This window comes from Chaetodon trifascialis, chromosome 18, assembly GCF_039877785.1.
Source record: "Chaetodon trifascialis isolate fChaTrf1 chromosome 18, fChaTrf1.hap1, whole genome shotgun sequence".
Lineage (NCBI taxonomy): Eukaryota > Metazoa > Chordata > Actinopteri > Chaetodontiformes > Chaetodontidae > Chaetodon > Chaetodon trifascialis.
Window position 1 is genome coordinate 20,041,892 of NC_092073.1, and position 72,089 is coordinate 20,113,980.

Genomic DNA, 72,089 nt, shown 5'->3' on the forward strand with positions numbered 1-72,089 from the left:
TGGAGCAATCAATTCTGTACCCTGACGACATAAACATACATTTTAATTGCAGTTCTGAGTAAGCAGTGGCTGTGTCATGGATTCCCCATCAGCAGCTATTGGAGTGGAGTATGATCAGTGTTCTGTTGGTGTTGTCTCAGGTGGTGCTCTCACCAGAGCCTCTCCATATTGACCAGGTGTAGGAGATAGCAGTGCTGTGCTAAATGAGCTTCATTTGTCAGTAGAGGGTGGTGCTGTGGGCTAATGGGTTAAGTAGTGAAATCTTTGCTCAGCACCTTAAAAGTTCAGAGCCTCAGCAAGACCAGAAAGCATGGCTGGTGTTTTCTACCCCACTGTACCATCAGCGAATAATGTTACCAAGTCTCCTGCAGCTGTACGTACAATAAAACAGTGCTGGTCCCAGAATTTGTTTTTGATTGCTTCGCCACATTAGTGTAGCTTTATGTATCTCTTGTACAGAACAATTTCCTGAACAGGTGGATGCAAAATGAAGTAGTTAAGTGAGCGTAATGTAAAATTGTGTCTATTAAAGCCTTAAAAAACACTTCACATGCTGTGATCATCATGATGGTAGTTACTGTTTAACTTCCATAATACTCAGTCATATCAGTTTGCCTCTCCAACTCCAAACATTCATAGTCGAAATGCAAGTTTACACTCATCAATCTGTCATATGTAGACTATGGGGCAATACACTTGTATTTGGCGCTGTCTATTAGATCACATCACCCAAGATGCCTGTCAATGTCGGGTGTAAACAGGGTCACTGACTCACTCACAAGCATCATGTTCAGGTTTTTATCTCAAGCTCAAACTACAGAGTAACTTGCAGATGTTACAAGCAACAGGTTTACCTGCCCCCATAGAGCTTTCAGCCACTTCGGCCCATTTAATACAGCATAAACCAGTGCAGTCCCTATGACGATAATCCCCCACCCCCACCACTACCACCTGACCTTGAATACCATTTGGAATGTACCATTAGCATCAGCTATGGGGAGGAGTCAACCAAGAAAAGGTAAACGTAGATGGTGGGTTCAGTAGTGATTTCATGTCATCCATTGATTGCTTCAATGTTTAATTAACATCCCTGCTCATGACAGAGGAGAATAAAAAGCTGATCAAATGCCCATTTTGACTCCTCCTCCAATCCAACCAATAATAATGTGCACCTGGCTGATTACACTGCAGCTCACCTGTCCTCAATTAAGTCGTGGACCTCACAGGAAAGACGAAGACCCAAACTGTATTCAAAACTGTCGACTGTACAAGCAGCCAAAATGTAGCCTGAATCTGGATCCCTCCACTCATCAGATGGCGTTACCCATCTCTCATTTTAGAGCATAAGAAGTGACGGTGGGTTGCCATTAGCTGTGTTACTGTTTACTTCATCTTTCCAAAACTGGGAACCCCCTAAGCCCATAAACTCGATTTAACAGTTTCATGCTGCAAACTGAAAAACAGTCCAACTTAAAAAACTTAGAACTTAGAAAAATACTCAAAAGGTCCCAGATTAATGGTGTCTTGTGGGGTTACCAGTCACAAGCTCAGTTCTGTTTAAAGGCTCGGTCACACCAGCACTGAAAACGGTTAGATTTCATGGTGAAACTGTGTTGACAGTTCTGACCTTTGGATGACTGGTGAGTTCAAAACAGGAGAGGCTGTCAACGCTTATTAGCTGCACTGCATAAATCATGTTTATTGAATCTCCTCCATCAGCTGCTAAGGAGGAGACTAAGGATTTTTTTTACATTTTTTTTTTTTGGAGTGGATGGAGCAAAAGCATCTCTTTAATATGCTGTTGATAAGCAGTATATTGTCCCAAGTACTGTACTTGTACTTCCATTTTATGTTTCATACTTCATACTTCTCCACCAGATTTCAGAGGAAAATATTGAACTTTTTCTCCACTGCATTTATTCAATAGACTGACTTTCTAGTTACTTTGAAGAAGCAGATTACAAACACAAAATGTTATTAACAAATAGAAGATGATGCAGTATTTTATATTACGCTACACAACACTTCATAAAGTCATAGAAAATATCCTTCAGCAGCTACAACATTAAATTTGTACATTAATCTATCAATGATTGAGTGATGAGTCCTTTTGTATTGAGGTAAAAGTTTGCAGTTTCACTTGTGTGGCACTTTCTGGGGTCTTAAATCAAAATTTAGACTTTTACTAGAAAAGAGTAAAATATGTTGTGAAAATGTTCTCACACTTTGGAGAATTTCAAAATCCATAACGGATAATCCTTCAGTTAGAGATAAAAATCACTAAAATTGGATTCAGTGCAGAAAGTTTGTGCTGAAGAGGATCCATCTATAAGATTTCAGTTCAGTCCGTTTGGCATCTTCTTCTCTATAAAACTGTTTCACTCATTCGAACAGACGTGGACATTCATCCTGAAAACGCAGCGATTATAAAACCAATTTTAAAGTGCCTCTCTTCATCATGCTGCTAATGAGGACGCATGTAGCGATTTACTGGAGATACACACTCGCTTTTCCAATACGAAAATTGGATTTAGTCCAGCTACAACTCACACGGAGATGTGATGAGAGGACATTTCTGCTCAATCCAATTACAATGGAGTCAGAGAAGGGACACACTAAGGACATGTCAAACAATAAATTGTTAATAATGGATGTGTTCCTCTGTTGTTTCAGCTTTGCTAAGTGTTTTCTGGCAACAAAGGGACGCTGGAAATTAGCCCATTTATCTTTCCTGACTCATCTTCAGCGCGTGGATCAATGTTTATCTACATTTGTTGTAATCACTGAGGTAAAATTAATAGTGCAGGAAGTGCTGCATCTCATTTAAAAATGAGCATCAAATCTCTGCTTCTTTATCAGTCTGATGTCTCGAGAGTACGCTGATAGCGCCACTCTGCTGACTAAATGTAAAGCTCAATTAACTTTAGCGCCGTATTTTCATAAAAAAGGGGTATTTGCTTGTACTTTTTCTCTCTTTCTCACAGAACAGGGAAATGTTGGACAGACTGATGTCACATTATGATAATTATTAGTGCATTCAGAATTTCTGAGTAGACATTAGGTCCAATCACAGTCACATTAATCTGATTTGGGGCCCGTGGAGCAGATATTTGCTGCTCCCTGCAGACAGAGTTTTCACCACATCTGTGCTGTGCTGTGCACCATGTGCTGGCAATGTATAAGCTGCAGCATCAGAGTGCAGGTAGGTTGAGGTAAAGTGGGGACAACTTGTATAAAATACGATAGCCTGGTGATATTAAACCATCTAAAAGTATCCAGCTGTGAAGCTCTCTTTGGTATAATAGAAAACTTTCATTGCCACGGTGATAATTATCCTGCTCATATCCTGCGTTACTTCATTATCTGAATCTCTCAGGTGGAAAGGGGTCCAAGGATGGGTGACAAATCATTTTCTGCAAAAATTAAACCTGGCTATGCTTCAGAAACACCCAAACCTGTAAACAGTCAAGCGAGGACACACATATGAAGCAATATTGAGCATACTAAATCAGAAATACAGACACAGCCAACAGTCTTATTGGAGTAACGCTGACAAATGAGATTGGAGGAATTTATTTTGAGTAGTGCTGCAAGATCAAATTTGATAGGGTTACTTTTTTTGGGATCATGTTATAAGAGTCTCTTCAGCAGCGCCCGAAAGTCCAGGGCAAAGAGTGTGTAAATAATTAGTGAAATGTGGAAGATCCTCACTTAAAAACCAAAACATTATATCACCAGCTGGCCTGCCACTCCAATCTGTAACATTTATTTCTTGCAGCTTGTCAGCATAATTTCATTAAAAAGTGAACTCTGTGTCCTGATGTTCCATCACAGGCGGGTAATGATTTCTAGATTTTACAATGCTAAGCTACATAAAGGGTAGAGCTGTTGGTTTGGATGTCTGGAGTTGATAATCAACCCACATTTTTTATTTAGTGTTATTACATAATCTGTGTGTCTGCAAGTGATAAGACCACAGCCGGTGGACTCCTTAGTGTTTATAATTACATCCCAGACAGACAGACTCAGACAGACACACATGCACACAGCTGTTCGGATACGTTATGTTCATGGTGAAAAAGGCCAGGCCAGAAATGCTATGACGGGGTCAGTTTGCCCAAATTACACACAGTGTGTCCTCTCAGTTTTTATGCAGCTGATTCACAGATTCTTTCTGCAAATACGTGCTGTGCTTACGGCCAAAGCCAGCATCTCTTGTTATAGCTGATTAATCCCACATTTTATGGATATAGTGCTGTGCTGTCAATGCACAATATTTCAAACCCTCAAATGACAAACTCACCTCAAATGAGGTGAATGTGATTTCCCAAAAACGACCTCCCTGGTGTCCTGAATCAGTCAGCTGTTGGTCTGTAGGACTCTACGACAGGTGGATTGTGCAGCAGGAGTGGTTTGAAATGACTTGAAAGACATTTTCAAACTTTATTCTGCCTCTGCAAACAAGGAGCAAACACTTTTAGAAGTGCTTCACCCAAACTGTAAGAGTTCCTGTGAGAGGCTGCCCAGATGTGCAGCACGTATTGTTGACTTCTTGCCTCTGTGTGTGTGTGTGTGTGTGTGTGTGTTTACAGCCCTCATCATTCATTCATGGCCTTCAGTTGTTACACTCAACTCTAACGCTCTGCTTGTGGTTTGTTTTTCACGCAGATGAAGGCTGTAATTTAGAGCGTTAATCTGCTTCCCTCCCTGTAAATAATGCCTGTGTTAATAATTCATGGATTAACACCACATGTGAATATGGCCAAGAGGGAAGAGACGGAGAGAAAATGACACCGAGCTCCAGTTTCTGAAGGAAGACACGCACACACCGACACACACTTTGGGCGAAGTGAACAGAAAAAGAAGCGAGACGCCCAAATCTGTTTGTGACATGATTTCATTTATGTTACATAAGCAAAGAAAAATACAATCAGGAGACAACACAAAACCACATTTCCACTAAACCAATAGGAAACTGCTGCTTCAGAAACATCAAGACAACTCAAAACAGTGACTTCACATGTCCCTCATAACATGCCGAGATGTCCCTTTAATGGCTTTCATTACAGTCCCAGATTGGACGACAGAGGGCCCGTATGCAGCAATGTGTAAATAAAGGCATAATAGAAACCTTCTTAGTTCCAAATTGCATAAAATTGCTCAACAAATCTTTAATACTCTGTATCAAATCCTCAAATATCAGGCATGGAAACGGGGTCAGGAAAAAAAATGCTTACCCCCTTCTTCAACTGAATTATCGTCGAAAAAGAATAATCCCGCTAACCGAAGCTACACACAAAATACCTCATTGCCCTGTTTACCAGGAAGAAAAAAACACCAAACAGTTCATGAAATATCCACCAAAGAACACTGTGCTTTTCCAAAATGTTCCGGAATAATTTCTCAGATTAAGAAAGAACATTGTTTCGTTACATAACAAAGATACCCCGACCTATTTATGCGTCTGCGTCTGGTCCATAAAGAAGTCTGTAATCTTAGCATGAAGCACTATGCTGAGCCCTAGCCTACTGCTTTATGTACAGTGCCTCTGGTAAGTAGGTTTTGTGTGTATCCCTGTTTGCCGACTTCATAGGGCGATGATAACCTGTTCTGGGATTAAAAGGTCCCAGTTTGTATTTGAGATTCCCACTGAGCTCACTTTGTGCTCACTTTTCAAATCCTCGACGATTAAGAGGATTTGCTTCTTAATTGGAGACCTGCGCCTCGCTGCTTCGCTGTTCTGTAAACGTTCGTCTCCTGTCGTGTCTCTGGTTTTACTCCCTGTAGTGGGCCACCAGGACCAGTTTGGGTTTGGGGCTGTCGGCGGCAGGGGCGTGAGAAGCAGCAGAGCCTTGATTGGACGGGGACGGAGCCACGTGGCTGGCTCTCTGCGAGGACGCATGGACGGAGTTGGGCGAGGGCAGGGCGGAGGACGGCGCCGGAGCTGACACGTGGTGATCCCTGTCCGGCCGGACCGTGCGGAGCGTCCTGGTCGGCCTCGACAGCGTCTTTAAGGTGGAGCCTCGCTCGGGGGTGGAGCAGCTCAGGAACGCCCTGAAACACCTGTAGAACTACACACAAACATACACAGCATCACTGCCATTGTTCTGTACTTGTACACCATAGTAATACTAATAATCTATTATCTACTATACTGCGTTGGTTTATTTTGTACACATAACATGTATTTCCTGTCTGTCCATCCATGGAGAGGGATCCCTCCTCTGCTGCTCTTTTTTGAGGTTTCTCCTATTTTTTTCCCGTTAAAGGGATTTTTGAGGGAATTTTTCTTTATCTGAACTGTACAGATTGTAAAGCCCCTTGAGGCAAATTTGTGATTTGTGATACTGGGATGTATAAATATACAAATGATGTGTGCACTGAAAGGCATAACCAAGTGGCTCTGATAGTGTATACACAGGCTGGACGTCCAAATGAGAGACGCCGTCAAAGGTCAAAGAGACTTTCAGACTGACGAGCCAAACAAAGCCTGTGATGGTTGATGAGAACAGAGGACAGCAGCAGTGATGGATGCAGCGTCACAAGTGACGTCGGGAACAAAGAGCATGAGACGCTGAGAAACACCGAAGGCTGAAGAGGAACTCGATCAGATGTGGAGGGCGACAACGGTCCCAGAGGTAAGAGGAGCGCTCAGGGTTTCGACCCCCATCAGCAAGAAAAACAGTGGTAGCAGTAGAAGTACGAGTGGTAGTAGCTGTACAACTGTAGTTGTGCTGTACTAGTGACACAGTATGTAATAGTGGTAGTTTACTCACATTAATAGTTATAGAAGAAACAGAAATTTATGTAGCATGATGAGTTGCCATGCAAGGTGCTGGAAGGTAGTAGTAGTAACAGCAACAGAACATTTAGTGTACATATAGTAGCAGTATAATACATGTATACTCATGTATGCATGAGTGTATCAGTAGACCTGTTAAACAACAGCAGATGTAGAAATAGTAACAGAAGTATATCATAAGTAGTCAAATAAAACCACATTAAACAGTACTAAAGTAGCACATCTCATGCATGTAGTCCTGTAGTAATAGTAATTGTAACTGTATGCAATAGAAGCAGTAGAAGTAGAAGCAACCATAGACCAAGTAGTAGCAGTAGTAGTAGTGGTAATAGTAAGAGTGGTACAACAGAGGACTTAACAGTAGTCAAAAACTACTAGTTGTAGTTGTGACCACAGTGATACTTAAATACTTAAAGGTACATGAATTACAGTATTTGTCGTAGTGGTAGTACTAGAACTAGTAACAGTGAAAGTAACAGTAGCAGAAGTACAATCACCAGTATTAACCAGGGTAGTAACAGTTGTACTAACTGTACACCTACAGTAGCAGTATCAGCGCTGGTAGAAATAGTACTTTTGTGTAAATCATGATGATGAGTACACGTGAGAGTAAAAGTTCGACAGATGAAGATGATTGAGCTGCAGCCTCTTCTTCTTCCCTCTGTGGTGGGAGTCCAGCAGGCAGCGTGCCCCCCTGGATAAACGTAGTGTACTTAGTATACTCTCTGGTTCCACACGTATACTTAAAGTCTACTACATTTCCCCAGGGCGCCGCGGATCAAACGGCGGGCGTGCTGCTTGAGACAGTTTGTGGTGACATATTTAAGCAGTTGGCTGACAGTTTATCATATATGAGCCAATTATTTTTTGTTACCCCGAGGAAATGATGCAGCTTTCAAATTTAGCACTACGTTTTAAATCTTCTGGTGTCTCGAATCCCGATGAATGGAGCGGAGAGCTGGGCTTGGAGGAGGAAAGAAAGCCGCCGGTTTAAGAGCAAAACCTCCGGGGACACAAAAACGCTCGATGTGGCAAGTGGGAAGTGTGAAGAGGGAAGGGATGAAAACTGGACAGGGAGAACAGGAGGACACGCTGACGTCAGGAGGGATTACAGTTAAAACCGGGCACAGATTGGGATCTTAAGGCTGAGAAGTGACCAAATCCTCACCTGCCACTGCAAATCTGTGCGTCTTCAAGACAAACAGACGCGTGACGGGACTTTGATACCTCTGTGTGCAGCAATATGTGCTTGTGTATTTGCGGGAAACTCGCTTTTCCTGTAATGCTGCCCCTCATGTGACTCCATCCAGAGAGCCAAAACAATTAAGAATAAGAGCAGCAGAGGTGTCAGGAGTGTCCGTGACGGAAATATTCGCCACTGGAGTCAGAAAACACTCTGCTGCTGTCAACACTTCCTCTGAAAATACCACAAGGTGCATCAGAACAAGCACAACTGAACTGCCGTGATGCATTCAGGGCCTCAGCTTCCACAGAGGCCACATTCCATTTTATAATCTGAACAGTAGTGGGATTATTAAAGGCACATAAAAGCCAAGAAAAACATAAATAAACACATGCAGTCCAGTAAACTTTCCACACCACGAGAAAGATCTTAGAAAGCTTTTAGAAAAGTGGGTCTCTTGGGGTGTTGCAAGATAAATCTGAGCAGTTGAAGATGATTAAGAGGAGAGAAACCAGAAAAAAACATCTTTCTGTTGTGAAGTTATGTTCATTTTTCAGACTTCACTATAAGTGTTGCTGTTTTTCTTTAGCAAAATTTGACCTCTTAAGGCCTAAATGCAAAATAAATCAAAAGATCACAAGTACACAAATACACATTGATTTTCTCTGAAGGGGTCACAAGCCAAAAAACAAACAAACAAAACATTAAAATACAAAACAGTGCAGACAAAAGCAAGAGGTTGCATTCATTAAATTTACAGCTATCTTAAAAATGAGAACATTTTCCTGTCAGCGGTGGAAGAAGTAGAAATATCACAGTGTACAAATACTCAGTTACAAGTAAGAGTCATGCATTCAAAAAGAAGTACCAGCATGAAAATATACTTAAGTACCAAAAGTAAAAAGTACTCATCCTGCAGAATCTAATGTCACAGCTGCTTCATGTGCTGCTGTGTAGCTTAATCAATTATAATAATAATCATTAATTATTGTGTACTTGCTGATTATACTTGTAACCTGAAACTGAATGACTAGAATGTGGTGGAGTAGAAGAAACATGGAAATACTTCAGTGAAGTTTATTTCAAAATGAAGTTTTATTGAAGTGAGAAGCTGCGTTCCAGGTTTATCTCACAGATTGTTGTGAATAATTTAGGCTCATCGAAGGAAACTGATACAAAATGCATCTAATCAGAACTGTGAGTGTCAGATATGACGAGCCTGAGAGGAACTCAGCCGGCAGCAGGTGAACAACAGGTGAACAACAGGTGAACCGCTTTTCTTTCTTTCATCCTCCTCTTTCTTTCTTTCTTTCTTTCTTTCTTTCTTTCTTTCTTTCTTTCTTTCTTTCTTTCTTTCTTTGTCTTTCTTACTTTCTCTTTCCTTCCTCCTTCTTTTTGCTTTTATACCTGCTTCATACCTTTCTTTCTTTCTTTCTTTCTTTCTTTCTTTCTTTCTTTCTTTCTTTCTTTCTTTCTTTCTTTCTTTATTTATTTTTTGTCCTCCTTTTCACTTTCTTCCTTTCTCTTTCATGCTTTCTTTCATTTCTTTCTTCCTCCCTTCATTTATTTTTCTTCCTTTCCTCTATTTGTTTCTATTTTTTTCTATTTTCTCTATTTTTTGTTTGCTCTCTTTCTTTCCTCCTTCCTTCATTTCATTCTTTCTTTCATTCTTTCTTTCTTTCTTTCTTTCTTTCTTTCTTTCTTTCTTTCTTTCTTTCTTTCTTCTGTCCTTCCTTCATTTATTTTTCTTCCATTATTTTTCTCTGTTTCTTCCCTTTCTGTTATTTCTTTCTTTCTTTGCTCCTTCATTCATTTATTTTTTTCTGTTTGTGTCTTTCTTTCTTCCTTCTTTAAATGATTTTTCTTTATTTCTTCTTCTCTGTTTGTTCCTTTCTGTCTCTTCACTTTCCTTTTTCCTTCTCCCTCTTTCTTCCTTCCTTCCTTCATTTACTTTTTCTTTCTTTCTTTCTTTCTTTCTTTCTTTCTTTCTTTCTTTCTTTCTTTCTTTCTTTCTTTCTTTCTTTCTTTCTTTCTTTCTTGCCATAACATAACAACAGAAACATGAGAAAAGCTGCTGTGGGACAGTTAACAAGATTATGTGAGATGCATTCACAGACAGACAGACAGACAGACAGACAGACAGACAGACAGACGGGCAGACAGAGAGACAGAGAGACAGAGAGACAGACAGACAGACAGACAGACAGACAGACAGACAGACAGACAGACAGACAGACGGGCAGCCAGAGAGACAGACAGACAGACAGACAGACAGACAGACAGACGGGCAGCCAGAGAGACAGACAGACAGACAGACAGACAGACAGACAGACAGACAGACGGGCAGACAGACAGACAGACAGACAGACAGACGGGCAGCCAGAGAGGCAGCCAGAGAGACAGACAGACAGACAGACAGACAGACAGACAGACAGACAGACAGACAGACAGGCAGGCAGGCAGACAGACGGGCAGACAGACAGGCAGGCAGACAGACAGACAGGCAGACAGACAGACAGACAGACAGACAGACAGACAGACAGACAGCAGTGGGACCTTGTGCAGAGCCGCCCGTAAAGGTGTCGTTGGCGTGCTGACAGCTCGGCTCTGCCGCATGAATCTGAGCAGCGCTTTAAGTCTTCAACTCGCCTCAACACACTGCTGCCATAGTTATGGGCTGGGAGGAACTGAAGACTGAAAGCGTCACCCAGCGTGAGCGCCTCCGCACGTTTATCTGTGGAGCTGAAAGTTCAGTTAGCAGCTTAATCATCACACACGCTCGCACATGCAGCGGAAAACCGCGTCACAGGTCGGCCATCAAAGGCAGTCAAATGTCTCCTGAGCTCAGAAGCGACAGAGAGACAGAGTGAGGTGCAGGCAGATAAAAAGAGACAGAGACAGATAAAAGAGTGCGTGACAGAAGGAGGAAAAGGTCACCGCCGCACTGTCGTCCTCTGATAGTAGCATCACATGCTCATCAAAAAAATCAAAGCTAACGTTACCTTCCAGAGATTAAAGAGAACTTTCTTCCTGCACTCGTCCTCGTGTCACCTGTCTCTTTCATATTTCACCGTCCTCTGCCTGTCCTCCATCTTCATGTCCTTCAGTCTGTTTTTTCTTCATTCATTCTCACTTTCACTGCCACTTTCTCTTCTTCATTCCTTCTTTCCTGATCCGTCAGCCATTCTTTCTTCTGCCCATCTCTGTTTCCTGCTAATGTCTTTCTGACACTCCTCATTGCTTTGTCCTGACTTTCCATTTCATTGCTCTCTTTTTTCTCTCTTTTCTCCCTTCTTTCCTTCCCTTTCTTTTTTCTTCATTGCTGTCTTTTTAGTTATTTCCTCCTTCTTTCGTTTACTTTGTCTTGGTTCTTTAATTTCTTTCTTTCTTTCTTTCTTTCTTTCTTTCTTTCTTTCTTTCTTTCTTTCTTTCTTTCTTTCTTTCTTTCCTTTATGTATTCCCGTTTCCTTTCAGGGAAATCCTCAATGTTACTCAGCATAGAAACTCAAAGAGTCTCTACTGCTTTATGTTATTTTTACTGATTTCGTCTTTGTTTCTGAGGGACACTGTTTGAAGGAATCTCGGATTATCGATGTGCAGCTCGTCTGAAATTGATCCTGAATCCTGAAGTGATGTAAGCTTCAGCTTCTACCTGCCATTAGAAGTGTGTGTGACCTAATTTTAAGCTCTGTGATTGGCAATTTCCAACTGAAACACCCCTTCTGAGATAAGTTTATGTTTTTACGAGGACAAGCCTCAACGTTTAACCAAGAAACAGACATTTCTAATGCAGTTGTTCATCTTTTGCACTTCAGAGCGTCACGTTCATCCCAAACATCTGTCGGTTGATGACAGCCAGGTGAGGTAAACTGACAGAAACTCAACAGGCAGAAAAACACGACTTGAGACGCTCTTTTTTGCTCGTCAAGCTGTCCAAAGCAGTGAGCCGTCCTCTCCGTGACGCTCGTGTTTGTACAGTTATTAGACTGATCTACTAATGACTGCGGTCATGATTTATTGACGGTGAAGCGCTGCACTAAGCACCTTGAAGTTTGCTCTGCTGTCAATTAGCAAGGCCAGAGGCATCAGCCTGATTACTTCCTCTGTCTTCTCTGTTTTCCTCTCTGTGTCCTTGAGTGTCAGTCAGTGTGTATCACAGGGTGGTGTGTGTGGTGGTGTAAAGTGTCGATGCTGCTGTGCCTTTGACACATGATAATAATGCTGCACCTCTGCCTGTTATCTGTGCTCTGGGTGTGTGTGCGTTTGTGTGTATTTTTGGCTGGATGTGGGAATGCATGTGTTGTGTCTGGAGGTGTAAATGAGGATCCAGCAGATGAAGAGTGGAGGTCTGCCTCCACCTACATTAAACTCCCCTGAGTGTGAATCTCATGTAACTGGGTGTGTGATTCTTTAAATAAAGGTGAGCAGGTCATTAGACGCCACTGACGCCAGTTTACAGCTGTTCAGTTTAGGATGTTCATTTTCCCACAAAGCAGTGGTGGAAGGAGTTTACTCCTGTCAGACAAATGGAGTGGATTGTAAAGTACATTATTTGCCTCTAAAATGCAGTGAAGTACAGCTGAATAAAATGGAAATACTCAAGTCCAGTACCTCAAATTTGTACTTGAGCAAATGCATATGTGCTTCTCTGGTGAACACCTGTATTACACATTACGACTGTGTTTTACTAGACTGTCATTAGTACTCTGAATTTACACCCACCCCTACTTATTGGTGTATAGCTGCTGAAAATGACATTAATAAACACATATATCTTATGAATCTAAGTTTAGGTCAATGGCACCTGTGGAGGTCAATCTGATTTTAGTACCTTGGACATGCGCCTGCTTCCACCAATATTTTATTATATTCTTGACATTCAGCGAGGAGGATTTTGGACAAATGAGTAAACACGGGAGACAATGCAGAGGACGAGAGGTTAGACTGTGATTAGAGCCAAATTCACACATCAAAGCTCTGCAAACTGCGTACGCCTGCGCGGACATCGCTCAGGAGAAGGGAAAAGTTTGGCTGCGGTGACAGGAGGTGAGAGAAACTTCAGCTGAGCAAAGTGAAACCTGATCAACAGGATTATAAAATCTTCTCTCACACATTTCCTTTAGTGCTTAGTCATCATGTTTGGCAGCGGTTTCAGCATCATTCCTCCCACTCACATGTCATGCAAATAGTCTGAATCATTTCAGCGGCAACATGCAACACAACTGATTTTACAAGCCTGATCTCAGAAAAGTTGGGACTCTTTAAAATGTTTTTTGGTTTACAAAGTGTCCCTGAGCCCATGTAGTCATATCCTTCATTCAATCATGTGTTCACAAAGTGGTGAACCTCGCTCCATCCTCGCCTGTGAACGACTGAGCCTTTCCAGGACGCCCCTTTCATACCCAATCATGACACAATCACCTGTTCCCAATGAACCCGTTTACCTGTTCCAAACAGGTGTTTTTGGAGCGTTCCACATCTTTCTCAGCCTTTAGCTGCTCCTGTCCAAACTTGTTTTGAAGCATATATTGACAAAAATCAGTGAAGCTGATGAGGTAACACATTAAATATACTGTCTTTGTGCTGTTTTTAATTGAGCATACGTCAAAGAGGATTAGCTAGTTGGAGGCATTCAGTTCAACTTTGCTCCATCAGCGGTGATGCCTGAAATTTAACACGTATGTCCACCTCATACTAAAATAACATTTTCGAGGAACATCTAACAGACCGTGACTGATTGACAGTGGCATCCTCAGACGCTGCTTGAAACCAGGCAGAAAACGCAGGAAGACGAATGAGCCGAGAGAAACACGGCGACAGAGAACGCCTCACCTGTTTGTTCATGAATATGTAGATGAAAGGGTTGATGACGGTGGAGAACTTGGCCAGCAGCGACGGCGTGATGCTCGCCTCCGGGGTCAGAAGGTCGCGGGGGCCGAAGGTCGCAAGCAGAGCCGCCACTCCGTAAGGCAGCCAGCAGACCAGGTAGCACACCACCATGGTGACGACCATCACCAGCACTCGCTGCTCTCTGCGGCGGGTCACCACCGAGCTCACGCTGCGAACCTGGCGGAGAAAAAACTTTATTGGAGCATGTGACTGAAAACAAATCGAAAGGCGAAAAGAAAAACATCGCTGGTGCAGTTTTCAGGGTGCTCTGCGCAACAGCCAGCCCACATATGCAGAGAGATCACATGATGGAGTATTAAGGCCAGTCTTGGGGTAAAACCACTCGTTTTCACATACAAGCTGACGAGCAGCTCTCACCTGTTTACTACAATAAAGAATTCAGTTCATCTTGAAGGTGCTGTGAGTCATTCTGGAGAAAGATTGTTGATATCGCTGAATATCAACAAGCGAGAGGGACGGTGAATCTGGCACGCTGCGTGGAATCACATCGAGGAGAAGGAGGGATGGCAACACGAACAACCTTTCTCCAGAATGACTCATGTAATGACTTATGTAATATCCTGATTTTTTGGGTTACCTTTCATAATGTTTTGCGATTTTCTCCAGAAATCATGACTTGGTTTTAGACTGAAAACTCGGCGGCTTTAATCGTCGCAGGATCAAAGTGCGTCCGGTGTCTCTTTGTTGTCCACCTCCACTGTAGATCAGTCAGACACTTACGTCTCTCTGACTGCCTGCCAACGCTAAATGCTGCCGTTGAACTGCTTGAAGATGCAGCTCCAAATGATCCCACTGAAAGAGAGGCGGTGAGTTTTCCCAAGAAACTGAAGGCTCTTCCCGTTCTCCTTCATCTGCACGCTCACCACGCCTGGGTCTGTCTCACATTAGTGCAGAGTGGAAGTGGACAATGACTCCATGCAGCTGGAATGGAGAGCGACCCATTCAGCATCTAAAACGCCTCAATAAAACCTAGTAAATCAAGCTATTTTCACCTTCTCTCACCTGGTTTGCCATCTTTAACGTGCTCCATGTGGACTTTGGGAAATACTAACATAAATGAAAGTGCACATGCCAGAGAATTAGAGGAAACAAGTTAAAGATATTACTCCTATCCCTCCACTGAAGGCTCTCCTTCATTTTCCTTGCGATGTGTTTTCATGGTGGGCTCAGACCTCATTACAGAAGCAGAAATGTCCCTGCGCTCCAACGCTTGTTTGTCTTGCACCTATAAAAACACCCCCATCAAACAGAAAATCTGTTCATGTTTGGAGGGACGTCTATCATTAACCATGGTGACAGCTGTTTCCTGTCTATTGTGCAGAGTTGTGAAGGTTTTGTGGTTATTTCTAGAGTCACTCCACAGCGGAGAGTCATCATGTGTAAGTTAGCAGGAGGTACCAGTTTATGAAAGTGAGCGATTTACCTTTTCTTGCACATTAAGTTCGGACCTCAACTGTTTGCCTCCTCTAAAGTTATCAGAAATTTATTGTTCCCTTCAGTAATTATGAAGCCAGTCAGACGTTGAGGTCAACAGCTGACGGTTTGTGGCAGGTGGTCAGCGGCGGTCCTGGATGATTTGGTGCCCGAGGCAACACTCTGCAAGCAGGAAGTGTAGCGCTGCCGTCGCGTCAGCTGCCGGCTGCACCTTGAGCCTGTTTTTGTTTGTTTTCTGGCAAATATTAGTTTACAGTTTGGCACATTTGCATCATTTAAAGTCATGCTGCATGATGTAAGTGCACTGTAACCACGGACGAAGAGGCAATCGACACTTTCAGTACTGAAGAGAATCTAAAAACGCTGAGATCAAACCAACAGACTTCCAGAATAAGTCTGCTGCACAGTTTCAGAAGACTCTACGAAGGACTCATCTGCTATGAATTCTGGGTAAATTAAGTCCTGTTGGCCTTCTGGAAGAGTTCAACACCTACAAAGACGTTTTATGGGGAAAACAATACAACAAAGCAGAGTGTTTCACCTGCCTGACTTTGTTAACGTGCTCAGATCTGCCTGATTTGACCATTTTTCCTTGAGATTTGTGCTTCAACCATGGGTGCTTCATAGTTGAATGGTTTCTTTTCTTTATTGTGTTAATTGCTGATGTAAAATCTGGAGTCTCGACAGGGTGTTTTATTTCTAAAATTTACCGTCCTCACGAACATTTTCAAGTGACATTTAAACCCAAACAACCACAGCCTCTTCTGCCAACATCAATTTCACATGGAGAAACTCTGAAATATTCATAAATTGGTCAATGTGATTTAAAAATCTAAATGAAACAGATGAGAAAGTCGGGGGGAGGGCGAATGAGGAAGATTCACATCATGCAGCTTTGTTTGATTTAATAATTTGGGCTCATGAATCAGTGGCAAACTCTGCGTTACAAGAAGAGACACACCGAGCGCTACTGATGCCATATCTACTCTGACCGAGGTTACTACTGGCTGCTCAAACAGCCACCAAACATCATGTGTAATTTAGCCTATTTGTCATGCAGAGTGTAAAATAAAGCTGTGCATCGAGCATCAGTGACAGTCCCCTGAGAAAATGTTTTCCCGGGACAAATCAAGACGTATCTCTCACACTGACTTTTAGGTTTCTCTTTCTTGCTTAACTTACTACATTTGCCTAAAAGCTGTTGTTAAAGGTGGGTTTGATGTAAATGTTTTTTAAAAACAACTTAGAGAAATGATGTTATGTTAAACGACAGCGCAGCAAACCCTCATTTGAGATAACTTTAGGGATGTTCTCATATCTGAGAACTGATGGCTGGTATGAAGGAATGCATCAACAAACTGCATTGTCTCCACGTCTAATTCAGAGGACGAACAAGAAGATATCAGTGCTGGAGGTAGTCATTTGTCATTTTGATTGGCTGCCAGACTCGACGGCCTTATCTCATGCCAGCTGAGAGAGGACAGCGAAGTGTAGTTTCTGTTTGTTTGCATGTATTTGTAACCTTAATTAACTGAGCCTAATGGACGTTGGAGAGTTGAGGACACCATGCCAGCCAAACCCTGAGGCGAATGCAAGCTGAGCTCACTGGGCTTCAGATAAGACCTGCATCCTTTTCTTGTTGGTAGTAACAGAGTTTTACATTTCCCATTCAGTTCATGTTCAGAGGTTCCATGTTACTCTGAGCCGCCTGCACCCTCTCAATCCCAGTGACAGGTGCTGTGTCAGCTGTGGAGGATGTCATACGAATATTTCAGGCTGAGGATGTGGCAAAAAGAATAATATGTTACAGCACGTTGACAGTTTCAGGTCAATAATGGACCAGACACTGTCACATGATCAAGGACACGCTCCATCATCGTGCTGGTTTGTCAAACATCAGTGAGGCAGAACCAAGAGTTAACAAGGAGGAAAGGTGTTGGAAAGAGCAGCGAGTGTGCGATGCAGTCAGGGAAAGTGCAAAAAACTTGGAGAGAAAAGTTAGATGAGAAGCAGGTGATTAGCTTATATTAGCTTAATGCAAAGATGTTTACACGCTTTGGTTTAAAGAAACAAGATGCAATGTGTTCATTTATTGCTTAACCTTTGAATTTTGCTCAGTTTTATGCTAAGCTAAGCTAATTCCCTGTTGCAAATTGTCATCACCAGGCTTATTATGATTTAAGACATATTGTTTTATATGTTTGATTTTTTCCCCCACTTCATTTAAACAATGGTTTGATCAGTTCTTTAAAGTAAAACTTTTCGTGTGGTTGACTAATTGTACGGGCAGGTTAAGGGCAAATTTCCTATTCAGTCTCCAAGTGCAGTCTTCCTAAACAAAACAAATTAGAAAAGCAGTCTCTGCTTCGAAAGAAGGAGCTGCATAGGTGGAAAGTCTACAGCCTGATTGTCCATCATATTGAAGGGAAGGACAAAGGAGGCAACACTTGTACATTTCTGCAGAGGCTGAAAGTCCAGCCTGAATCTTAAGTCTACACCTTCAACCGACCAATCAGACGGAGGAGCCACAGAGCTGCACAGGGGCCCTGAAACAGACCCCAAATGTTTGTGAAATTTCTGTGGTGCATAAAGCTCCACATCCATACACACTTCAAATCTTGGCAGTAAAACATTCATGAAGAGCATCACGTAAATGTTATGCACAAGGACAGTCAGAGTGATGAAGCAGCTTACGTAACGTTAAACCTCTCAGCTGAGCCAAAGTGAGAAATGAATGACTGGTCGGAGCTTGTGAACTGAATTTAAAGGCTCTAAAGGCTCTGAGAACCTACGGGGGTATTATCATAGCATTATCATCTGCAAATGCGTGTGGAGAGTTATGCATCTCAGTCCGTATGTGCAAACACGGATTTGGGAACGTGTACAGGAATCTGCAAACATGTCTTCAGATTTGCTGAGATTTAGGAATCTGGACAGAAATCTGTAAACGGCTTTTTATCGAAGAGGGGAAAGTATTTAGCTGCAAGACAAAAAGACAACTCTTCAGAAAGTACGGCTGTCAGGTCGCTGCCTGTTTACATGTGACCCTGCTAAACTCCTGCTGTGGCCGAGATTTGCAAACGTCTGTGACTTCAGGGTCTTTTCACCCTGAGCTCACGCTGCCAGGTTGGCCCTTTTCACTGAAGAACTAAAACAACAGTGAAGGCACGGTGCGATGTTACTGCACTGCTGCTGAGTGCTCTGAGAAGCGACTGTCAATCTTACCTGAGACTTGACTTTAGCTTTGCTAACAGTGCAACCTGCAGACCTGTAATGTTAGAGGACAAGCTAACGTTAGCCAAAAGCTGCATTGTTGCAGCATTTCCTCTGAATGAGCTTTAACAGTTTCACATTCCTCCACACACATTTGCAAATAATACTGCGATAATAATACCCATTGTTATTAGCATTAGTGTAACCGTTTCCGCCAAAGTTTGATCAGTTTGTGTCGTTCCAGTGTCAATTTTGTCGGCCATGTTGTTATTTGGTCTTATGTGTCAAATGTTCTTCTTAGTTTTTATCCTATTCAGAGTTTTAATGACACTTTAGTCTTGATCTTTAATCTTGATCAAAGAAAGCCACTTTTATTCAGTGTTTTGGTCAATAAAAGCTGTTTTTCAGTCATCAGACTGAATATTTCAGTCACTCTCATTTAGGCAAAACCTTTAAAAACTCATTTTGATGGTAACAGGACGAATAAACAGGGAATTTTTTGCCAACAAATACATCTGTAAGTAAGGTGGCTGCTCAGGTGTTCGGTGCATACTGTTGTTTATGACTGCAAGGCGTTTTTTTTTTTTAAGCTACTAAAATCTGCCAGCGACAGGCTTCATTCAGTCGGTTGTTGGCTGGAATTCAAAAGCCTGCTTTTGTTGACTTTTATGTGAAAACAGAGACATACTGTAACAACACTTATTACACATTTTCACTGGTAAATATACCTCCTTTATGACTGCTTTAAAAAAATAAAAAATGCTCCCATATTTTTAACCGGGGACTTTTTCGTCTGACGTGGGCTTTTCATCCAAACATTTAAATATCAATTTTGGGGATTTGCACTTTTCAAATGGCCAATAATGTGGCTCATTTACTCCTTTGATTGGACGCTATAGAAAAGCTATTATGGAGCAGAGCAAACGGTGCTGCTGCTGTATTACAAGCAGATCTAATCACTCTTGAATGTCAGCCATTAGCTTAATATCCGTGATATGAAAAACGGAAACAAATCACATCGTTCAGACAGAGGAATCGTCACATTGCCCATTAATGCTGAAATATTTTAAGCAAAGTGCTTCATGATTTTTTTAATAACTGTAAAATGATGAAATGAAACACCAAATAAAAACAAATTAAGCTCACAGTGAGCAGACGGCGGTCACTCACCTCTGCCTCGGTTTCTTTGTCTCGTTCAGTGTCTCAGGTTTCATTACACAATAAACTGTACACACACACGCACACACACGAGATTTAATCACTTTCACCAAAACTCTGGGAATGTGTGTGTGTGTGTGTGTGTGTGTGTGTGTGTGTGTGTGTGTGTGTGTGTACCTTACAAGTGAGAAAAATGCATGCTGTGTAAGCAGAGGATTATCTCCTCCCAGGTAACCTTACACCTTGGCTGCTGAGACACAACAGCACAAACATGCAAACGCACACGCGGACTCTGACGCCGCAGAGCAAAATTAAACAAACCCGCCGTCCGATGCCAATCTCGATCACCTTGAGCATTTTCTCTTGTCTTTCTCCACAGAAAAGTTGGATGTTGTTGTCGCTAATTAACAATTTTGCCAAAGATCTTCACACAACATTAGATTATAAAACCAACAAAGCTGTGAAAATGATTAGGATTGCTATCAGTTCATTAACTTAAGTTGCTATCAGTACTATTCTTGTTTTTAGGTTCTGGCAGCATGTTGTTTTAATGAGTCGAGTCACTTATCAGTTTGGTAATTTGGACCAGAGTTTAATAACCTGAAGTGGATCAAAATAGCTTTGAGTTTTGTGTGTTGTGGAATCTGCTGCGTATAGCTGCGAGCGGTGTCAGCGTCCTTGACCGAGGCACCGGCTTAGAGCTGGTTCCCAGGAGCTGCACACTGGCTGCACACTTCTCCTCAGGGATGGGTTGAAATGCATTTCACATTTCACTACATTGCTCTTTTTATGACTGTATGTGACAATAAAGGAATGCGCGAGACAAAGGCAGCTATCTGTCTGCCTTCAGGCTCTCTGACTTTATCAACCAGGAAAATCACAAACTGCTTCCCCAGCCTTCCCTCGGTGTTAGTATGTGACACCAAAAGTGCATATTGGTTTAATTTGTTGATTCTCAGCAGCTCAGCAGTTTATTTGATGTGGTCCAAAGGCAGCTTATGCTCCACTGTGTTTACCAGCTAGTTGCAAACTTTGTCTAATCGTCTAGCTGCCTGGAAACAGCACTAATCAAATGCTAATAACTTAAAGTGCAATACCCAAGCAAGGATACAAGATTACGTTACCCAAAAAGATTTTTATCCACAGGTTAACGGCCAACACAAATTTTATAATTGAACTTTTCCTTTGCTAAAGTTGCTAAATTCTTATTTTCAGGTCATTACACACAGATGAAAACATAATTCCTGCCATATTCTGCCAATAGATGCTGAAAATAAAAGTTTTAGGTAATGACTTTATTAAGATGTTTTAAAGGAAATCTTTTAAAGAAATCAATTATCTTTAGGTCAGTGTGGTGGAGGACTTGTTGAGAGTGTTATCCTGTCCATCAAATCCACAGACGCACATGCACCTGCAGGAACATTAACCTTGAATAATTTTGAAAAATGAAGGCTGCTGTGACTTAGCGTCGACCATATCGAGCTCTGCAGTAAAAAACTCAAGGGGAAAAGTGATAAACCAAAAAAAAATCACAGCCATAACTCTTCCACGATCCACTTCTCTCTCAACCATCCCGTCGCTCTGTTTATTTCTCCATCTCTTCTTCTCTACGCCTACGAGGATCCATCAACATACATGCCGCCGTCTTAATCTGACACTGACAGGAAGCAAGATGCTGAGAGACTTCTCACTACATCTGGCTCTGTTTTCCTCAGTTTCTCAGTTTAATTAATTCAGAACGCATCACCGGCTGAATAACTGTGTCTGAAGAGTCACTTTCTCCCTCTGGTCCTCTTCTCGTCTATCTAAAGGCGTTTAATGATGACTTCCAGCAGATGTGAATTCATCGAATAAAGAAATGTACCCATCGCATCAATCTATAGCTCTAACTCAGGCTGCGATGGAGACAAACATCCCACTCCCAGTGAGGGAAAACTTCCCAAATTCATTTCAGTCATCAGGCACTAATGGGAAATCATCGTATGCATAAGAACTTTACTAAACTGAGGAGCAAATCTTCTGATGCACTGCAGGAAGTGAAGCAGGCGATGTAAAAATAAAATGTAGTTTTTCAGGCAGTCAAAGAAATATATTGTCATCAAAGCTTAATTATGGATACAGTACAAATTAATTAGATAGACTACATTTCCAGGAGTTGTGTTCATTTAAATGGTAACAGGTGCATTAATGGGAGCGAAAAGGAAAAACTGCAGCAACCATCTGTGTAAAAGTTTTTCCACTTCCTCTAGTGAGCATTATTTTTGAAATATTTAGAATATTTTAATCAATCTCACACTTTCTATTTCATTATGTTCGTGCAATTTTAATACATAATACATGTATACACCCTGCTTCAAAAAGCAACACAAAAAAAGGTCAGTGCGCCTGCAGGCGTTGCAGAAACCCACAGAGGCATGTCACATGAACCATCAAATGGTGTGGCAAATGAAATTCTTGTGCGAACAGCGTCAACACATCAACATCCAGGGCCCACAGACACGTGCAGAGTGTGGTTCATGGCCGCGAACAAACACATTTAACCATCCCACACGAAGTTACTTAGGTACACTCTGTATGTATGTGGCTGCCAAATCGATTAGCATAAAAGAAATAATTTAGCATCAGGATAAAGGCAAAAAACAAGCAGCCACACTTGCAGATGAACAAGGACATCTGCCACCTACAGTCACACACACACACACACACACACACACACACACACACACACACACACACACACAGATATACAGCCATCTATCAACTGCTAAATTACGTAAGTTTTGTCTCCAAACATGATGCACAAATGCTTTCCCAAACCCTTTTCCTTTGCCTTAGAGCAGTTAAACTTACACTGAGTCTAAAAAGTATCATAATCAACTTTCTAAACCCGCTGTGTATAATTTGTCTAATTGTGGAATATTACTCCTCCTCGGGTTATTAAACCCCCACGACCAGACACGAATGTGAAAGCTTCTGGTGTTGGTAGCTGCATCCTTGGTACACCAATGCAGACACACATGTTCAGACAAAAAAAAAAAAAGATAAATGAAGAGTTTTCGTCTCCTGTGATTAGCTGACAGTGGGTGTGAAGGTCTGTAGCCTTGAGGTTTAATGACGCGCCTCAGCAGAATGTAATGAAGACTGTCGTCTGTAATCCTGTCATTAACACCAGCCTGTGGAAGAAACCTTTGTGCTGCTCTCTACTCCCATTGCTTAATGACTATTTTCAGCTTTCTAACTTTGAAATTCTCTCCGCTCCCACCAGAGGGTACCACTCTCATCTCTCCTCTGACCTACTCCTACCAGGGTCTCTCAACTTTGTTTCACTGCAATCCCAAAACCATTTGGTAATTCAGAGAGAGCCTGCTGCTATCATAAAGTACAAAAGCTTTATATTATATGAGCAGCATCCTTGAGGCAGCTCACCTGGTAGAGTGTGTACCAAGCATCAAGGCCTAACTGCATGTCTTCCTCCCTCTCTCTCTCCCTGCCTTTCCTGTCTCTCTCCAGCTGTCACTATCACAAATGAAGCAGAAATGGCAAAAAAAAAAATCAATAATAATATTAGCAGCACGCTACCTGTGTTAGAGAAATACAAAGGAGCCATTTATAGCAAATGGTTATCAAGTTTTCTGAAAAGAGTCCAAGCAGCCCCAAGGTTGGTCACACATGATGGTTCAGAAGTTTGGACTCTTTTTTCCGTCAATAATGGCTTATTTAGCATTGATTAAAAACAGCATAATTCAGACATCAAAGGCATTATTCACATTTGAAATAATGTTGGTTGCCTTTTAGTTGCATGGCAGGGGAGAATACTGTTGTAGTTTTTCTCCAAAACGATTCTGAATTTGTTGTCCCATCTATAAAAGCGTAAGTGTCCCTGGATCATTACCGAACCACCTATATGTGCAGGACTCATCACCTCTTCCTCCTCTGGGACGATCTGATCACAACCTTCAGCACGTCCTGCCTGAGCACAAACCTCTCGTACACAAGCAGCCAGCTGTCACTCGAAGCTGAGGAGGCTCTGAAGGACTGCTCTGATACAACTGTGTGGGAAGTACTTTGTGATGTTCACGAGGACACTGACACACAGTGTATAACGGACTACATCAGCGTCTGTGTGGAGAGTGCCGTACCCATCAGGAATGTACGGTGTTTTTGCCAACAAGAAACCCTGGTTTACTCCTAACATAAAAGCTTCCTCTTCAAGGATAAAGGAGACTTCAGGTCAGGAAATAAAGAGGAGCTGAAGAATGCACAGAGGGAGCTGAGGAGGAGGATCAGAGAGGAAAAAACAGCTACAGGAGGAAGATGGAGGAGCAGCTGGAGTTTGAAGGGGCCTTAAAACCATCTCTGCCAACAAGGATCCCAGCTCCCAGCCTGTGGGGGGCCGAAAGTGTGTGAATGATCTGAACATTTTCTTCAATCACTCATCTGCCCCTCCCTCTGTCCAGCCCTCCCTGCTGCATCCCCCATCATCTGAAGCCCCTTTACATTCACCGCATTTCCCATTCAATGCCCTACCGTCCCCCTACAACCTCTAGCACACACCCCAACCGCCCCAGTCTGCCCTTCACTACAGACCAGGTGAAGATAGAACTCAGGTGGATGAAGGTCAGAAAGGCTGCTGGTCTGGGTCTTCTCCAATCAATCAATCAATCAATCAATCAATCAATCAATCAATCAATCAATCAATCAATCAATCAATCAATCAATCAATCAAACTTTATTTCTATAGCACCTTTCATACATAAAAATGCAGCACAAGGTGCTTGACAAAAGATAAAAACATAACATAGCAATATAAAAGCAACTACCCCTCCCAACACACCCGCAGACATACGTCATGCACACACCCACCCGCACACAACCACACACATACACATACCCACACACACCCACCCCAACGAAAATGGCAGGGCACTGAGGCATCATGAGAGGAAAAAGGAAAAGAAAACCACCTACGGGGAGCTCACCGCACTGCGAAGGATCACCGGCCGTGGTCACAGGGAGCGCCGCCGCAACAGAGACCCCCAACCCAGACAAACCGGGGTGGACTCCACAGGCAGGGCAGAGGCCCCCAGTCCTCTGGGCCTGAGGGGTCCCCAGGACGACGCCCCAGCGGGCAGACCAGACACCCCTCCCAGTGCGGAGGCCCCCATGAGGAAGCACTGGAGCTAAAACCTAAAAGACAATAGAATTAAATGACCTAGAACCTAAAAGACAATAGAATAAAGGACCTAAAACCTAAAATTGAATAAAATAAAAGGACCTAAGAGCTAAAAGACAAAGTACTCGGATAAAACATGTCTGAGTTAAAAGAGTATAAGAAATCAATTGAAAGCTAAACTAAAAAGGTGAGTCTTGAGCCTTCTTTTAAAAATATCAACAGTCTCTGCGGTCCTGATGCACTCTGGCAGGCTGTTCCAAAGCTTCGGACCATAATGGCTGAATGCTGCTTCCCAATCAAAAGGCCGGTGCCAGAGGACCTCTGGATCCGCGAGGGCTGGTATGATAAAAACAGGTCAGATAAATAAGATGGCCCAAGACCGTTAAGACACTTAAAAACTAATAAAAGTCGATCCTGAAACACATGGGGAGCCAATGCAGCGATTCTAAAACCGGTGTAATGTGCTCCCGCCCTCTGGTCCTCGTCAGCACACGTGCGGCTGAGTTCTGTAGTAATTGTGAGTTATAGATAGTCTTTTTGGGAAGACCAGAGAGCAGGGCATTACAATAATCTAGACGGCAGGAGATAAAAGCATGCATCAGCACCTCCGTGTTAGCCTGAGAGAGAAACGGGCGGACTCTGGCTATATTTTTAAGATGGTAAAAACCAATCTTTGTTATATTTTTAATATGAGGAATAAAACTAAGCTCAGAGTCTAAAATGACGCCCAGGTTCTTAACAGATTGCGATGGTGTAAAACCTTGTAGTTTTGGTAAAAGTGTCTCTCTCTTGCCTTCAGGACCAATAACTAAAACCTCTGTTTTATCCTGGTTGAGCTGTAGGAAGTTTTCTGCCATCCATGACTTAATGTCTAAAATACAGTTTAAAAGGTTATCAATAGGCCCCACTCCAAGTCCTGTGCAGACCAGTTAAGCAAACGCTGGAGAGAGAATTACAGCAGTGGAAACATCCTGTGTTGTACCAGTGCCAAAGACTCTGCACCCCAAGGACCTCGACAGCTACAGGCTAATGGCACTGACCACTCTATTCGTGGAATTGTGCTGGCTTCTTTTAAAACAGGGGCTATCAGGACCCTGTCTGTAAAGCAACATCATCTGGACCCTGATCAAAAACCACAGATCAATCACAACGCTGTCATTCTTCTCAAACTCACTGAAAAAGCAGGGGCTCAGCAACTCATAGATCACTGTTCATCCAACAACCTTTATGAACCTCATCAATCCAGCTTCCATAAAACTCCACAGCACAGATACAGCAGTAAATCATTTACCACAAAGCGGTGAATGATTTAATACTGGCTTCAGACTCAGTTCTAATATTTGTGCTTCGACAACTCAGCACAGCTTTCGATAGGATTGATCACCACATTCTGTTACATTGCTGAGAAAATTATATTGGTCTCACTGACACTGCTCTGTCACATTTAATTGACAGATCTTGCTTCGTTTTCGACAGCAACTGTCCATCAGACCAAGGTCAGCTATGGTGTGCCACAGGGTTCTGTGCTCGGTCCTGTTCTTTTCTTTATTTACATGTTGAGCCCTGTTCAAACTCGATGACCATTTCTATGCAGATGACACTCAGCTTTACATCTTCAGCCTGTCGCCTGTCATCAGCTGGTGACACGGGAAGACGATGTATCACAAATCAAATGGATGCCATCTCATGTGCTTCCTTTGAATGAAAAACCATCTATGTGCACATACTTGTGTAGATGTACTATATGTTGCACTTATCTGCATGCATGTATTTATATGTGAGTGTGTGTGTTTTCGTGTGTGCTGTTAAACCTCTACACTTATTTTGCTAATGCTGCTCATTCCCATTATTATTGTGTTAAATAGTCCATTTGTGAAGCTTTTATGTAGTTTATCTCACTTAAACTTTTGTGTGTTTTACTAATGCTGCTCATTACTGTTTTTCTTGTCTCAAATGTTCCATTTGCAATGCTTTTACGTAGTTTATCTCAATTACATTTTTGTGTTTTTGTATTATGCTAATGTTGCTCATTGCAGTTTTTCTTATATGTGCAGCCTTCTGAAGCATGGTGGATTATAATAAACCTTCTTCAAACAAAATCCAGAGCTTGAACTCATCAATTTATGAGTCAGGTGAAGGGAGAAACAGACAGACAGAAATCAAATCTGAACTCAAACATCCATCATTTATAAGGAAATTATTAATCACACACAAACTGCGTATTCTAAAGTATTCCACGTATCTCCAAAACATGCTTCATGTCTGGTGTCTGCATAATGCACGTACCACCATTAAGTTTTAAAAAGCCCCTCGTTTTCCAAACACAAAGCACAGACCCTTCTTTCATGGCTGGATGGCAGGAGCAGATGTGAAAGTTTACTGGTTTAACAGCAATATGAGGATTCAAATTCTGGCTGTAGTCCAGGTATTGGATCATATCTTAACTTCTCTTGTGTCCACTCTTCTTGCTTCAAGGTTAAATTACCTTTGGCAGATTGGACATGCTTTCAGACACTAACAAAAACTCACAGTGGCTGTTTGGCCTACGCGTCTCTGTGAGTCAGCACCAGTGTAAAACAGCAAAGACAAAAGATGTAAGTCGGTGTTGGCAGCTTTAATAAACTACTCTGTCAAGATGTCAAACCTGATTGGAGATTGTTGACGTCGGCTGATGAAGCGTGGCTTCATTCCTCAGCTTTCAAACTCAGGTCTTTGAAAAGTATGAACTCATATTCTTCCCCCTTCTCTCAACTTCACATGATTGAACATTCAGACAGGCTGGAGGCTTCTGATAGTGGATCAGTTCAGGTCACAGATAATGTAGCGCACAGCTGGTGTGCATTTTAAGCACTAATAAATACACTGCCTATCTCGTATCTCAAAACGATCTTTTTCTGACTCATAGACGCTTTCTCAACTCATAACAGAGACAGCGTCGTGTTTTCTCTCATATAACATTTACTTTAGCAGAATCTCACCTGTCTGATGGTGTGCAGCAGCTTTCCGTACGAGTAGAGGATGACACAGAACGGCAGGACCAGGCAGAAGGTGAACAGGCAGATGATGTAGGAGATATTGTTTGCCGTCTGGGTCCTCCAGTCCACCGAGCAGGTGGTGCCAGGACCCTCGGGCCCATATCTGCTCCAGCCCAGCAGCGGAGGTACAGTCCAGGCCACAGAGTACAGCCAGGAGAAGCAGATCCCTCCCAGCGCCGGGCGGTACTCTCTGCCGTCGGCTATGGTGGGCGCCATCATGGTGCAGTAACGCTCGTAGGACAGAACGGCGAGGGAAATGAGGGAGACGATGCCTGAGGAAGAGGAGGCACAGAACAAAGGGGCCAGTAGGTTGGGCTGCGTGGATGCTCATATTACTGTCGTATTTTGACACTTTAGCAACATCCTTGAAACTTTCATGCCAATAAAGCCCTTTCAACTGAAATTGAACTGAACTGAAGGTGTGTAGCAAAATGCCGTGGTAAAAATGTGGCAAAGGAGCTTAAATATGAAATAAATTATCAAGAAAATCTTATCAGTATTTGGGCTTTAGCAGCACAAATGTGACCCACCACGAGAAAACCAGCAACAAGTCGGCCCGGCGCAAGTTGAGTAAACAATGAAAAATCTATTTTTTTGTTTTTTAGACCTTAACTTTTTGTAAAATAACACAAACACAAAATCTTAATTGAAATGCCTTTAGGTTTAATTATTTTTAAAACAAAAAGACGATAATTGGTCGATCCCTACATGCTCCGGCTAACACCGCGGTGGCGGGGTCTGTGTTTACATCAGGGATGCTTGGTGTCAAGACGCTGTGGTGATCTGTAGACACTGTTCACCCCTCGTGGAGCTTACGATCATCAAGTGCCGCCCATATAGCAGCATTGACAATAAAGTTGACTTGACTGGACTTGACTCATTCAGCTCATTCAGCAACAGACTGATCCATCCCACTGCACCACAGAGTGACAGACTATTTCATTTTATTTAATATTATTATATATAGCTCCTTCTAACTCTTAAGTATATTATCTTTCTTGTTTTTCATTTTTATTCAGGGGCTTTTTGCGACAGAAGAATTTCCATTTCCATTTGATAACCGTTGAACATTGGTTAGGGGGTTGGACTTATGTAAATGAGATGCAATGAGCAGCACTGTGTTACCTGGCTCACCTGGCAGGTGAGAATCTTTTAGGCTGTATTTCTCAAAAAAAGTTTGAGGAGTGCCTACATTCAAATGGCCACATGTTCCTCAAATATTTTCAGATTTCGATGTGTTAGACATCGTTGGAAAGCTTAGAAACTGCACTTTCAGAATCTGTAAATAACTCAAATTGCCTTGTTGCTGGTTTTCTCGTGGCTGGTCACAAATGTGCAGCTTTTCTCCAAACTGCAGCGTCTGTGGTCTCTTGCTGCAAGACGGAGATGAGTTTAAATCGAGGATGAACTCAATTTTCTGCTCGTTTTGACCACGGATGTTGTTTTTCACAAATAGTCGATGGACAACAGCGGCCTTCATCAGCGAACAGATTTACAACCTGAAGAGGAACGTCTCATATTTCCCAGCAGACCCTCTTCATTCTGCTTGTCTCTGTGCATTTATGGAGCCCTGCAACTCACACTGAACACAACACTTCAGCTCAAGCAGGTGTGTGTGTGCTTGAATGTGCAGCACACAAACAAATCTGAATCTTTTTGTCCACATTTGCCTCTTTCCTTCACTTTGTAATAATACTGCCCTTATTGTGCCGTCATTATTTGCAATTTGCACCAAAACATTTGTAGTTTTGGGCATTTTTTCAATGATAATTTTCTCGATTAATTGATTAAACACCAGAAAGAAAATCACAATTTCCTCGAGCTTTAGGTGATGTAGTAAAAAAATCAATTTATCATCATGTAAGACAAAGAAAAGCAATAAGTTGTCATCAAATATTGGATTACTGCTTGAAAAATGACTTCAGTGAGGAATCGATTAGCTTTACAGTTGCCAATTGATTTTCTGCTGTTGCTCTAACGACGTGTGAAACAATCACAACATTCAATTTTAAGTAAAATATTGTAAAAGTGTAATTGAAACATGCACAGAAACACTGGTTTGCAGTGGAGGGGAGGCAGACGGCAGCACAGCCACACGCCGTCTTTTTCTAATTGTTAATTGTTTAATCGAACGTGTCCTGTTGCAGTAAATTGTTGCTGAAGTGAGTGAGTCTTAAATCAGAGCTAATCAGTGCATGTAGGCTAAAGTGCTGGTCCAGGGGCACTTTACCTCTGTTACACTGAGTCTCCCAGGGACAGACACTTTGATTAGAGACAATCACGACATTTCGACGCTTAATGACGGTTTCTGATTGGCTGACACCGCTGCGTGTTTGGTGAGGACGGGGAGCTGTGGGCGCCATGAGTAGAGAGCGAAGAGTGAGAGTCTTGAGAATAATGGAAATTATTTTGTGTTTGTGTGTGCATGCTGGGTATCAATATAAATGTAATGTGTGTGTGTGTGTGTGTGTGTGTGTGTGCGTGTGTGTGTGTGTGTGTGTGTGTGTGTGTGTGTGTGTGTGTGTGTGTGTGTGTGTGTGTTTACAAGCAGACGGAAAGGGCATAAGAGCTCTCTCTGTTCATTACTGGTGCAGTCTGGGTAGTTAAAGCACGCAGGATTCACAGGTCTACCTTGGGTCAAACACATACCATGTTAGAATAATAAAAGGATTAAATGAGAATTTTTCATTAGAAATTCAGTAATATGTTTCTTGAAATGGCCTCATAAAGACATGCCAAGGAAAAAACAGTCAATTAATGTCCATCTGAATAGATTTCTTATAAAATTATGGCATATCTCTGAATATCTCTGAATACAATTTGGAGTTTATGGGATTGGTTGTGGACAACCTGCAGTTTTTAATACCACCACTCAGAGTCTTTTAAGACAAAGTCAGACCATCTAATAGTGGACATGACGTCACCCATCGGTTTGTGGATTACCGTTTTGAGCCTCCAGTTTGGCATTACAGCTGTCGCCATCTCGTTTTTGGTGCAGGAAGTGACCATATTTGGACGAGAGAGTGGAGCTGTCGAGGATACTAACTGCTCCACCTCAGTCCTGATTGGATATGACTGAGAACCTGAGGATTTGTCGTAGTAACGACCTGTCAATCACAAGGTAGCCACGCCACAGTTTATCGTCTATTTTTTTCCTAAATGGGATCATAATTTAGAAAATGAACATCATGCTGTGTTGAAGAAGACTTGAAATTGGCAATTGAGACCATAAACTCATCAGAAAGCCAAATCAAGGAGGCTCATTTTCTCATAAGCACACATACAATCAGCCTTCTTTTTACAGCCCCCTGCTGGCCATTAGAAAGACTGCAGGTTTAAGGCACTTCGGCCTTGGCTTCACTTCTCAGACCTGTTGGCTTGTTGTATTCATTATCAGCACATAAACCTGAACTGGCTAACATGTTAGCAAAGAGCTAGCTCTTACACATCCAGCAGACTCAGAGTTTCTGGTCACCTGATGACTAACTTAGTTCTTTTTGGTCTCCAGGGACTCCTGAGGTAACTTGACCCTGTTAATTAGATCTTGTTTGGACTATGGCCACTTGCACATGGACTCATATTCACTAATGTAATCATCCATGTTTGCATGTGCACAGTTCTATCTACTGATAGAGGTTGATTCATATTATCTTGGTTTGTTCTATACTCCTCTACCTGTGTTTCAATCTCATTCATGCTGCCATGACAGCTGAATCTCCCACTGTGGATTAATAAAAGTTTATCTTATCTGAGATATCCGACTCTTTACATGCTGTACTCATCTGTGTTCAGCAGCGAGTTGATGACTTGGTCATTTTTCTGTGGTTTGGAGCTGTTTATTAGAGCTCGTTTTGGATTGAAAAACAGCTGCTGTGCACAGTCCTGATCCATTTTTAACATAACAAAAGATCTTGTGATCACATAATTACTGCCTTTTCGTTGTTTTCTTTTGATTGTGTAGTTAAATATAACCAGCAGACAGATTGCTTTATGTCTAATCTACTGTTGCTTTGTTTTAAACTAACTGTTGTGAGGACCAAAGACACAAAATCAATCGCCCGCAGGATCATTACAAGGGCAAGAAAACAAAAACTGTGTACAAATTGCAAAACGGTTATAGACTGGTCGTGGATAAATAAATCCCTCCTGTCTTTTAGTGGTCTGTTACCTCAGAAACGGGGCAACTTCTCCTAACAGGGACCGATTTTCCATTCATTTCCTGTAATGATTGCACAGTCTCTCCTCTGAGCCTGGTGGGGATTCGGGGGAGCGTATCAGCCCCTAACGCTGGCTTTGATTCAAACATGGTCCACTTTGATTCTCCACCATGCATTTTAATGGCTTTCCACCTGAGGCCTGATTCCTCTTCACCTCGCTCTGGAGTGGTGTGGAATAGATTTATGGCGAAATGAATGGCCCGATGTCCGAGGCCAGAGTAAGCGCAGGAGCCAATCATCTTTCATTGTCTCCAGCTTTAGTGCCCTTTGTCCCTCCATCTTGTCCCACTCGTTTCCTTTGTGCCCCTCTTTCTCTGTTACTTCCTCCCTCTTCGTTTCCCTCTCTTCTTCTTTATCTTTCTGATGAAAGTAGGAGATTATTGAAACCTGATTTTCTAGAAGTTCAGCTCCTTTATTTGCCATGTGCACAACAATCACACTGATGTTCTCAGGCTCCCTTCAAAAATCCTTATATAACAATGATCCCAAAAAAGTTTGGATGCTGCAAACATTTTTGACGTATACTCAATTAAAAAGAGTATAAAGCAATATATTAAATCTTTCTCCTCATCAGCTACATTGATTTTTTTAAATATATGCTTGATTTTGATGCAGCAACACGTTTCAAAGACTGGGAAAGTTGTGGAAAGCTCCAAAAACACCTGTTTGGATCAATGCACAGGTAAACAGGCTCATTGGTAACAGGTGAGAGTATCTTGATGGGGTATGACAAGGGAATCCTGGGAAGGCTCATTTGTTCACAAGCAAGGATGGAGCGAGGTTCCCACTTGTAAGGTAGCACGGTGGAACGGTGGTAACACTGTCGCCTCACAGCTAGAAGGTCCTTGTTTAATTCCCGCTGTTGGCGCCGGGGCCATGTCCTCCACCACGCCTTCGGTGCCTGCTGCTCGAGGAAAAAAGGCGCCTTTCTGTGTGGAGTTTGCATGTTCTCCTCCATGTTCACCTGGGGTATCCTCTTTAAAAAAACCCACGAAAAACATGCAAGAAGATCACCACCTGACCAATGGCGATGGGAAGGAGTTGGGTCACCGGGCGCCGCTGTCAGCTGGCAGGCCATCGCTCCTGGTCTGCCGCGGAGGACGGACAACCAGGATGGGTTAAACACGGAGGAATTAATTTCACAGAAGCATGGCGTGTGTGCATGTAATGTAATGCATGTAATGTGGAGTGATTATTAAAGTATGTTTCTTCTCTTCTTCTTGTGAAATGTAAATAAATTGAATAAACTGTATGGAGAGTTTCTTTGGTCATGTGGTAAATGTATACGCTCACAGATAACTGGTTATGGACGGGTAAGAATACATACAGCTAACTAACTAATAAATATATACACTGTGATGGTTTGACAGCAACAACAGTAATAAAATCAGTATTTGTACGCTGCAATCTGTGCAGGTATAAAACAAGCAGATACAGGTGTTCCAGTGTGGTGTACAGTGAGTAAAGTGACAGTAATGAGCTCGAGGGATCAGGAGTTCAGCGGTCTGTGGTACGGCGTGCCAGACGGCAGCAGGCGCAACAGTTTGAGGCCGAGCTGATCAGGGAAAGATGAGGTTTCTACTCAGCTGACAAAGCACAGGGAAGGTGTCGCTGTGACGACGGTGTGATGGCATGAAAGGAAACATTTCACAAAGGGAGAGCCGTGAGATTATTTTCATTACCAATGAACGTGCAGATTACTCCCCTGAATAATTACTCGTTTAGTCGAGAGATTCATGAAAGAATAATTTCTCATGAGACGTCTTCAAACTGATCAATGATCCAAAGCCCAAAGATGATCAGTTTAAATGATGGAGCTCAAAGAAAAGCGAGCGGAGAAGCAGGATGTCAGGAAAGTTCTGCTTTTACTGCTTGAAAACTGACAAACTAAGTCATGACCTCATAACCAGTCAGTGCTTCCTGCTTCTCCTCATGCCAGTGACAACTAATAGCTCTGTCTCTCTTTCAGACATTACCCAACTTTTCCTTTCACACATCCTGCACCTGAAAGACAAAGGGAGAAAAGAAAGACCCCTCTTATTCCAGCACGAGTGACCTGATGAGGCTTGATTACGAGCGTCCTGAGTGCACGGTCCAGTAGCTCAGATGCAGTCTGGGTAATTGCAGCGGGGTGGACGACGTCTCATTAGGGATTTCACAAACGAACTGGATTCCATCTCGTAGGCGGAAGGTGAAACGAGAGGTCGCCGTTTTGTTTTCGCGTCGGTCCTGCCAACCTGAGCAGATCCGTTTCTGCTGTATGAGGCCTGTAAGTGATCCAGCATCTCTGCACAGACTGACTGAGCAGAGCCGCAGACAAATCAATTAACCGACTGATCAATTCAATTCTAATAATTACCATTACAGCATCATGAGTAAGAATCACACCTGTACACTGTTTTCATCATTGCTTATAAGCTTTCCATCAGCCAGAAGACAATGTGAACGTATTTCTGGACATGTTCCACCTGGGCTGTATTTCTTCTTGTTTTTCCACCATCTGATCAATTCTGACCAAACTGTCATCAATCATTCACAGCTCACATAAATCTTTGATGCTAGGGTGCCCATCTCTGCACTCAGAGTTTCAGAAAGCCGATGACCAGCCCAGTCCACAATTAAATCTCTAAAGCATCTCATTCAGGTGTTTTCTTCGTCAGTCAGCCTGTGATCCTCTCCGCTGTTGCTTATTTCTTGTTTATTCTAGCCGCTTCTAACAGGCAGCGCTGAAAAGCTTGTGCAAAATTCATGACAAAAGTTTTCAGGTTATTGATGAACTGCAAATCAGTTATGAATTTTGCATGTCTCATTACAGAGTGAATGTCAGTTTTTCAAAAGATGGGCTTGTAGAAAGCAGGATTATTTTGGAAAGCTGCTGACCCCGTGGCTGTATAGTGGAGTTATTGGGGGATTTAGTCAGAATCCTTTGATTTGATGGGAAAAAGATAAAAAACAGAGACCTGGTGAAATGGTCTGCAAGTGCAGATTCCAAAGAGAAAACAGCTGATTTAAGAGCAACTATGTTTTGGTGCAAGTCCAGACTCCAGAGAGAAAACAACTGGTTTAGGAGTAACAACACTTTACTACACATCCTGACTCAAGAGAGAAAACTACTGATTTAAGAGCAGCAGCAACAACAACATCTTACTCCAAGTCCAGAGTACAGAAAGAAAACAATTGATTTAGGAGCAACGACAACATCTTATTGCAAGTCCAGACTCCTTAGAGAGCTGAGATCAGACTACACGAATGTAGCCCAATTTTGAGATGATTTCTCGTGGCAGATGAATTACCAATGTCGCTGCCAGTAGTGAAAAACAATCAGGCGTTTAGACCGTGGAGTGTGACATGTTAAACGACCTGTCATGCAGCGACACCCAGATGAAATCAGAATTTTCTTGTCTTGATATCTCCGACATGTTCCTGATGAGTTTTGACCAATCAGGTGCTCTCTCCAGAGCGCAGTCATGTCAAACATGGTGAAGAGCTGTCAAGTGGGACAACGAAAGGCTGGAAGAGTTCGTTGAGCTGAGGCAACAGTACCCCTGTCGATTTGACGTTTCCTCAACGTTTCCCCACGTTACACAAGACTGCAGCATCGCACACAACCCTTCTGCCAGTTCGATTGACAGCAGCTTCACGTGCCTCCCCGATGACTTGTGTGTGCTTTTGAAATAAGACATGCTGTGATTGGACGGGGGTCATATGTGTAGTCTTGCCAGTCACCCGACCAAGACACGGCAACTTGAGCCACGGTGATTATTAGATCTGACACTGTGACCATTGTTAAAGACAAAAAAAGTGTAGCCTGATCCCTGCAGACCAACACCTTACAACAAATCCAGACTCCAGAGAGAAAACAATCGATTTAAGAGCAACAACACCTGATTTCAAGTCCAGACTCCAGACAGAAAATAACTGATTTAAAAGCAATAACAACATCTAAGGCAAGTCCAGACTCCAAAGAGAACACAACAGATTTAAGAGCAACAACGACACTTTTCTGCAGATCCAGACTCTAAAGAGAAGAAACTGACCTACAAGCAGCAACATCTTACTTCAAGTCCAGAGTTCATAGAGAAAACAACTGACTTAAGAGCAACAGCAGCAACATCTTACTGTCTGAAGTTCAGACTCCGGAGAAACAACAGACTGAAGAGCAGCAGCAACACCTGTAGTTAAGTGTATTTATGGATTGATTATTCACTTACATTTGCGCTCAGAGACCTTTAAGTACAAAGACAGAAAATGTCAATGCAGCGAGAGCATGAAAACACTGACAAGCACCCCCAATCACAGTCTCTCTCCTCTGGTTTTCTTCACCCACTAGAAAATTAGGATCCGGTTTCTGGACAGAGGGGTGACATTAATTAATCTGTGATTAGAACGACTGTCCTGAAACTGAAAGGTCGCAGGTTTGATCCTGACACTGGTGAAGAGCTCCTGTCAGCAGTCCCATGTGTACAAATTTGAACTCCAAACACAATCTCCAAGGATCAAGATAAGAGCCTAACACCAGCAAATTTGTTATGTAATACGATCAGAAATGCTTTTTCCATGTGGTATGATTTTTTTAGTCTTCATCTCGTCTGCTTCTTCCCTCCAAAGTTTCCTCTGGGACTAAATCTGAATTTATTACCCTATCCTATCACATTCGGCCTATTTATGTCCCTGAAGGAAATGCAGCTTCCAAGCTCACAGCGCAGCTGAACATAATCAGCAGTGAACAGCACATTACCTTCACCACTTGATAGGATTTTAATTGAAATTAACTGCAGAATGAGATGTGCTAACAGGATTTTAATCAAATGTTTTGAGTGAGCTCTGTGTTGCCCCTCACTGCAGGCGATGAAAGCGTATTTTCTTCATGCTCTTTAAGATGCTAAATCAAGAAAATTAGGGAGCCTAAATATGTTACAGTAGCAGATCAAGCAGGGAGCGTGCTGAAAGCTCTGGATTTTGTGCATTTTTATATTTAAATTCCCACTTTTAGATGAAGAGCTGAAGAAGTGGTGCGACTTTTGGTGCTGGTGAAATCGTTTTAGGTGGTTTTGGATGAAAGTGCATGATGTCCAGGTGAAAAAAGGGACATTTTGGGGACAAGGACTTCACACTTACAACATTTAGAGTTAATATGTTGAGAAAATTATACACAGACAGTCTGACTGGCAGCAGAATTAAGTGGCAAATCAAACAGTTCATCTCCCTTTCAAGAGTCAGAGAAGAAGACGAGAAGAAATGTGATTTAAAGATTTAATTATTTCATTAAATTACCCGAAAGGCGTTATTTTGGTCATTAATTCTCCAGTGGCACGTGCCACAAAAAAAATGGAAACAGCCGCTTACCTAAACATGCGTTAACGAACCCGTACCAAACGCACCCAGCGCGTCCGATCAGCCACCGCCCCTGGGTGCTGGCCGCGAAGCTGAACGGGGTGCCCAGCACGCTGACCAGCAGGTCGCTCGCGGAGATGCTCACCAGCAGGAGGTTCATGGGCGTGCGCAGAGCCCGGTACCTGCAGAACAGCGCGAGCACCAAGAAGTTACTCAGGAACCCGAGGGTGCCGATGAAGCCGAGGCACACCGCCACCACCAGGTGCCCCCTCGGGCTCAGGTTCGGAGGAGGGAGAGACCCGGATACCTCTTCGTACGCGTCCGTCGCCGCCGTGCCGCCGGCTCCTCCCCCGGGACAGTGCGTACAACTCAGGCTCACGTTGCAAGCGATCATACCGGACTGAGTCGCGAAGTTTGGACCGGCCCGAAGTTTGCACCGACCATGCGGTCTCGGTGCTGTTCGCTCGGTCAGCCCATCTGGAGGAGCGAAGGGGCACGGGTTAGCCCTCTGCTGCACCGTGCGCGCATGTGGTAGCTTTTAATAAAGAAGGTAGAAATTTGTAAACGCTCGGCTATCCAGTCGGAGACGGCGACTTGGCCAATGAGTGGGGGCTCAGAGAGCAGATGCCGGTGTTAAATTAGATCCGCCCCTGCGCCGTGCGCTCCCGGTCCGGAGAGGTGCGCTCCTTCTCTTGCGCGGCCACCGTTCAGCGCTAAGTGCGCCTGAGCTTTTATCACCCCCTGCGCCTTTTAACGCGCTGGGGGACGAAACCTCCCAATATGAGGAGGTGTGTGCGTGTATGTGTGTGTCTGTGAGTACGCATGTGTGTTATAGCCTCAAACCACCATCAGACTCGAATTAAAGCGTTGCATAACAATGTTTTGGGGGATAAAACACGCTGCAAATTAGGCTCATGCCTCCACACCTCTCTTATATTGATGGGCCATGAAATGAGACACAGGGGCTGCGATAAAGTGCACAACAGTCAGTGTGGGTCATCTGTCATTACTGAAACACTTATTAAATTTCTGGAAAAAGCAAAGAGAGGAGGAGCAGACAGAGTCTCCTGCAGAGCCCAGCTGGTGCAGGCTCCAGGCAGCAGGGGCCCCGGGCTTTGTTCTCTTTGTGGGTCCTCCTAACTTTCCCTGGAGCCAAGAACGATTAAATAAAACGATATATGTTGTCTAACTAAATATTCATAACTATGTTCTCTGAGGACAACTTGACAACCCTTTGATAGGACACATTGTGGCAAGAACATTCCTGCAATCCTCAAAGTGGGTTATAATCCCGACATGACATTAATACACAAAACACACATTTGTAGTAAACACGCTTTCATTCCACAGACGGTCATTAAGAATTATGTCCCCACATCTTAAATCAGAGCTCTCAGCAACGTCCTCAAGGCGCACACAGTAATCACACACAAATAATACCATATAAAAACAGCCGCTCAGAAGCAGATGATGGTTTGTGTTTGAAATCACCTGCCATTTTCATATTTTATGCATGTGCTGAATTCCCACCCTGCATGTGTACATTGTTGAGAGGAGAGAGGGAAACACTGTATATCCTATTAAAGGCTGTAATAACAGGACTCACTGTCTTCATTTCTCTTTTGGCAGCACGGGAGACGTTTGGACATGTCGTACCTCAGCAGCAGAGTGATTGACTGGACGGTTGCTGCAGCACCTGTGCCACTGAAATCCATCGGCGTCATGATCTATACATTGACGTGAGGGCCCCGTGGGTCAGAGAGATGTCGATTGGCTCTGCACAATCTATCCATTGAGAGTGGCCCCCTGTATTGGGTCGCGGCCATTGATCGCTTTATGTCTGCCATGAACTTTCTTTATTAAAAAAAGGAGAAGAGGGATCACTGAGGAAATCCTACCTGTGAGAACAGAACATTGTAACACACTGCAGCCTCCACACCTGCTGAGCGTATTCACCAGCTTGCACTCTCGTCTGATTGTCTAATACCCGCTGCATGAGTCTGATAGCGTCCCTGTGCCATGATCTGTCCCTGAGAAATGAATTGACATCCTGTCTGTGGGTCTCAAAGCCAGGGCCTGTGCGGCATGGAGCAGGGAGAATGGATCTGGCTTACACGAGGCATGTTTGATCTGGGGAGGTGATGAGTGTTTGTGTTGGCCTTTGAGAAGGTTGTAATCCCTCTGCGCTGAACCTGTCCTCAACATCTGGCTGTATGTCTATCCTGAGTGCTGCTGGAGGAAGGTCGTCCAGCTCCAGCTCATCAGTTTCAGATCCTTGCTGAGAAAATTCCACTGCTGTGGTTTGAGGGATGTCATCATAATCACTGTGTATCATCTGACCTTTAGGAAGGCCAGGGTCAGTCACTGACACGCCATTTTGTTTACCTGCAGCTGGACATAGCTGAGACTGATGACTCTGCCTCAAGGGCCCTCCTCCATTAGCTGGGCTGATGTGTGCATGGGCCCTCCGTTTTACGGGCACCATGCAGTCTTGTACAGCATCAGGCTCCAGTGGTTCTGTATCATATCTCTTCACACTGCGACGCCCCACATCCTCTTCTTCTTCTTCTTCTTCTTCTTCTTCTTCTTCTTCTTCTTTGGTGGAAATAAAAACCTTCTACTTTGGCGTTTTCAAACTTCTGCTACTCAGTGCCAGTAGTGCTTCTGACTGCTGGGGACTCCAAATGGCTCAAGAACAGCTTTCAGTTTACTTTGGGTATGTCTTGGACAGGTGTTTTAGTCTTGGGGGGAAATGCACTTTGTCCATTTCCTGCAGGAGTGCCAAATCGTTAGCATCGACTGTCACGTTGCGGCCTGTATGGTGTCTTAATTTTCATTTTATTGTACATGGGAAACAGTTGTTGTATTACCTAAAAACAGCATCTTGATCAGATTGCATTTGCTGCGGGACTCCAAAAACAAACAATTCCACTGGATAAACCTGAGTCCCGGCTGACCCGTGCAGACACGTAGCAGAACACAGAACATTAATTAACCTCAGATCTCAGCCGAAGCTACAGCTGCTGTGCCGCCCGTAAATGCGAACACCACTCTCTCAATTTAAAGACAGAGTTACTGTTTCAGCTGCTGTGTGATGCTGCAGGTGTTTGACAGAGTGGATCTGACTCACGGCCAACAAACGGAACAACAGTACAGATGTTTCTGCAAAATCACACTGATGTTCTGATGGACATTAGATGGAAGATTAAGTCATAGATATGATGCCATCAGGAAGTGAAAGAAGCAAAATCAATGAAAGTTGTTTCTTGATGTTGGGGCTGCACCTCTGCTGGCTCAAGCCAAGCAAACTGAGGCTTTTGTGCTCTCTGCTGTGTTTATTATTGACCAATCTCTGTGGAGAAAGGTGGAGAAAAGCACTGGAGTAACTATAAAAATAACTTTATTGATTTGATGATTGCTACATCCCTGGCTGGTACTATGCATCTTATTATGTGCAGCAATATGCCCCCCCTTCCTTCCTCTGATGCTTCACGTTAAGTTCCAGTCTGAGGACCAGAAATATTTGCAGCTTGGCTGAAATAATCTGGGACTGAAGCAGCGCGTACGAGACGAACCCAAAGCCTCTGCACCGCGCTGTGTTCACTGCTGTTGACATGAACTCAAACGAGACGCAGGAGATTTCCTGTGACACACATCCAGTGCATTTTGGAGCCGGTTTAACGCAGAATACTGAGGACAAATCAGCTTTTTTTTCCAGCTTTTTAGTCTATTCTGATGTGTCAATTACAAATGTTGGGGGGATACATTTCTATGTGGGATGTGACACACATGTGGGTAAAGGGCAAAGTCTATAACCCAAACATGATTGAGCCTTGATGCTGTTAAATGACAGATGAAGGGTTGGGTATAAACATCGACATGGCATGATATAACATGAGGGACAAGGACTGATTTCCTCTGAGCTCATTTCAAATACTCCTTGTAGGTCAATCATTATTTCCAACCAACTACATCATGACGATAGATAGATGTATGATAGTGATTTATTGGCTGATAGGGACAGCTGATAGGGCTTGGTGTCAGGGGTCAGGAAATGTAATTAACTGTCAGAAGCATGGGAATCAATGGTATTGGCTCGGCCATCATTATTCTGTTCAAGTACTCATGTTGCTCCCGCTGCTCCTTCTTATTCTGCAGCACTTGTTGCAGATGCCTTTTCCTCGCTCCATCTTTGACAGGAACACACAGATACAGGCAGGTTCCTTTTCAAGGGGAGTTATTGGTTAGTTTACAGGCTTAAACTGGCAGACAGGGGAAGCTGTTGCATATGGATGAAATTCTGACGTGTTGGAGCAAGTTCTGGCTAAAACTACTCGGCTGAGGTTAAGGAAAGATGATGATGGTCTTGGTTGCATAATAATAATGTAAACCCTGAGTTTAACACACTCAAACGTGCACTGACTGCCTGTAAAACTACACCCTCTGTATGCACGAGGGAATCTGTGTGCATTATCTTGACATTTCTGCTGTTCGAGAGTTGGTAACATGCAATAAACTGCCAGTACGAGACTGCTCGCTAGTAAACATAGATATAAATTTGCAGGATTTGAAATATATTGTTTGAACAAGGGCTTTGCAGAGGCTTTATGAGGAAGGAAATCGGCCACGATAGAACTTATGGGGCACCCAAGAAGACCTTTTGTCATTTTTTATCTACCATAGGGGCACAGAAGAGCTTTTGTGGCGTTGTGTGTTTGCAGGACCATTGGTGCCATTTTTCTGTCATAATTATAGGCCGTGTGCACTGATTATGCAGTTACAGCGCTGAAACACATGGACTTACAATACATAACGGACACGCATGTTGCTTCCCCGCTCTCTCATGCATATCTTTTCCATTGATTTCCTTTCTTTTGTAACCTTGCCAACAGATGCACCCTTGCACCTCCAGTCAGAGATGAATTATTAATTGAACAAAATGAGCCAATTTATTGAAATTTGCTTCATAAAAAATGTAGCAGCAGATATAAAAACTTAATTATAGGACACAATCCTGGGACTTTTATCTCTCAATGGACTTATATGCCTGTCATTAAAGAAGTGTCATTTTAACTAGTGCATTATACATAGAGCTGCACAATTATGGTGACACAATATTGTCACTTATGTTCTGATATCTTTTTCTTTCCAGCCTTGCGTTAATAATCACAGGGTTTCCTACTTTTTAAAATCATGCCAATTTTGTTTTTAGCTAGAGGAAGAGCCCTGGAAAGAAATATGTAGAAAGTGTGTTTTTATCCAAATTATGAAAATATTACTGAAACTCTGTTTCTTAAGACATCACAGGACACTATTTTTGTACACAATTTTCAACATGTACTCATTTCTTGGAGCGATACACACATAAAGGAAATATTTAGTGTGTTTGTGTGCGTGTGTCAGAGTGGTGAGGAAATCTGTGAGCATGGAGTTTGTTGATTTTCAAGGAAAATTATCAAAGCTTGCAAGTCAGAATGGTAGGAGTCACAGTTTGACAGCCAACCTCATTTCACCTCCAAACCTGACTTTTTAGCTCCTTCCACAAAGCTAAACCCCAACAACTCCCAAATAAATTGCATCTCACTCTCTCCACCTTTTGAAACTGAAATGTGGGATTTAAAGACACACACACACACACACACACACACACACACACACACACACACACACACACACACACACACACACACACACACACACACACACACACGTTGTGCAGACTTTAGAAAAACATTATGAGGTGAAAATAGCCAATATTTTATGATACGCTTGTGCTAAATTGAAGCTAGGCGGCGCCTGGCTTGGTGAAGCCTGCAGAGATGAAGCACCCTGTTGAGGCTCAGACATAGCAAGTGGTGAAGGACACATAATCTGTGTCAGATTACACTGATTGATTGATTGATTGATTGGCAGGCTGGTTGATTGACCAACAAGTTGACTGGCTGGCTGAGGGGTTGGCTGTGCTGCTGATGCCAGCTCACGTTAGCTAGGTCAAACAGCAGTAGCAGCTGTGTTGCCTTCAGTAGTGGACCGAAATGCTGTTTGAACGGTCAGTTAACCCACTGACTGACAGACCGATTCACTCGTTGACTGACTGATTTACGCTTATTTGCTGACTCATTAAATGGTTCACCGACTGACTGCCTTGCTGGGTGAGTCTTTATTTAAACCACTCACTGGTCGACTGATTCATTTGCAATTCTCGCAGGCACGGTTGGTTTCCATTTTCGAAGAGTCCCAGAAGCACATCTCACTCTGCTCTGCGGAGACTGAGTAATGTTGTTGATGATAAGCAACAATGTGAAACAATTAATGCATAATTCCTCATTTTAACCACTGAAATTAACCAGAACTTTGCACCTTGGTACTTAATTTTGTGCATTATATTTTGTATAAAATCATCATGCTACATCTACTTACTATTACTATTTACCTTAATGTTTACATGACAAAACAAAACACATAAAAATCTACTTTCTTAGTTCTTAAAGTTGCTACAAAGTGCATGTAAGAAATACAGGAAATGAAACAACAGGTGAGACGAAGGTAAAATGTGACCGCAGCCACAGGACGCTCATCACCGGCATGTCTAGGCCAAGCGGGGACATGAAGAGGTGGGAATTCATTAAAACTGATCTCCTGAATCACTTATCAAACATTACCTTGACATCAAAGTAGTTTTGATAGCTGAAGGTTATGAAATGCAACTTGCAAATCTGCTGCTTTACTGCTTCTTGCTCAGCTTACGGTAAATGTGCATGTGTAATGTCTGATATTGCATTTTCTAAGGTCTGACACATTCAGACACACGGTTAATGTTTTTATTTATCTATTTAGCGTGATATGTCTGTTCAGCCAATTAATTTTCTGATTATTCCAGTGGCATTTTGCCAATAATGTTCATTAACTGTAAGAGCTGTGGCATTAAGGTGTATTGACATCAGCTGAGAGACGAGAGGGCAGCGAGCAGGAGAAGAAAAAGCTGATGCAGTGAATGGAGGTGAAAATGGCAATGTATGGCCAGCTTTTACAGGATTTATCCAGACACAGCGGCACTATTCTCAGTTGTAAAAGCTGAGCTATCCATCTTTGTATGTGTGCAAATTAACCTGAAAAGAAAAGATGGTCATGAGCCGTGATGAGAGGTTTGTCATTTACAGGGTGTGCGGCTCTTTCTACAGCCACTGAGGAGATAATTCCCTGAAAGCGGTGTGCATATAGGTGGACACCCAGTGAAAAGGGCGCAGGAGCCGAGGAGCTGTTGTTTCCTGACAGAAAAGACCGAGAGGAATGTGGAGGCCGGACTTGTTTTCACTGAAAGACCTCCGGTTAGAGTTCAGCTTCAGTATGAAAGGGCTGCTTTATTTTACGCAGGTGAAAATGATGAGTTTAAATGAGTGTGTGTGTGTGTGTGTGTGTGTGTGTGTGTGTGTGTGTGTGTGTGTGTGTGTGTGTGTGTGTGGAGGAGACTCACAAAGAGGCAAGCATTAATTAAAAAGCATTAATTATCTTCAAATAAAAGCCTTAATATGCATCTTTTTCACATTAATAACATATAATATACATAGACTGTTTAGACTCGTGTGGGCGAATGAATCCAGATCTAACATTTTCTTTATGTCTCTGGTACTAACAGACGTATATAATGTGGAAGACTTGTAGTTACAGGATTCACATTAGTGGCAGACAGCAGGAAGAAGCAAAAAATCTAACCTAAGTACGTCACAGACAAGGTCCAGTTAAAGTCTTTGACTGTGTTGTGCTGCAGATGTTGTAATTTCTTATCGTCCGATCCTCCTGATTCGGATGCTGTTCACCTCAGCCTGAGGCAAGATGTCCTCTTAAACTCATCAAGGTGAGTAACAAGTGTTGAGGCAGGACGGTGGGATTAGGAATAACTTCCAGCTGAAGGCGAAAAGGTTGCTTCGATCAATTAGAGGACACAGACGGAAAACACAGCTCACAATCTTCTTCTTCTTCTGCGTTCAGTAAGAGTTTGACGTCACAGAGCTTTACAAACATCTGCATGTTTAGTGGATGTGTCAGTTGAATCTTTACTTTAAACTTCTGGATTGATTGTGCTGTTTTAAAAAGTCCCTGGGAGGAGGGGCGACCCAAAGTTCCACCAAATCTGGAGTTCCCTGAAGGCACCACGAGCCTGCTTTGCGATTCTTGTTTTCCTCGTATTGTTTTGTTTTTTATCCTGTAATGAAAATGAAAACAAAAAAAAAAGAAATGAGACAGTGATGAGTTTAAAAAGCAGACTTTCAGCTTCAGTATTTATTTATAATTCTGTCATTAAATTCAAAGAAACTGCAACCGAGAACTAAATGTGACGATTTTCTTTGGGTTTATGCGTCCAATAACTTCTAGTCTTCGGTAACTGGCAGTCAGTCGAACGTTATAATTACTGCACGGCTCAGTTGATACATCTGAAAATACCGACAAATTCAAGCTGACGGCTCGCACTTGAAGTCTAGAGTCATTATTTAATTTCAGGTTCTGAACTGCAGCACAGGGCCAAAATAACAGAGATGTTCAAATACACATGCGCCTAACTCTCGGCGTGCACGATCACTAGTTTCATCTCAGCCTCGTGAAAATGGTTCAGTGTGTTAACCTCAACACAGTTGCATCTTCTTTGAATGTTTTTGCTGTCATGGAGAAACATGTGATTCCTGTTTTCGTGGAGATATTTCGAGCAGTGATCAACCAGTGAAGCTTATTGATCGCTAATGACCAGCTGTCCAGATCTTCTTTTCTTCCTGCTGTAATGGCTATTTCCAGCACATGCCTGCTTTTCCTGACCCGGCTTTTTCTTCCTGTAGGAGGTCAAGGGACTTTCTTTGAAGACTGCCCATTCATTTTGCACTTTTGGCCAAAGCGGCTGGCATTCACTGGTATTCAATGGTTCATGTTAATTTCTTAACATAAAAGGATGTGAGCGTGTGTAAACCCACTGTGACGTCCCCCACCGGTTTGTGGACTTCCGTTTTGAAGCCATCGGTTTGGCATTCTGGCCGTCACCATCTTGGTTTTTGGAGCTAGAAGTGACCATATTTGGACAAAAGGGTGGAGCTGCAGAGGATACACACTGCTATGACTCAGAACTGATTAGATCCACCTGAGAAGGACATGAAGGTACCCTAACCCTGACACTTCCCCCTCTTTATCATCTATTTTACCCTAAATGGGACCATCATTTACAAAATGAACACTAGACTTGAAGCTAGCGATTAAGACCATGAACTCATCAGAAAACCTTTTACTAATGTAATAACTCAGGTGAGAAGTAGGGCCACTTTCTCATTAGCTTACACACAATCACACGTGTTTGCAGCCAGTGGAGCCGCCCCCTGCTGGCCATTAGACAGAAGGCAGATTTAAAGCACTTCTGCAAAGAGCTCCATCACAAGTAATTACGACCATGGAAACATGACAAAAATATTCATGCAGATATATATACTGGAAACATGTTATGCCTCTGCGTCATTTCCCAGAAAAAATCAGAGACTCTCTTTTTCAATGGGATCACAAGACACGTCAAAGGTAAGGAGGGGTGGTCTGGAGATCAACCTGGAACCAATCAAGTGTGCTCACAGCCTCCGTCTGTTCCTGCCTGGCTTGAAGATGTGGTGTTCTTTCCCTTGAGAGACTTCAGTGCTCATCGAGGGGTTCAGCTGATGAATTTGTCATGAAGTGAATCGTTTCTATCGTTCTTCTGAGTGATGTTACTGCCACGCGCTCCATGTTGTCAAAACACAGTCCAAGCAACAATTTTACACCTTTTATTCATGCAATCATTTATTTATTTTGTTTTTCTGCCTCGTAACGCCTCATTTAGTGTCCCTGCTTGCTGTGTTATGCTATGTTATCCTCATAATTAGTTGCAGGTCCATGTTTGACTGTACGAGTGATGGTTTAGTGATGTGTTAAGCTCACGGCAAGGCAAGCAGGGGCGCGAGGAAGAAATCTGATTGCTGACTAGCTGCATGTAAATGCATGCAAGTAAGCCGGTTGGTGGAACGGCAGCTTGGTGGTAACGCTGTCGCCTCACAGCTAGAAGGTCCCGGGGTCGATTCCCGTCGTGGGCGTGTCCTCCACCATGCCTTCGGTGCCCGCTGCTCGAGGATATCCTCCATAACAAAAACCCCACTAAAAACATGCAAGAAGATCACCACCTGACCAATGGTGACAAAGAGAGGTGACAAAGCAGCCCACTGCTCCTGGTCTGCCGCGGACCAACGACTGACCAGGATGGGTTAAATGCGGAGAAATGAATTTCACAAAATGCATGGCTCGTGCAGTTTCCCCCTCTGTAACTCTGTGTGTGACTGTGACTAATAAAGGGATGTCTTTCTTTCTTATTGTAGTGCGTGTAAACTCACTCGCAAGCCCTAATTGGATTTCGTCCAATTAGCTGGTTTCTTGTGAGCATCAAAAGACTTTTGTAACATGTCTTTTTGATCTATCAAAGAATACTCTGACTGGAACAATCTATTACTATTTAAGCAATTCAGGGTATTCTCTCATATTTGTGAGTGAATATCTGGTTGATTTCAGCCCACACCAAACAAAAACAAGTCAAAGAGAAATCTACAGACTTTGAAGCAGGGAAATATAAATTATAATGATGCAGCTGCTTTTTCCCCTCTAGTCTCTTTCAAAGGAGGGTACAGACTGGGGTATGGGGATTTGTTGTAGATTAATGTACTCAATAATACACAGAATACAAGATGTGCTAAAATGGACAATTAATCAATAAGTCAAGTGACAGAAAACGTATTATTTTCATGATCATTCAAGTCATTTTTTTTATGCAAACGCATTTCATGGCTCCAGCTTCTCAAATGTGAAGATTTGCTGCTTTTTGTTTGAATAATTCTTATTTATTTTTAAGATTGCGTAATAATGACATATACAACAGCAAAGCAGTCACAGGGGACACTACTTTTAATATTATTCCTTAAGTAACATTTTAAAGGACTTTTAGTTGTAATGCAGTATTTCTGCAGTGTGCTCTTAGTATTTTTCTTCAAATAAAGGATCTGAATACTTCTTCTAAACCAGGACAAAGAATAATGGACAGATGAGACTAGAGTCAGCATCGACCACCCGGCTCATGAACTGCGTGTGAGGCCGTTGTTATTTCACTGATATATATCAACCTGTTTCAGAGATATTGGACCAACTAAACTGCCAGTTGTAAGCAAAGAACGCCCCCTTGACTGTTTTTAAAGATATTGTGTGTATTTCCATATCAAAAAGACATGATATTTAGCTCACTAATGGAAAATTCAACAATCAATATACATGCAAAGCACTTCCTCGGGGTGTGCATCGCAGCTCCAACCTCATCAAACCGACCCAGCATCAAACTGTGAGCGACCAAAGACATTTTCCATCAAAGGGATCAAAGTGAAATGCTTTCGGTTTTCCATTTGGATGATTTTCTTGCAGCCAGGCCAATAAATTGATGATTGAACAGGAGGGCTAGCGAGGGATAAAGGGCAGAAGGAGACATCGGTGCACTAAATATCCTTCAATCAAAAGGATTTTTTGATTCAGTCTCACTGAGGAAGATGAGGGAACTAGACAGAGGGAGATGAAAGGCAGTTGTGATTATTTGTCCTCTGTCTTTCTGTCCTTCTCGGGTTCATTCTTTCGTCCTGCCAGGGGACTCGGTTGGCCGTGAGTGAGTGGCTGATTTGGGAAAAGCATCAGTATCCATTTATCCACACCATTACCCACATCTCGCACCGCCACGCAGATACAACACAGAGAGTTCGACCTCCTATCTCCAGTCCACAGTATGACACTTTGACCTCTGGCAAGCGCTGGCATGTGATTACAGAAGACCAGAAGAGGAGACAGACATAGCTACAGTCCAGAGATGTTGGCTGGAATGAACTATGACTTTCAGGAAAGACAAACAGCAATGAATATTTCAGTTTATCCTTGAAATGGTTTAATAAATCGAAGACGGAGAGAAGAGAATTTTCTTTATTACCATGCAGAACGCCTGCTTATGAAAGTGTCCTCTCACAAATCCCCTTTTGACTTCAATATGGAGAAACTATGGGTGTGCTGCACCATTCTTTTGTTGTTGAACTAATGCAACAAATCACGGCTGTGCCTTGGATTTATGCTACATTCATAACCAATGAATCAACCTACCATAAACATAAAAAGCAAACAGCAAACCGCAAAGTGCGGCTGCAGCTAACAAGCTAATTCCAAAGGTGATCTCTTCAACAACAACAGTTTGAAAACCCAAAGATATTCAACTCACAATGATATGAAATAGAGAAAAGGTGCAAATTCACATCGGAGGAGCTGAATACTCGACTGATCGAACAGCAGCTGGTTTCAGTTCTGTTGTTCGGAGCAGTCGCTGTTGGCTGAGATCTGACGGCTAACAGTCAGTTTGGTTAGAGGACAACATGTTGAAAATGTTCCACTAAGACCTTGGTGTTCAGTAACTCGACCAAGGACACTTTGAAAAGCAGGCTGGAGGAGCAAACTGGAAACCCTCTGATTGATGGATGACCCGCTCTTCCTCCTGAGCCACAGTCGCCATCACTATCATCATCACCAATTTGTCAAGAAAGTGGGTTATTTCCAAAAGCATCACAATCAAACCCCTTGAAGCCTCTACCTACAACCCAGCTTGATGCTAACACGTTGCTTGGATCAAGTATGAGAGTTCATTCTGCACATCAGGAGCAGGATGATGAATACGCATTAAGCAACGTGCATCAAATTCAGGCCCACTGGGACGGCTGGGTGCATATGTGCACATCAGTTAAGGTGTTTTCGAATGCAGCAACAATTTAGATGCTGCTTTGTTTCCACTTGACACGTCGAGTGTTTCTCCTTGGCTCAGTAGCACTACGCTCCGTTCTGTGAGCTGTGGACCTCCAAACCACTTCAACTCTGAGCAGGATCTGCAGGCATCGCACAGCCAATTAAACTTTAGTAGAGGTTAACATCAGGGTCAGAAATTAATAAGGGCTTGGGGCATTTTTTGCCACAGGCCCTGAAATTAATAATGAGCTGGGGAAATACTTTTGAGTCCCCTCTTTTTTCCTAGTTTCACCCTGTTCACGGTTTTTTCTCCTTTTTTTGAAGAGTTGTCATATATTCACGCATGAATGTGACTCCTGTTCCCCTGTGGGACATCAGAGATGGCTCATGGGGAGTTTATGACCCGGTCATTCTTCCTCCATTCATTCTGCGTGTGAAAAATTGAAGGAGTTTTGACCAGAAAATGAGTGAGAACATGGAGATTTCTGGTACAACATGACCCAACAGCAACTGAAAATGCACCAAAACACGTTCTGTTTATATGTTTGACGCATCACCCGACCCAGCTGCATGCAAGCACTGCCGCTGTGGACTGAATCCAGGTCCCCGTAGCGGCGGGTGCTTTTGTGCAAGGTCAGTGAAGTTGCAGATTCCTATTTTAGTCCTGAGTTTGTATGCAGTCCCAGTGTTTTCTCGTCCAAAGACATGCAAATAAGGTGAAGCGAAAAACGCTCACATCGTCGAGTATTGTATGGTCACCCTGCACATGTTCCATCTCCATGTGACCTTGTGGAATAAGCAGGAATTAAAGATGCATGTATTCAAGGTTGAAGTTCTAATGATCAACAGCTTGATATGGAACAATGTCAACAGCCAACAGGTGCGCACTTCCTGACTGACGCTCTCCATTGTCCATTTAGGAATAACCTTGTACTTGCAGCCCGTTTGTGGTCTGACTGCGCTGCTGAACTTTCAGCAACACTTGAAGTCTCTGCACGTCTGATACGATGCACACATTTACATAATAATAGGACATCTTGCGGATGGACGCACAGCAGCTGCAAACCTTTACATTTCAGCTCCTCGCCACAATCCAGAGCCGTCATACAATCCGCCCCCTTCATGGAAACAGAATCATTCAATCATTACAGGAAGAAGGCTGCGGATATGACATTTCCAAAGGGAACTCTCCTCTTGGACAGACTGTCAGTTCAAGATAAGATGAGAACTTTATTTATTTCAAGGGACTTTGTTGTGCAGCAGTTGCAGTACAAAATAGGAAAGAGTGCAAATGTAAAATATCACTAAAAGGTGGAAGTAAGCAAAGAAATATGACAAAACAGATATCCAAAATATGCAAAAACAGAAGCAAAGGGAAAGAGGATCTTACGCTCGGGGCTGTTTTTTCTCAGGTGAGTACCAGCAGGCGGTGTTTGGTATTCACCCCATACAGAGCGAGGTCCTAATAAACGCAATCTTCCTCGCTGTCCTCCTCAGTGTCCCCCTCACTGTCCTCTGCTTCAGCTTCCTGCCTGATAGATAATGAAGCTTCACCTCTCAGTCTCTGGCTGAGCCCCCAATAAGTTGTTCCCATCCACGAATCAACAGTGGGCTTTAGGTCAAATGTCCTGCGCTCGTCTCTGACGGGCGACTGCGCATCAGGGCCGAGAGACGAGTGTGTGACAGATGAGCTCTGCGCTTAGTTTTCATTACGCTGACATTTGAGAATCTCCAGTCACATGAGAAAAGCTTTACACAGAGCTGGTTGTTGTTTTCCATTCAACCTGTTTTGCCATTTGGCAAGCGTGCGACTGGACTGTTCAGCTAACTAGCTCGTTTGTTAGCAACAGTTTGTGGCACGTTCGTGTGCTCCTTATTTTCTTGTTTATCAAATAATGGATGCTTGAAATTCTTCCAGCCTCTTTAAAATGCACCTGTTTTCTCTGCGAGATGGGGATGTGAACATCGTGTCTCTCATCTCTTTGCAGAGAAAGAAATGTGTATTGATGACCAGCAACAGTCGCTGTCTGGTATACAGAGATGCATATGGAAGCAGCTGACTTTATGCAGCTCTGATTTTTGTCATGCATGCTTGCTTATCATGTACGTGCATCCCTGCTGATGCCCTCATGTCAGTATTATTGCAATATGGTGTTTGACCACAAGTGGCAGCACCAAAGAAAATCAGCAGAAACTGACATTTCGCCCTCTGTAGTCATCAAGGAGTCAGTTTTTGCAGTTGTTTTGGTATTTAGGCGCCTTTAAATTCATCCCTTCATACAAATAATGTAATCACATTCCTTTTGTTCTTGCTGTGATGCAACACAGGATGTTGTTTTAGCAGCAGCGGTCCATTCCAGCCGCTGTCGGTACGATTTGCAGCGTCTCATCTGGCCTAATAACACTAATGCGGTGCAAAATAAAGAAGCTGGCCATGAGCTGTGTGATCTAAAAGGCCTCTTGGATTGTGTTAAATTAGGTTTTACAGCGGTCGAATAGTCGCTGAGAAGTCTGCCTTTTTTTCCAGTGAGTTCATACTTTGAGCTCCCCTCCTGTAATAAATTTTATGGACGCCCTCAGAGTATCATCGTCCTGGATCGCAGTGACAGCACACACCCAGAGGAGAGGGTGAGGAACAGAGCTTAAAGTGAGATTACTCACTTGACCTGAGGATCATTAATGTATGAGGCCAGCCCCGCCTCGCACAGTCAGTGTTGAATTAAAGGAACAGTCCGGCTCATTGCTGAAGAATGAGAATCCCCATACGAATAAGCAAACAAAGAGGAGCATCAGATAAAGGCCTAACAGGAGATAAATAAAGCCTGAGACCTCCCTGAGGATGAGGAGTAGGCAGACAAAGTCACTCTGCTCCTCCACCTGAAGCAAAGAACAGAACCTGCATTAACAGCATTAACCAGATGCTCGCTCTGCCAATCAATAACACCAGGCCCAAAGTTATTTCTCCTTACAACTCGACCACTGCACTGCAGTTTATTGCATCAGGGACTAGTGTCAAGAGACAGCGCTCCATAAGTGAAAGGTCAGAGGTTTCACCTCTGCGCCATCTAAAGGCTTTCCATTAATAGTTGTGTCTCTGCTGGTCAGTTTCACTTTGAGGGAACGAGGGGTGTTTTTTTTTTTTTATCCTTGTAACTGTGGCAACTACATCTATAAGAGACTGCAGGAGCAAACAGACGTGTTGCAGACTACAGCAGCAACAAATAATAACAGGTTTTTGGCAGGAAGCTGGACCCAAGTGCAAACTCAGGAGGCAGTGTCGTGTGGTAAAGCAGTTTTTGTTTGGGCTCGACTTAAGGAAACAAGGTGGGTGAATCGGCTGAACAGGCAGGGAATATATGAAAAAATCTGGAAATCTTTGGAAAATAAGTAGAGTAAAAAATGTGAGCAGAGCGCTTTGTGTGGCAGAACCCAAATGGTCCCACAGCTCAGAGCTGAAGTTCCAGCTTAAAACAGCATCTTCACCACCTGCTGCTGTTTGACTATCAGCTGGATAAAGATCCAAAGTCAGCGTCAAGCGTGGCCTGTTTGGGGCTAATGACTGACAGGAAGCAGCTGAGCGGGCAGGTGATTGATCTGGTGGTGCTCAGCAGTGGCATCTAGAGGACAGGTGAGGAATAACAGGTCTGGAACAACATTTCTTCCTTAGATCAGACAGCAGATATCTACGCTTTTTCCTTATATCCTTAAATACACTGTGCACACACACACACTTTGTTCTTTGTGTATTATATAATGTAGATCATGCATGATGAAATTCAGATTTTTTTGTCTCATGATCTGCAGTTGTGGGCTTGAATTGTAAATGAAGTTGATTTTTTTCTGTGCAGTGCTCTTGCCACCTCTTTGGAACAATTTTAACATTGGAGCACCATGAATTGTGGGTAATTCCCTTAAGCAAAGTCTGCATGATTGCAATCGAATGTAAAGTGTGCAGAGAGGGCTTGTAACAGCTGAGGGAGAGAGCACTCGAGCAGCTGCTGATTTCACAGTGGGACACTCGTGAGCCTTCAGTCTTCACCAGGAATGCACATTAAAGTCTGTATGAAGGTGGTCGCTGGCACCGGTTGAATGAGAGGGTTGTGCAGCGGGCCACCAGGAGCTTCTTCTAAAGGTAAACATCTGCAAGATGGCCATCAGATAGATACGAAGAAGTGGAGAAATAGTTCACATAAAAGCGACCTGAGGAAGAGAAAAGGAGAAAAGGATGAGCTGGTGTTCGGCTGCCTGCCTGATGAAGTCATGTCACAGCTCTTTACCCCATGAGGGTTGGAGTGTTACCTCAGCGCTCACAGTAAATGCACACACACCTCCGGTTCGTACCACAGTGTGTGTCCGTGCGTGCGTTCGAATTGGTGCGCTGGCGAGCGCCTTTGTGTGATTTTACTTTCTTCTTCATGACCCTCCTGCCCCTCCTCTGTCCTTTACTCCTCTTCCTCTCCTGAGGGAGGACACATTTTCCTCTCGGTTTGACACAATCAATTTCAGCCCAGTTCAAGGATGAGTCATTTTCTGTCTCCGTCTGCCTCTCCTCTCTCTTTCTCTCTCTGAGTAAATATTTGTGTCACTGTCCAACCACTTCCTTCCTTCCTTCAGTCAATCTAATCAGATCAAATTAAGTCAAATTTCAGCGCACCATTGTGTCCACGCAGCCATTGTTGGTATGAGGAAAGGGAGACATGCATGTAAGGCAAATTAGAACGGCAGGACTGAAGCTGTTAACGTTACGTTGCTAATTAGACTGAAGAGGAGCAGGTGGCAGAGTGTCATCCATGTCTGAGGGCGTGGCGGTTTGTCTGGATCTCGCTCTCTTCTCAACCAACACACCTGCCTGCAATCAGCTCGCCACCGCTCTGCTTAATCAACCTCCGGCCCTCCTCCCCAGACTGTTGTTTCAGATACTGTGGTAGTGACACCCCCCCAGGCCTCCGGTTGTAGATTATAGATATAATCCTTGTGTTGATTGATCCTCGCCTGTCCACTGACTGCTTTTCCCTCCTGCTCCAGGATTGGCTAGCATCTGCCTGCCTGCTAAGCCTCATGTTTCCCCAGCCTGCCCACGCCATCCTCCTCTCGCTTCTCTGCCCGCTGCTTTCACCTGCCATGCCCTTCACCACCCCACCATCCTTGATGGCCAGTAGTGGCGCTACAAGTATCTGTTTTACTACTTTAAACACATTTCTCTGCACAGAGAGCTTCATGTTCGAGCTCCGGAGCACCATGGTGGAGATCTGGGGTCTTTTCTCATTGGGTGCTCCCTCGTGTTTGAGCCCTGCTCCATGCCAACAATAACTCTAAGATTGCTTATCTTATGGCTAGCCAGTTTCCAGTTCCTTAGCTAGTTAGAAAGCTGTTCAACCAGCTGTTCAGGTGCACTGAGATGCTAAACACCTCTTCTCTATTCGCTCCCGCAGTAACGCAGAATATTCAGTGGAGTTTAGATTCATATAAGCAGACTCTGGCTGGGACAGTGAGTCGCTCCAGGGGGGCTTCAGTCTCACTGGGTCAGTTCAGGACAAGTTAGCCTCCAGGGATGCCTCAAGCAGCCTAGACGAATTAATCTCCCTAGCCATAAAATTAGACAGGCGTTGGAGGGAGAGAGCTGGTTTCCCTCCCATCTTTGTCAGCTTCCCACCAGCTCTCCTCCCCCCGTCCCACCTGGAGAGGAGCCCATACACCCGGGCTGGGCCTGCCCCTCGCCGGCTGGATGTCTCTATTCATTGCACACATTGACTTTTGTTAAATGCACACTGTGTTATTTCTGCCGCTAGAAGTCCCTCAAAACAACAACAAGCATGGGATCATGGGAGTTTTTCGTTGTTAAAAACAACCACTGCAGATGAAAAGGAGAAATGGTACTCCATCATGAGTGAGATCAATGCTAAACAACAGAGCGGCTGGCTGGTTCACAACAGCCTTCCTCCCTGCCTGACGTGTCGTCTGGTGTTTCACATGTTTGCCCAGACGTTATGGCACCTAGAGAGGGCAAAGGGGATATGTACACAGCTCAATAAAATATATAACATAGGTCATCCCGTAAAGGAAAGTGTGTGCTCTGACAGGCCTCCCAGCGTGGTGATTATAGAAAAACGCACCCCCTTTTCATGGGATATGTTTGTCTGTTTTCATGGGAAGTGCTGTATATTGATAAAACTGATATATTTCTTTTCTTCACGGAGCATGGCAGCTGTTTCAGCTTGGACTAGAGTTACATTCGATTTCTGTGGAATTTTTCAAAATCCAGATCTCCACTGTCCTTTCTCAATATTATATTTTTTCTGTAGCTGTGTGAGCTAACAGATAGACGTTCTCACCTGTGGAAGAGCAGGAAGTGTGTATGAGTGTCATTAGAGATGTTCACGTCAAACCTACCAACAGGATGCTGGATCAGCCAATCAGCTGAGAGATGTGCAGCCTTCAGTGACCTGTAATCCTTCTCTGCACAGATTCGCAGTGATGTTCACGTGTATCGTTGCAGAGCTGTTGGGTTGTATGGTGCCATGTTTTAACAGAGAGGACCACGTTGAACACGCACACAGAGTCCTTTAAAAAGTTTCTATGCAGAGGATTGTGGTTTTTGTCATTGTGAAAACTATTGAAATCCATTTGAAACACTGTGAATCCAAATGGACACCTGCCCTCATTCATCTTAAAGAGCAAACAAAGCCACCTTTCACAGAGAGTGATTCATATTCAAAGGCCTATTTTGGGTATCGTTAGGGAGGACTTGATACCACACACACTCTCACCGGTTAGTGATATCCTCAAAATCTACTGTTACTCAGTTTCTCATTTAACTTCACAGGCTGTGTGTGTGTGTGTGTGTGTGTGTGTGTGTGTGTGTGTGTGTGTGTGTGTGTGTGTGTGTGGTTTGTGCCTGGCTCGCTCGTCTCCTCTAAGATGCTGACCGTTTCAAGCACACTCATTAGAGGCCTGCTCAGGCATGGTTGCCAGGCTGTGTTTGGTCAGCTTTGGCAGGAGCACAAACGGACTTGCGGCTCTGTTTGTCTCCAAGTTGTCTGCCCTCTAAGTCACAGTTCAAAAACAACAACAAACAGTCCAAAAACAATGAGAGGATGACATGGTTTCGGGCCCAGATCTGCGTCACTGAAGCTTGTGAATTCAGCGTAATGAATGATGGCCTCAGTTTGCTTCTCTTTCAAACCTTCACGTCTGTGTGATTGACTGGATTGGACCCAGGAGCGGATAACAGATGGCACACAGGGAGTGGGACGTCTACTCAGACTTTCACATGAGAACGGATGAACAGGGATGTAAACTCTTTGACACTTTCGATCCAGTGCATTAGACTCATCCTGACCGTTAAGCAAGCCGAGTTATGAGGCTATGAGGCTCAGGTCCAGGGAGAAGTCTGAAGCTAGGCCTCAAAGCCAAGCTGAGGAACAAGAAGACAAACAAGAAACACTGGTGCATGCCAGCGCATCTAATGACACTCTTATCCTGAACATGGTGATGCGACCGTATTTAAAAGCACCATAAAGGGACCAGGTAGAACGAGATGACTGGGCTCCAGCTGGAACACTACAGAAATGTGGTGGACAGTCCGGCTCAGCACAAGGAGATGCTGGAGAGCAGATGGCAGGAAAGACTCCTCAGGGAGACAAGCTGGATGCGAAAGATCTGCAGGGATTGATGAGGAGGCAACTAAGACTGGATAAGGAGGGAGCTGGAGTCAGGGGAAGTGGACTCAATTCAAGCTGGATTTGTAGAACTCAACAGAGGTTCATCACTGGGGGTTAGACAGCTGGAACTGTAAGAGACCGGAGGGAGAGTCAGTCTGTCAGGACAGAGGAGTTATGGGACACCGTATGGTCCGTATGGTGAGGTGAAAGCAGCTACGAAAAACTGAATCCTCAAGAAACGGTTGACAGAAACCCTGAAAAGACTTGCGAGCCACACTTTCCTTGTTAATGATCTCTTCAAGACTGATTCAGTATGAGCTCTTTAAATTCATCGTTCATCATCCCTCTGACGTTAAATAATGATGATTGAGATATCTGGTTTGATGGTTTACAGATGATGAATTGGTGGTATGGACACTATAAATACAGACAGCTGTGCGTAATGGCAGCTGTTCTTGTGAATGGAGTGATGGAGCGGGCACAAGTATGTGCAAACGGATAATTAAGGGCTGTGAGAGCGAGGCTGGAGCATCCAGTCGCACAATGATTGAGAGCTGTAAAACAGAATCAGGCGTACACATGGCTTTATAAATCTGATCAAAAGAATGCATATTTCTGGCTTTCTGCGTACACAGTTTGAAGCACAAGCACTTTGGGAAAATGCCAAGATGAGTGGTCACATCGTCTGCAGGCAGGGCGGGTTTGCTTGAGCTTTGAGGGACCATGTAACTGTGGTGAACGATAGGAATCATGGACTATTGGAGACTCTAAAGCCAGACAGGAAAGAAATTGATGGTGGAAACTTGCTGAAAATGAACAGGATCCCTGCCAGGAGCTTTTCTTCTCGCCACCCCTGACGATCTGCAGACGCCAGTCTATGGACGATAGCCATGCAGCTAACATATAAACGCAACCAGCCCTCATTCACTCGGGTGGTGTGACAGCATTCTGAAGAGTTAATTGAAAGACAGCAACAAAACAAGACGGATGCAAATTTGACCTGCATATTACCAGTTTATTGGGCGCATACACACACACAGTCACCCGTACAAAATGTTCCTGGAGGATATTTATGTAGACTTACATTCAATGAGCTCCAAAGGTTCCCTATTGGAAATCTATTATAATCATTTTGTATTTTCAGCCTACAGTGTCACACCACAGAAGTCCATCTGGAGTTAACGGGTCGCTGTCAATAAGCAATCACAGAGGGCGAAGAACACGGGGAAGAGCCGCCATTTAGGTTGTAATTGTTTTCATTTGTAAAATTGATATGCAATCCTCCATTTTTCCATTTCTCTCGCTTTCACACACACACACACACACATGGGCAGACCATATGTGAAATGAAAATCAATCATCTTTCACAATGATTGATAGCACTCACTGAAAATTACATAATGGAAAGTTTCAAAGTAATTGCGTGAAGGCGCTTGTCCATGGTTGAGGAAAATGAGTACATCTTTATCGACAGACTTGCCAATATGGATGATGATGAAGCTCTTTTGCATCACTGAAGGTCTGATGTGAAGCGGTCAAACACACATGAGGAGAGGAAAACACCCTTTGTGATGCAGATCTTCAGCGGTGATGAAAAGACTTGTCTCAGAAATCGACTCTCTTGCAGTCCGGGAGGCTCGTACAGGCACGGGGAGAGTTATCTTTGGGTCAACTGACCAGTTAGTCAATCCATAAAATTGACTGAGCTATTGACCCGCCATCCTTTTGATCAGCGCACCAGGTGCAGCTGGGGCAGGTTGGTCCCGAGTGATCGATCTCAAACAAATCTCCAACAAGCTGATGGTCGACCGGCCGTGCGAGTGATGTTGAGCTGAAGGTCTGAAGGGGAAAGTCAGCCTGGGGAAATCACGGCTCGCTCCAGCTTCAGCTCAAAGATTCGTCCTAAATCGTCCTCTTTCATTTTACTTAGATCAAAATGAAATCTCAGAAGGCAGGACCAGGGCGGGCAATTTCATTTACATCACAGATTTGATTATAGGTAAATCCAATTTACTCCTCACGCATGCAGCAACAAGTGACACGAGAATATCTCAAATGAAATACCAGCGCTCCTCTAAATGTGTCATAATAATCATCACCTGTATCTGCATCAACATGCACATTACAGAGCCAAAAAAATGACTGTTAACATCTGAAAACACACAAGCTGACTGCACACAACAGCAACTCTTTGCACACATTTTATCAAGTGATTTTCGGTGATATCAGGCAGGAACATAGTGACACCTCGTGGTTACATCAGCCTGAAGACCTCCTTATTTGTGTGTGCGATCCACAAAAGCTGTGTGTGTGAGTGTTACGGGATGTGTGCGTGTCCCATGCATCCTCAGCGAATGTGACAGAGTGCTTACTGCTGTAGCAGGGAAGAGCGTCCGGAGAGAGCGGCCGCTGAACCGTGGCGTCCAGGGATCACACCGAGCAATTGGACCACAATGCACTGCAGCTGCGATCAATTTAGGAGCAAAGGAGTGTGAGAGTGAGTGAGGGAGACAGGGGGGTGGGGTAGGTGTGGCGGCCTGGGGGCCCCATAACGGAAAGGTCACAGGTTTGATCCCTGAGGAAGCAAGAGACAAGACTTCCATTAGAGAAAGGACCCCTGCACTGTGTGAACCCGTCGCTCTGCTCAGAGCTGTTTGGAGGACGTTTGGTGACTAAAAGCAAGTTTTAGTCTGACATGAATTCTGAGACTTTCCTCCTGTGGAAAACATGAAAGAGCAGTGAAAACTTTCCAGATGACAGTCAAGAACGTAAGTAATCAAAGCAAAAATGCAGTGTGAATATTTGACTTTCCTCTTAATAAGTTTTCAAGGTTGTGTCCACATTTACGGAGGTCCAACAGTGACTTAAGAATTAATGACTGCAGTAAATGAAGTGGTTAAATACACTGAAGATCAAAATTAATTAAAAGCATTGAATGAATGACTAAAAAAGTTGAAAAAAATACATTAATAAAATATATGAATACAATAATTGTTAATTAGAAAATACAGCCTGCCAGAGTGCATCAGGACCGCAGAGACTGTTGATGTTTTTAAAAGAAGGCTCAAGACTCACCTTTTTAGTTTAGCTTTCAATTGATTTCTTATACTCTTTTAACTCTGACATGTTTTATCCGAGTACTTTGTCTTTTAGCTCTTAGGTCCTTTTATTTTATTCAATTTTAGGTTTTAGGTCCTTTATTCTATTGTCTTTTAGGTTCTAGGTCTTTTAATTCTATTGTCTTTTTAGCTCCAGTGCTTCCTCATGGGGGTCCTCCGCACTGGGAGGGGTGTCTGGTCTGCCCACCGGGGCGTCACCCTGGGGACCCCTCGGGCCCAGAGGACTGGGGGCCTCTGCCCTGCCTGTGGAGTCCACCCCGGTTTGTCTGGGTTGGGGGTCTCTGTTGCGGCGGCGCTCCCTGTGGCCACGGCCGGTGATCCTTCGCAGTGCGGTGAGCTCCCCGTAGGTGGTTTTCTTTTCCTTTTTCCTCTCATGATGCCTCAGTGCCCTGCCATTTTCGTTGGGGTGGGTGTGTGTGGGTATGTGTATGTGTGTGGTTGTGTGCGGGTGGGTGTGTGCATGACGTATGTCTGCGGGTGTGTTGGGAGGAGTAGTTGCTTTTATATTGCTATGTTATGTTTTTATCTTTTGTCAAGCACCTTGTGCTGCATTTTTCTGTATGAAAGGTGCTATAGAAATAAAGTTTGATTGATTGATTGATTGATTGATTGATTGATTGATTGATTGATTGATTGATTGATTGATTGATTAGAAAATACAAATATATACATGTATAAAAAAATAAAATCCACATTATATTAACTTTTTATGTCATTTACATTTTTCTTTAGTTGGATTTATTTTCCCTCAGTTTTTCTTGACCTGCTCAACTGTATTAAACCTTATAGTGTATTTAAATAAAAGCATGGCCCAAATTTATTTTCACTCAAGCATCAAGCAAAACCTCATTTCATCTCTTCACTTTCAGTTTATTATTATTTGCCCATAGAATTTATTCATTAACTTATCTATTTATTTCCTCTATTATAAGTCAGCTTTGGTCCTCCATACACCTGTGACTAAACCACTTTGGTCTTTGACTGTCGAGTCCAGATTCCTCCATTAAAATGCCAAAATGTTCTTATTTTACCAGAACTGATGGACCGGGCATGAGAGGAGACTTAAAAGTTTACGAAATAAAGACATAACACCAACGGTTTTGAAAAGAGAACGACTCAAATTTCACTTTATTTTAAAAAAGTGGAGGCCATATTTGCATTTTTCATTAATAAGCTGCTCTAATGTTACAATATAATGCAGTCAGCGTCACGTACAGCAGCGTGACTACAGAGGCTTATAGCACAAGGCCGTCTCTCTCTCTCTCTCTCTCTCTCTCTCACACACACACACACACACACACACACAGAGATGCAAACACAGAAGCACGAGAGTTTTAACCATTTTTCCCACTTGTTGAGAAATTCACTAACTACCTGCGACTGATGGCCTCTTACAGTGAACAGCAGCTGCAGGAATGAACGATTTCTCATCCATTTCCAGCTCTGCTTATAATTACCCATTCGGTCATTCGTGATCAATATTTGCGCAGATACACGCACTGCGAAGGTCTGGAGGACCACTTGCATTAAGCACACACTCGCACACAGCAGTTGCCTATTCAGGTGAATGATATTTAAGTACTTCAGCATGTCTTTATGATTATCATGCAGCAGAAATGTTCATAGGAAGAAATACTAATATATTTAAATATCTAATGGAGGTACAAGTCAGTGCCTAATACCCTGTATTCATAAGGTGATGCTAAATATCTTCACATTTCTGTTTTGGCATCTTATTACCTACAATAAGACAAAACTAAAACTCTCAATCCATCAATCCTTCCATGATTCACGCTGCTATCAAGCCTAAAAAGCTTTGTTCCAGACACAAGTGATACATTAATACATGACATGCTTTCAGCCCATATCAGTATCTCACTTATGTTAAATCATCTTCTGACCAGCAGTTAATGTGTCGACACAGCCATTAAAGTGCCATATACAATACAGCATCTTATTTTCATAAAAACATACAACTAGAACGTCAGCTGACATTTCCCTGATTCATAAATCACTTCACTGACAGCAAAAAGGCATCGGCATTTACAGCGTTTGTGCAACCTGATTCCAGAAGAGTTGGGGCGCTGCTGTTTAAAACATGAATAAAAACAAAATGTAAACATTTGCAAATGAACTGTGTTGTCCTGAGCCCATGTAGTAACGTCCTTTATCCAATCATGTGTTCACAAAGTGGTGATCCTCGCTCCATCCTCGCTTGTAAACCTTTCCAGGATGCCCGTTTCATGATACTCTCACCTGTTACCAATGAACCTGTTTACCTGTGGAATGATCCAAACAGGTGTTTTTGGAGCGTTCCACATCTTTCCCAGTCTTTTGTTGCCCCTGTCCGAACGTGTTTGAAACATACAGTACTGGTGCATCAGATTCGGAATAAGCAGATATTTACAAATATCAATGAAGCTAATGAGGTCAAACATGAAGTATATTGTCTTTGCAAATGGTCACATTCTCTTTAATGTTTTGCGCAGCCTCCCAGCTTTTTTGGAATCGGGGCTGTACATTAATGTAAGCTTATACGTGCACACACCTGAACATGCACGCATCCACAATTAAATTCACACCCAGTAAAAGTTCGCAGTAGCTACCAGCAGAAACACAAGTTCTCATTATTCGTGTCATAATAAAAAACATAAATAGCAACTGTTTAAGTAAACAGTGTGACTCATTCAATGAGATGCTCTGTTAGCTAATCGTGACCATGCATGTGTATGACACATGTAGTAGCGTGTATCCACAGTACATAAGTGAGGCACATATGCTGCTTTATGCTCCTCCATTCATCAAAAAGCATCACTGTGTCTCGAGTCCTCCGAGCGATGAGTCATCCGGCCAGCAGGTCAGTATGGGGGCGTTAATCCAAATGACATCAGGAGCTCGTCAGTCGTTCAAGACCTCCTGCTGTCACTTCCTGAGAGACAGAGAGGGAGAGATGGCATTGAAGATGGGTGAGGCCGTCTGTGGTATAAAAGCAAATGCTCGACAGATTTTTAGAGCGAACATTATTTATACCAACACTGCAACAAATTGGTGTATTTAATGTGAAATGAGTCACATGTCATGATGCACCCACAGAAAATTATCACCCTGCTCTGCAGCGCCCCTTAGCTGTCCGAGTGTGCATGCAGACTTGTTTCCAGTTAACTGACTGTAGGCTACAGCCCAGCACAAAACAGCAGACAAAGGCAGAGACTCGCCAGTGAACACAGTGGAGCATCTAGCAGCTAAGGAGGCAGATATTTTCCTCAAGTGCTGCTGGAGACCAAAGCAGAGCGACCAGGAGAGTGACAAGAGTGATACGGATTTTCTCATCTAATGCGAAAGCGAATGCACGCATTACTCAGAACACTGAATGATTTCCGTAAAGTGGACCAGAAGTAAATCAGTTAAGGTAAAACAAAGCTAAAGGAAATGAAAGGAAGAATAAGAACTTTGAGCAATGGGGAGGTAACATTGAAATGACAGTGACAAGAGTTCTATAGATAAAAGTGTCTGTAATGACTAACAGTGGCACCAACACTGACCCCTGAGGCACTCCGCATTTATTGTCACTCAAAGAAAACAACTAAGGTTCACCTTGTTATAGTCAATGGATCGAAGAAAATTGAGCTTACTTTGAGTGAAAAGTAACAGCATGTGAGCACTGAGACTGGGTGACAACAGTGAGAAGAGCTCCAGACCGACAGGCAGACGAGGGAAGAACAGCAGATGGAGTGACATCCTCATCCCATATGTGGTCGTGTTGGATCTTTTTTGTTCCCCAAAACTCAGCCGCACATTACAACAAATGCATGGTCCAATGCAACGAGGAAAGCATGCACACATACACAGCTCACATGTTTCGATGTGGTCCATAGGTGTCCAGCATGAGCGTGCTGGACTCTTCCAGGTTCCACTGGCAGCGCTGCAGAAGCTCCTCACACTCGGCTCTCGACCGCAGGCCCAGACGAAACAACTGCTCCACCTACAACGCAGGCGGAGATCAGAGGCATTTAGGGCAGGAAGGAGCGAATTTTAACATCTGGGTAGTGACAGCATCCTCCAATCATGTATGTTCACAACCTCTTCCTTATAACAGGAGGTCCATAAACATTTGGTGCTCATTCGGTCTACAAACAACGCTGAGTGCTGCATCCTCTCTGCCACGCTGCTGCATGCTTTAAGGAATTTCACTCCCTCCATCTCTGCTGGGATTTGTCCCCAACACTTGCCTCTGAGGTGTGGTGGAGTAGAAGTATAAGCGTGCATAAAATACTCAAGTAAACTACAAGCGCCTCGAGTTTTGAGTAAACATACTCAGTTAAATTCCACCACTGCTCCCCAGCTTCTATGTAGATTAACATTTATTTTATCTTTCTAACATGCGTTCATGTTTATTAAACACTGTGCATCTCTTCCAGAGGGGTTTGTGAACTCAGTCTGTGTAAAATGCATGTTGCTGCAATAACTGGTTAAAATCTCTGTCTGAGTTGCATGTTTGTTTTGTTTCTATTGTTGGACAACAGTAGATTTTTTTTGGCCTGTGCTCTGCCACTGAGATCCTGGGACTTCCTGGGAGTCTTGCCACAATATACTCCTTTTTCTGGGGAATAAATTTGCTGCAAGAAACCAGAATTTTAAACATTTGTGTGCTTGTGTGTCTGAGTGCATCTCCGTGTTTGTGTAGAACAAAAAGTGAAAAGAACACCATTTCACCCAGGTGTCAAAGCTGATTTATGTACGGCGATAACAGTGTTCCTGGTAATGTGCTCTATTTCAGGAAAAGAGTCATGTTGAAATCACAGGAGACGCTTCTGCTAACTTTTTTTATTTTATTTTACTTTTTGGGTGTTTTTTAGGACACCTGGTGACAACATCTACTCAAGGGTTAATAGCTTTCAAGGCTAACAGAGTAAGATAAAAACCAGTGTGTAGACACACTGTGTAAGTGTACCTTCAAATGATTTATGGCCTGAGGGACGCTCCAGTTGTGACTCTGCAGAGCTGCCTGACACTCCTCCAGCGTGACACCGTGGACCGCTCCTTGGACCTGTTGATCACACCATGAACTTATGATGAAAGTTCAAAGAAACTTGACCTGACGTATTGATTGGATTTGGAAAAATATGCTCCTGGGTGCTGATGAGAGCAGACATGACTGACTGTATGGATGTAAAACTGTTTCTAAATATGGACTGTTTACGAGACCAACACACGCCTCCTGGTGTGTTGCAATCTGCTTTGGATTTTTTAGCACATCAGTATTCTGCACAGACAAATATCATCAGGCTAACCCTCTAAAGTACAGCCATCATTTATTCAAATCCCAATAAATATCAGCCTACTCCAAACAGGCTTCTTGTAAAGAAATTCTCCATAAAAACATTTAATGGGAAAACAAGCAGATTTACAGTTTTAATTTAACACTTGCTTGGTAACTTTTACAAATAATCAAATTTGCTGCAACACATTTTCAAATGACCTGAAATGAATGAAATTACCTCAAATACGCACTGCTGTGAACTGTGCTCGACCGAGTCATAGAGTTCATCATTTTCTTTATGTTAATCCTAAATTAACTCTAATAAAGCAATCAGCATCCAGAGGAGCAAGAGATAAAGTTTGAACATAATTACTCGCAAGTTCAGCCAATTAAAGGCTTTTTTTTTGATACAGGGGTGTGGGTTTAATTGAAGAGGCCAATCAGGGACTTGTTTTCAGAGCTGTGCGTGACTCTGAGTCTGCTGGAGCATTTTAGGGCGTTTGGTGTTTGCATACTTATTATTTGTATTTGTATGAGGAAAAAGAAGTACCATTTCCTTTTTCTCTCCCTTACCTGTGTGACGCTCTGCTCCCGTTGCATGCTGGGAGCTGCAGTCCGCCCATTGTTGTTGTTGTAGGAGGAGTTTGGTTTGGCTCCGCCGGGCTGCTGCATGATGGGTTTGACTGCAGCCATGTTGGCTGCTCCGTATCTGATGAGAAAAGCACAGATACAAAATATGAGAGTTTTCATAATTAAGTGTGAATGAATGTTTTTAATAGATAACAATGTTTATCTTTGAATGACAACTGCAGCTTGTAGGACATGATAATGACATGTCTGACAAATATCTTAAAATGTATTAAGACATTTATTCTGTATATATTTATTAGGAAGCTAAATCCATCTGCTGATGAAGATTATCTGATCGAAAGCAACTAAATACCTTCATGTTATAATAATAGTTTTAAAGGTCAAGGACAAACTCAATTTAAAAGTTTAGTTATCTTGGTGAAAAAAACAAAATGAACTTTAAATGGTTTCTAGAACAGCTGTTAATGGCAGTAAGTGGACAATAATATTTAAGTTTAATTTGACTCAATTTCACACCAAGACTGCAAAACGTTTTTACATTGTGAGATTTGGGAAATGTGACACCATCTTCCTCTTTAAGCTTTCCAAATAAACTTAAATTTTACATTAAGGGACAAATTTGTCTCAATTTCTCACCAAAGATAGTAACCCCTGGATTCGCTATTGTTGCTAACAGGTAGCAAGCTCCAGGACAGTCTGCAGGCTAACCAAGCTGATTAGCAAGATAGCAAACTACCACTACCTACTCATAGTCCAAATGAAAATCAACACAGTAAATAGCCAGAGGATTAGCTATTGTAGCTAAAAGGGAGCTAGTTCCAGCACAGTCTGCTGGCTAACCAAGCTAGCTGTTTGGTTAGCTAACTAGCAAATTAACACTGTGTGTTAATCTGTAGTAACAACACATGTTTATTTCCTGTTGTTTCAATACTGTACAGAGCAAGTCTACCTCAATAGAAGCAAACGTAGATTTCAAACATTTAAGATCTTCCCAAATCTCTGTGATGGGGTTGGCAAGTACAACATGGAATACAAAGTTAGCATGATCGGCATCACATAGGATGAAAAATACTGCAAGACATATACATGATGCCGGCAGCACACCTTTCCAGAAACGCAGGTCGATCGGGCAGCGGGGCGGGAGCAGAGCTCTGGGAGCTGTCAATCAGTGAGGAAAGGCCACGCCCCTCACGGAAGGCGAAAGGATCCAGTAAGGAGCTGGATGAGTAGGAGGAGGCGCGAGCCGTGAGCCGTGAGGAATGTGATGTGACTTGAGGCAGGGAGGAGGTGGACGTGTTGGAGGACAGAAGCGGACCCAGGAGTCCGGACGCCCGCCGCGGGGAGACGGAGAGGGGAGGAGGAGGCAGGGCCATGGGGGAGGAGGATAGCGGCGGTACCAGTGGGAGAGGAGAGGAGGAGCGGGAGCCCGGCTGAGAGAAGGCATGGTCTCTGGGTGGGATCTGAGGAGGCGTGTCTTCCTGCTCGCCCAGGGAGATGGAGCTGGAGCGCGCCTGCGGGTGGGTGGTGCAGGTGGAGAGGTTGTGTTTGGAGGGACGCAGCGGGGGGACGGGGCTGCGAGGAGGCAGCACCGGCCGGTCCTCAAAACAGGAGGTGAAGGAGGAGGAGGTGGACGAGGGTGAGGGAGGAGGCAGGCAGATCTGCCGATGAGGGCCCAAAGGAGCAAGGGGCATGGGGAGAGGGGAGGATGGGAGGGAGCGACCTGTTGAGATGGGAACCTGCAGCTTCACCATCACCTACATCCACAAAGACAGAAACATGAGCACAGACGTGTGATACGTGTTCTCTTTAACCTGAAACTGCATGGAAAACGTCCTCTACCTCTCGCTGTAGTTCTTGGAAGAGGTCAGCTGACTGTGACTCACTCCTGCCCGCCATAGCGGCGCTCGGCGGGGCCGCGGTCTCTTCAGTCAACCCCTTGTTGATAGACCGCACCTCCTGGTCCTCTGATTGGTCGTCGAGCTCTGTGGCAACCTCGTCGTACGCTGGCTGAGGGAGAGGCCAGTCCAGGATGGAGGGAGTGTCCTGAGGATGAGTGATGGACTCTGGATCAACATGTGTTTTTATTGTTATTATCAGACCACTTTCCCTCTCTGGCTGTACCTTCAGTGTGTCCTCGTCTGGCTGCCGGGTCTCAGTGAGCGGCGAGGGCGTGGTCGAGCTGAAGCTGTCGTCAGTGAAGTCAATGAGCGACACCTCGCTTTTGGCCGAGCGCATGCCGGACCCCTCCCACGGCCGGAACTTCAGACCCAGGGACACTCCCCTCCTCTTCAGCCCAGATGAAGCACTGGTGTCGTCATCGTCGTCATAATCATCCATCACGGAGTCATAGAACGGCTCTGGACACATGAGGAAACACAGGAAGTGACAGCAGCAGGTGCATGTTTAAAGGTGGGACCGTAGACTAGAGAAGAAGAAGAACTTACTCTTCAGCAGGACAGCAGGTTGAGGTGGACGAGGAGGAGGTTGTTCTGATAAAGAGAGGTTTAGACTTTCTGTACAGATCATTATTGTGAGCTAATAAAAGAGAAGCACATGTAAAAAAAAATGGTGTATGTGTGTTTCAGTGTTTGGATAAATTTACTCTTGGCACGGTTGGGGAGTTTGGTCGGCCTCGCGGTGCCTGAATCCATTCCTAGAACATCAGGGGGGTCCATGGGGTTCCCCAAATACAGACTGAGGAGGAGCAGACGAGAGGGAAATCAGATTAATCAGCAGCAGAGGAAGTTTTCACATCATTTACTTAATTAATTACTTTAATACCACACTGTAAAAACACCGAAGTAGAAGTACTGCATTGAAAATGTGGAGAAATTGTATTTTGAATATTGAAAGTAAAATTGCTCTAGAACTGGAATTCCCACTTCAGGCTGCAGTTTACGTCCATCCAGCCACTTTATTATGAAGTACGCCTCCCTAGTTTGGTGTTAGATTCCCTCTTTCCCTTTCTTTTTAAATCTTCTTGGCATCGATTCAATGAACTGCTGGAAACACTCCTCAGAGACTCTGGTCCACACTGACATGAAAGCATCACGCAGCTGATGCAGCTTCGTATGGAAATCAGCCGCTCCACCGCACCCCAAAGGGGTTCTACTGAGATCTGTGACTGCGGAGGCCATTCGAGCACAGTGAATTCATCGTCATGCTCAAGAAACTGATCTGAGCTTTGTGGCGTGGCGCGCTATCCTGCTGGAAGTAGCCATTAGAAGATGCTTCAAGGTCCACCCTGCTGTGCCTCCAGAGATGCTCCTCTGCGTACCTCAGTCGTAGCAGGTGGTTATTTGAGCTCCTGCTGCCTCTCTATCAGCTCAAACCAGTTTCTCTTTTTCAGATCATTCTCCATAAAATCTCAGCAGTCTGGCACCAACAACCATGCCATGATCAAAGTCACTCACATCAACTTTCTTCTCTATTCTCTAGCAGATGGTCTTGACCACCACGTGATTGGTTGATTAGATATTTGCCTGAACATGTACCTGAACAGGTGTCCCTAATAAAGTGGCTACAGAGTGGCTATTACATTCTTAGATTATTATCACCCATGTATTAACATAAAAGCATGATTTTACTGCTGTAGTTGGTCAAGGTGGAGATTCTTTCTATTTTTACTTGGTATTAAACTGCTGACTATTTTCTCTATTTTTACAAATCAATCAATCAATCAATCAATCAATCAATCAATCAATCAATCAATCAACCAACCATTTGTAAAAAAAAAAAAAAAACTGAGAAATGTTATCACAATTAAAAATCCATCCATCCATCCATTTTCTATGCCGCGTATCCCTTTCGGGGTTGCGGGGGGGGGGGGGGGGGGGGGGCTGGAGCCTATCCCAGCTGTCAACGGGAGAGAGGCGGGGTACACCCTGGACCGGTCGATCGCAGGGCACAAACACACAACCACTCACACTCACACTTAGGGGCAATTTTACACCAATTAACCTAATGAGCATGTTTTTGGTCTGTGGGAGGAAGCCGGAGTGCCCGGAGAAAACCCACGCATGCAAACTTCACACAGAAAGGCCCGACCCGGGAATCGAACCGGCAACCTTGTAGTACAATAAAGTACAATATTTCCCACTGAAATATGGTATTTCATGTGGCATGAAAACCCTCAAGAGAAGTACTTCAACTTTGTACTAGTACAGTACTTTACTTTACTTAGAAGAACATGTTTATATAAAGGCTGCTAAATGTGCTGAGTAACAACTGAACCTATTATTTCTTTACCACGTCTCCTTTGTATCTGCTTCAACCAATAAATATTATTTGTTAGAGAGTTGTACACCCTGAACTGCTGTAATCTCTGCCTGTAAAATGTTGATCTGGGCTTTGAGGCGTTTTATTTTCTTGCAGCAGTTGTGAGGTTTCTGTCCTGAACAAATACAAACGTCTGCTGCTGAACTGCAGGTGATGCACTGCTGCACTCCAGTGGACAGCAGTGGAAGAAGTACCCAGATCGTTTACTCAAGGAAAAGTAGAAATAGCACAGTGCAAAAATACTGTTACAAGAAGTCAAAATCCTACTATCTTGAAAGTAAAAGTACATAAGTACTAGCATCAAAATATACTTTAAGTACACATTTTGCAGGGCGGCCGTTTTCAGACTCGTATCTTTTATATCCATGGATTATAATTAGTGATGCGTCATGTTGCAGCTGCTCCTGCATTTAAAGTGTTTATAATTATATGTCATTGTTATATCTTATCTTATCTTATCTTATCTTATCTTATCTTATCTTATCTTATCTTATCTTATCTTATCTTATCAAGAAGGATTGTTAAGAAAGTGTGATAAGCTCCTTAATGTATGTAATGTTTAGTATATATATGAACATATATATATATCATGTAGTATACCACAATAGTCATATTTTCTGAGTATTATTGACCTGTCTATGCGATCTGCATGTCCCCAGCTCCTGTGAGGGTCCGTGTCTCCGTGTCCAGTGTGGATGAACGAGTGTTTGAGCGGTCGGCTGATGTCTTGGGCAGACAGACCGGCGACCGACGTCACCACGTGACGAGGAAACTGACCGACACGCAACGTTTTCCTGTTCTGGCCTCGCCACCAGTAGTGCTCTGCCCTGAAAGCACACACGAACACAGAGGTATGACTTCAATTTTAGATGAAATTAAACAGTAAGGAGACTTTCCTGAGCACAACAAAGTGC

The 72,089-nt window shown here is 43.3% G+C and overlaps 2 protein-coding genes across 3 annotated transcripts in view; both read right to left on the reverse strand.

Moving 5' to 3' along the window:
- Nucleotides 1-4,880: 4,880 nt before the first annotated feature.
- Nucleotides 4,881-38,292, reverse strand: tmtopsb (teleost multiple tissue opsin b). The gene is made up of 4 exons (XM_070986016.1): nucleotides 37,472-38,292; nucleotides 27,852-28,180; nucleotides 13,818-14,051; nucleotides 4,881-6,071 (listed from the first exon to the last, which is right to left on the reverse strand). Exons 1-4 carry the CDS (start codon nucleotides 37,851-37,853, stop codon nucleotides 5,775-5,777), a joined length of 1,242 nt encoding a protein of 413 aa, XP_070842117.1. The 5' UTR covers nucleotides 37,854-38,292; the 3' UTR covers nucleotides 4,881-5,774.
- Nucleotides 38,293-62,148: 23,856 nt separating this feature from the next.
- The window catches only part of tnk2a (tyrosine kinase, non-receptor, 2a), a 20,805-nt gene continuing 10,864 nt past the window's right edge, over nucleotides 62,149-72,089 (reverse strand). For both annotated transcript variants that reach the window (XM_070986012.1, XM_070986011.1), the window contains 10 exons: nucleotides 71,808-72,002; nucleotides 69,500-69,591; nucleotides 69,342-69,386; nucleotides 69,019-69,254; nucleotides 68,737-68,940; nucleotides 68,002-68,651; nucleotides 66,880-67,015; nucleotides 65,998-66,093; nucleotides 64,901-65,028; nucleotides 62,149-63,975 (listed from right to left, as the gene is read on the reverse strand). In XM_070986012.1, the coding sequence (XP_070842113.1) occupies nucleotides 63,969-63,975; nucleotides 64,901-65,028; nucleotides 65,998-66,093; nucleotides 66,880-67,015; nucleotides 68,002-68,651; nucleotides 68,737-68,940; nucleotides 69,019-69,254; nucleotides 69,342-69,386; nucleotides 69,500-69,591; nucleotides 71,808-72,002 (1,789 nt within the window). In that variant the 3' untranslated portion in view covers nucleotides 62,149-63,968. The remainder of the gene's footprint in view (nucleotides 63,976-64,900; nucleotides 65,029-65,997; nucleotides 66,094-66,879; nucleotides 67,016-68,001; nucleotides 68,652-68,736; nucleotides 68,941-69,018; nucleotides 69,255-69,341; nucleotides 69,387-69,499; nucleotides 69,592-71,807; nucleotides 72,003-72,089) is intronic.

Bases quoted from the DNA above. Each gene is read 5' to 3' on its own strand.
- tmtopsb (XM_070986016.1), bottom strand. From the start codon at position 37,853: ATGATCGCTTGCAACGTGAGCCTGAGTTGTACGCACTGTCCCGGGGGA. The intron at 28,181-37,471 runs GTAAGCGGCTGT...CCTCTTCCTCAG, and splicing joins GTTCGTTAACGCATGTTTAG to GCATCGTCTCCCTCATTTCC. The intron at 14,052-27,851 runs GTGAGATTCTGC...TTTCTCCGCCAG, and splicing joins TGCTGCACACCATCAGACAG to GTTCGCAGCGTGAGCTCGGT.